At 41.5% G+C, this 72,089-nt stretch overlaps 1 protein-coding gene and 4 gene segments (V, D, J or C); 4 read left to right on the top strand and 1 right to left on the bottom strand.

Annotated features, from left to right (window-relative positions):
* The window catches only part of LOC125356158, a 23,997-nt gene extending 1,594 nt beyond the window's left edge, over positions 1-22,403 (bottom strand). Inside the window, 3 exon segments of the V gene segment in view lie at positions 1,419-1,456; positions 21,655-21,964; positions 22,340-22,403. Of these exon segments, the coding sequence occupies positions 1,419-1,456; positions 21,655-21,964; positions 22,340-22,388 (397 nt within the window).
* Positions 22,404-25,471: 3,068 nt separating this feature from the next.
* LOC125356168 lies at positions 25,472-26,761 on the top strand. The segment is given in 2 exon segments: positions 25,472-25,698; positions 25,878-26,761. Coding segments are annotated over 2 exon segments (438 nt in total).
* Positions 26,762-30,138: 3,377 nt separating this feature from the next.
* On the top strand, positions 30,139-30,689 carry LOC125356175. The segment is given in 2 exon segments: positions 30,139-30,243; positions 30,352-30,689. Coding segments are annotated over 2 exon segments (384 nt in total).
* Positions 30,690-37,126: 6,437 nt separating this feature from the next.
* Positions 37,127-37,740, top strand: LOC125356163. The segment is given in 2 exon segments: positions 37,127-37,181; positions 37,304-37,740. Coding segments are annotated over 2 exon segments (477 nt in total).
* A 2,364-nt stretch (positions 37,741-40,104) lies between these two features.
* Positions 40,105-67,309, top strand: LOC125355946 (vomeronasal type-2 receptor 116-like). The gene is made up of 8 exons (XM_048352201.1): positions 40,105-40,166; positions 48,376-48,519; positions 52,824-53,115; positions 53,926-54,732; positions 55,961-56,188; positions 57,883-58,006; positions 61,509-62,387; positions 66,987-67,309. Exons 1-8 carry the CDS (start codon positions 40,105-40,107, stop codon positions 67,307-67,309), a joined length of 2,859 nt encoding a protein of 952 aa, XP_048208158.1.
* The last annotated feature ends 4,780 nt before the right edge of the window (positions 67,310-72,089 follow it).

Genomic DNA, 72,089 nt, shown 5'->3' with positions numbered 1-72,089 from the left:
GGAACTCTAGGGTTTCAAACATTTTTTTTTCCTATAAAAAGGAAATGTACCTGTCTGGGTGAATTCTTGATCCCTTATATTTTACATGTAATTCTAAAATATTTAAGAGTTATTGTATTTGATATTTCAAGATATCTTATTAAGCTTTAATAGAGTGGAATACTTTTCCAAAGTTTTTGTATGACTAAAATATCATCCTATCCAAGCAGTTAAAATTTTGAAAATTAAAACCCTCACAATTTATCTCATTTTTTATCTTGAATAGCCATATTATTGGCATTAAATTTAATTTTTCCTGGGGTAGATTTTACTCTGGAAGAATGGTATATGGTTCATTTTTTTGGACTGAACTTTTACTATTCAAATAAATGCAATAAAATAATAATGTATCACTCTTCAAAAAATAGCTTTTTGAGTGTCCTATTTTCTTATAAATCTTTAGGCATCTAAAATACAATTATTTCCTTTCCTTCCTTTAAACAAATTTTCTTTGAAACTGAGTTTTTGGTGACAACTCTCTTCTTAAAGTTAGAATAAGAGATTATTTCATGTATAGTGTAAAAATGACTAAAAAGGGAGTTATTTGCCAATATCTTAAATTGAAGAAGGATTTTCAGGGAGAACTGAGATCTCTCATTTTGACAGATAATCACTCATTTTAGACTCTAAGAGCACCATTGCTGTTCATTTTAATTGATGTGCTTCTGTTATCAGGCAGATATCTTTTTCTAACTTCTTACTGATTCTTTGAAGGCATGATATTGATTTTTATAGCTGTCTTATAAAATAATTATCAGGCAACAGACTAAGAAATAGAACCCTCGCCTTTCTATATTTCACATAATGAGCAAAGTCCAATCTATTGGTCAAAATTCAATTAAAAATGAATTTACTTTTGTTCTTTTACAGTTCTGAGAGCCTCTTTTTCATCTACATTATTTTTTTTGAATCATTCAGCTTGGTTTAACTTAATCTTTTGATCTCCAAATCCATTTTTGAAACTGAGTTTGGTAAATCTGAAATAGTCTCATTTACCCAGTCCATAAAACTCCTACATATACTTCTAAAAGTCAATTCCAGTGGCAATTAGGCCCAAATTTCAAAAGGCAATAGAAAAATTTAAGCTCCAATTGTGTGATAAACAGATATTAGCTTAATTATTTTTCTTCAACAGAATTTGCTTGTTACAAATATCACCAGATCAATTGCTAAGTAGAGAAAATCTGGAAATTTAGATGCCACCACAACTAACAAGCTCTTTGCTCTTGCTTGAGCTGAACAAATTTTCACTCTTACTCATCTGCATTTTGGACTTGAACATTTTCTTTTTGGGCTTGAGCTCAGCTTATAGGACAAACATGAAAACTCCCATAACTTTACAATTCTATATGAAAAAAGAATCAGAAAAATGCACTTACTTTTGATCTCCAACTTGGTCCCTCCACCGAACGTGAGCCACAGCCATGACTCTGTCATTTGTCCCTCAACAAAAACTTCCCCTCGAAGCCAGTCAGCCAAATTCAGAGAAAACTTTATCTATTTCCTTGCCTCCCAAATCTAACAATCTACTCATCTTTTAACCTGACTATTTTCTGGTGTTTTTCTCTTTACTTTTGGGTCACTAAGAATGGTTCATCTAACCAAAATATCCCCCAAATGAGGCCCAAACTTCACAAATAATTGAGCAAAAATATACTTACGTTTGAGTTCCAGTTGGGTCCCGCTGCCAAACGTGAATCACAGTGATTCAATTTGATTTCTCCCTTGACAAAAACCTCTCTAGACGTGTGGTCACCCCTTTCCCTTAAACCACTTGTTCTGACTTAGAAAGCTTAAACAGGTGGCACAGCCAGCTTCCTATGGAATAATTCCCCTCTGTACCTAGTCTGAAAAGGAATTTGTTACCGTCTCTGACACTCAACTGATGGAAGAACTCAAGAAGGAGCGCAGAGAGCACGAGGAGATAGGAGCAGTGAAGAATCAGTTGAAAAAGATACTTACTTTTGATTGTCAACTGGGTCCCTGAGCCAAACGTGTACACACAGTAGTGTCTCTGAACTTCCCTCATGTACAAAAACGCAAGTCCCTTTCTCAGAGCTGAGCAAGGCTCTGTCTGGGCCTTGCTATTATGCTTCCTTATACATTTTTGAAACTATTGTTTGTTAAAGTCTATTCTCACCCAATGGCTGACTCTTGCTCTCCAAAGAAGATGCACAATCAATTCTCAAGGCTGCTTACAGAGATCAACCTATTGCCTTGTAGGATGCCAGGGTCTGGTTTCCCAGAGTTAGTTTATAGAGCATTTCACAGACACAGAGACCAAGAGACACACAAAACCAAGGATGGAGAGTTTGGATTTTACTCACGTTTGAGTTCCAGCTTGGTGCCTCCGCCGAACGTCCACCACAGTGATAGTTCTCCATTGCCTTGCTGTACAAAAACCTTTCTCACCAAAGAGGAACAGAGCCCTGAATCAGCTGCTAAAGCTTAACTTCTTTTCAATCAGGTGTGGAAGCCAAGTGTTTGCTTTCTTCGGTGTGATCTAAAATCTTAGAAGATAATACGCTTTATGATCCCTTTCTTTAGAAACATACCACAACCAGACAGCTTATAATTTATTTATTTAAAAAAACAGCTTAAATATAAATTATAAGGAAAAAGATGCAAATAAAAAATAGCGATTTTGTTATCATTTCTCATGGGATGGAGGAACTGTTGCCAAGGGAAAAATTTATTTGGTGTAATTATAAATTTATTGGCTTCTCTCAGTTCACAGTAGTTAAGAATGCATTTCTGTTTAGACTTCTCCTTGGCTATGACATCATTTCAAAAAAGGGAGCTTAAAAGCTGGGTGCCATTGACTCATGCCTGTAATCCTAGTTACTCAGGAGGCTGAGACCTGAGGATTGCGGTTTGAAGCCAGCCCAGACAGGAAAGTCTGTGATACTCCAATCACACACACACACACACACACACACACACACACACACACACACACACACACACACACACAGAACTGTAAATGGAACTGTGGATCAAGTGATGAGCACTGGCATTGAGCACATAAACTCAGGCCCAGAGTTTAAGCCCTAGAATCAGAGAGAAAAAAAAAAGGTAGATTTAATATATATCAAGTCCAGACCCTTATCTTTGAAATGCATTTGGAGCTACAGATGATATGCTTAACAAACATGAAGTTTGCTAGAGTAAAAACTAGACTTTATTTTTTGGCTTGATCTGTCATCTTAGTCTTGGGAGCTCAGGTCTCCCGGAGCTGAAAAGGAGCTGTCTTTGGAGATGCCACAGAATCCCAGCCTGCCCGTGGTGTCTCTATTGTAACTCACCAAGATGGCTACTGGAGACCTTGTTCTGAGTCCTGATTGCAGTCTTGTTTCTTGATTCACCTTTCACTCCTCTCCCTTTCTACACATTGTAGCTACTACCTTAAGCTCCTTATAGTTCTACTGTGGCCTCTAACTTGTATAAAACATTCCTTTTGCTTGGAAACATCTTTGCCTATCTTATTGTGAAGAGCTGGTTGTCTTTCATGATTCAATTCAAGTGACTGACTCCTTCTCTTAGATTATCCCCAAAGAGGTGGCCTGAATGCAGAGTACACAGACAGGTTACTAGGCTCAGAATAGCTAATGCTGTTATCGATGGCCACTGTCTGAGTAAATAAAGGCAATTAGTAAATAAGAGCAATTAGATTGTACACTATTTTCTTAGATTGTAAGCTATTTTCTTAGACTGTAAATTCTTTTGTTTTATTTGACAGTGTTCAGGAGCTTTAGTTCAGTATCTCCACTTGGCCAATGCTCAACAAACATTTACAGAACAAATAAAAAATGAACTAAAATCAGTAATAGATAAGACACAATAAATTATAATAGTGACCAGGGCAATACTAAGATTTACCAGAGAAATTATAACCATAAACCCTAAGGTAAGAGGATAAATTATTTGATCCTGTCACTGGGAGCTTTGCAAGTTGCCTTAACTGCCAGAAGCATATGATTCTACCTAGTTAATCAGACTCTAACTAACAGAATCAAATTGCATGATTCTGCTAGTCAAGATGAAGAAAGAGACAATCAAGTTGTAGGAAAGGAGAGAAATTAGAAGTGGAAAGGAAGCGTCCAAAATAGTTAATGAAGAACGTAGCCAAAATGGATCACAAAGAAGAAAGTTATTTCTTGGCAGAGATATAAGCAATATCCCACCCCCAAGATACTAGGAATTATAAATTAAAATGATTCCCATCTCATAAATGAGGTGAGAAATCTTGAACGCAGAAAGGTCAAGTAAGTGGTCTGTGACAGCAAAGGGCAGAGCTGGGATGTGCCTAGATACATATACAAGATGGTGCATTGAAATTTTGTTTAAAAGATAAATACTGGGATGTTCATAAATGGGAATTTGGTTAAACTCCAGTATTGGGACTTGGACTCAGGGCATGGACACTCTCCCTTAGCTTTATTGCTCAAGGCTGGCTTCAAACTGATATCCTCATATTTTGGCTTCCTGAACAGGAAGGATTACAGGCAGGAGCCAACAGTGACTGGCTAAACTACTTATAGGGCTTTGCAATGGAGAACAAAGAAGCCAATAAAGAGAAATTGATTTGTATCTAGTCACACGGCAAGTGTTTGTGAAGATGCAAGTCACAGAAATTGTCTGGTCTGATATCACAACCTTGTTAAAAAGGTAATTCTAATTGTTAAATGCTACACAAATGGCCTAGTAGTTATCCTCTGAGATTGCAGAGGAGAAATAATGGTTATCTTTTATCTGCTACTCTTCTGAACATTGTATGTAGGCATGTATAGTGTACATTATTTGCCGTGTGTGTGTGTGTGTGTGTGTGTGTGTACGCGCGCGCATAGTGGAGCTTAAACTCAGGACTTTGCACTCTTGCTTTGCTTGCTTGCTTATGATTGGTACTTTTCCACTTGAGCCATACCTCCAGTCTGGCATTTTGTTAGCTAATTCGGGATGGAGTCTCATGGGATTTTTTTGCCTGTGCTAGGTTCAATTGTAATTCTCTGCTTAGTCTCAGGAGGATCTAAGAATATTGCCTTTAGAATAATCATGTGGATGCATTCATTTTGTGGTCTTGAGAAATAATTAGGCGATATCATTAAAGGAATATTCTAACATTGTCTGATAACACGCTCAATATTTATGTGGAAAGGGTACAAATTATGTTACAAATATAATTTTAAAATGATATGCATACAAACATTATTTTTTCATTTTGTCAATTAATCCTTTTCTTACAATTTTTAAACCAAGAGTGTAAAAAAGGTAAGGACTTCCCTGGTACTGCACAGAAGATAATCTTTTACAAATGGAGAGGTGGAGTCTGGAATATGGGAATGGAAGAGATGAGCTAGCCAGGTCAGGGAGGATCTTGGAGATTTAACATGAAAAGTGCACGCCCAGGGCTGTTCTAAAGCAGTACTTGCTCACACAGCAGTGATTGACAGGAATGGTCATGATGAGGCCCACTGAGAAGTGGTTGAGCATTTTAACATGTGTGGTGTTCATTATCTGGAGACAAAGGATGTCTCCAAAGCATCTGTGTGAGGTTCTGTCAGGAACTGTGATTCTACACCTGCTGATTCTATCACCTGACCTGATAAGGTCAGCTCACTGAGGAAAGGCAGTGCCAATAAGACAATCTGGGAGGTGATGGTAATATAAATTTTTTTTTTTTTGCAGGGATGGATGGGGTGGGGGGAATCTAGTAAGTAGTTCCCCATCGCTGCACTACGGCAGCTACTTCCCATTTGATTCCTAGCATAATCACATTCTTAGAACAAATTATAAACTGCTTATAGAGGGAAGAACTGGAGGGGGAGGGGGAAGAGGAAGAAGAAAAGGGATAAGGAGATGGAGAAACAGAAGGAGAAGCAAACAAATGTAAATGCACTTCAAAAAATCATATTGAACACTATTGGTAAGCTGTCTTAGCCATAACTATCCCTCAGATCTAGTACTCCGAGGAACAGAAGACCTTGAACATACAAGGCAAGTGGTCTAGTGCTGAGCTCCATCTCCAAGCCCCATTTTTGTATTTTATCGACTAGAATTAGCCAGCCTGTTTGGGGAGCTTCCTCTCACACCAGCACCACACAGAAAATCACCAGTGTTTAGGCACACAATGGCACAGTTTGGTCTCTGCAAGCTTTGCAGTATGGTGGCTTCCTTACCTGTGCAATATTTGTGTCCGCTGTATATCTCAAAGTCTGTGGTTCAGTATTTTATTCTGGTTCACCAGTCATAGTAGAGTCCAAGGCAGGTGGTTGGCTTTGTCTCAGCTAGAGTCCATTGATAATAACATCATTTTTTTCTGTCCCTTGGCTGATACCCTCCAGAAGAGAAGGGGATTCGGTGTTCCACATCAATGGAGCTTAGACCTGGATCAAGTGTCATTCTTCCACATGTCATAAGAGGGGGTCTGTTTTGGAGCTTCAAGATGGCCCTTCACTGGCCAGGAAGGAGGGAGACCAAGGAGGTCACTTGAGAAAGAGCTGCTGCTTTGCTTGTGTCCATTTCTACGCATCTCCAGAGTCAGGAATGTCAGCAGAAAAGTGGTCTTTCCTGGCCATACATGCAACACGACCAAGATAATCCAAGCTTCTTGTCCCACTCTGGAAAATGCAGATGCTCCATTTGTTCCCAGCAGGCCATTGGGCCGCAGTAGTCCTTGACTTCCTTTAACACGGGGGAAAACAGCAGCAACTGCAGTGAGGGTTATTTTCCTTGCAGGGCTCAGCGTCCGAGATTTACATAGCAGGTGCTGTGGTTTCTGACTCTCTTTATAAGAGTGACCAGCTGAGCTCCTCGAGCAGCTCCCTCAAGCTTCCTGCCACATATTGCATGTGGTTGTTAAGGTCATCCTAGTTTTGTCCCTTGGTTGATGTGACCTGGCATGTGTGTTACATGTGGATGGACTCCTCTGGATGAATAGTGGAGAGGAGGGGGTTGGGCCAGTGGGTGTAGTGGTGCTGGGTGTGAGTTCTTGAACTTCCCAGGTCATCCCTGCTCATGCAGAGGGAGTAGAGTAATACTGTGAACTATGGGGTTAACTATGGAGAACAGTCTAGGGGACTAGAAGTTGGCACCGGGTAACATAGAATAGGAACAAAAGTGCATGTTCTCCCAGAGCCTGAAGTTGTTGGGAGGAAGGAGGAGACTGCATTATGCTTCCTTATTTTTACTAGTTTCAGTGAGCACCAGCTGCCAAGTCACCTTTCTTGGGAAATGGAGTCCTGCCTGTTTGTTACAGATAATGAATGCTTAGTCAGTTTAAGGTGCTTCCTGCTTTTGCTTTATGAGTATTAAACATCTTTGACTGATGGAATGGCCTTGCGGATGAGTCAAGCTTTAAATGTGTATCTGGACTATTGAATTTTCTACTTAATGGTGAGATGGGCCCCTTGTTTACTTGTAGCTGGTTATCTTTGTTTTATTTCCTTCTTTTTCTCGTTTTCTTTATCTCTCAGTAGCTGTACAAAGAGGTTTCAACTCAACACGTCAGTTTGTGAGTACATTGCATCTTGATCAGGGTCACCCCTTTTATCATTCGCTCTGCATTTGTCGCCCATCTTTGCCTGTAGTCCCAGCTACTCTAGAGGCAGAGATCAGGAGGTTGGATAATCCAGGCAAAAATTTAGCAAGAGTTCATCTCAACAAATAACCCAAATATGATAGTATGTACTAGCATCTGACATGGAAGGCCATAGGTACAGGATCGGTTAGAGGCCAGCCCCAGACAAACTTATAAGATCCTACCTGAAAACTAATGAAAGCAAAAATGAGCTGGGGATGCAGCTTAGCTAGTTACAATGCTTGCTTAGCCAAGTAGGGACCTAATTCAAACCCCAGTATTGAAAGGAAGAAAGAAAGAAAAGACAAAAAGAAACATTATATGTAAAACACAAGTATGAAGCATATGAGTTAGGGAACAGAAAATGCCACGGTAGGGAACCTCTCCTTTTTTTTGTAGAAGGGGCATCTGGGCACATTGAAAGTGCCAGTCACAGTGAGGAGGAGGGGGAGTGGAGAGCAGGAGGCTGGGCCCAGAGCAGCTGCTGGAGGTCAGATTTCCCACCCTGGCCCCACATTCAGTGAGAGAAATCACCCTTCTGTGTGATGAAGTGTCTCTAGCTGGATTTTGTAATGTACCCAGTGGGATAGAATCCCAATGGATGCAATTATGCATTACTTTCTCTTAAGGCTTTTACTGAGGTTTATATGTCAGTTTGGTTTATGACTTTCTTCTTCATTTTCATCTTTGATTTAATCTAGTATAATCTTCAAGATGATAGTACTTTTATGGAATGATTTCTGTTTCTAAATAACAGTGGTTCGTAGGGTGCTGTTGGCTCACATCTACAACCATAGCTACTCAAGAGGCTGAGATTTGAGGATTGTGGTTCGAAGTCAGTCCAGGTAGGAAAGTCTGTGAGAATCTTATGTCTAATTAACCACCAAAAAGCTAGAACTGGAGCTGTGGCTTAAATGGTAGAGCACTATCCTTGAATGAAAAAAATTAAAAGAGAGCTTCTACGTACTAAGTTCAAGTTCCACTATTGGTGCGTGTGCGCACTCATGCACGCACACACACACACATCTCTTTTAATATTTTCTGGGAAGTTTTAAAAGTATACATTTCTTTCTTAAGGCTTTGGTTAAACTTAACCACTTATTTATTTGGGTCTGGACTTTGATTTAAGCAATCTTAGGTATGGAAATAGCACAATAGAATTCAATCAAGGTGAGTAGAAAATGGGTACTAGATATTATGGAATGGATTTTTCCTCCTTCCTCAGGCCTAGGGCTAGAACTCAGGTCTGGGTGCTGTCCCTGGCTTGCATACTACCACTTGAGCCAGATTCACTTTTGTTGTTGTTGTTGTTGTCATTGGTCATTGGGCTTAGACTCAGGGCCTGAGCCCTGTTCCTCAGCTCCTTTCTCAAGACTTGTGCTCTACCACTTGAACTACAGCTCTACTTCCAGTTTTCTGGTGGTTAATTGGTGATAAGAGTCTCATGGACTTTCCTGCCTGGCTGGCTTCAAACTGTGATCCTCAAATATCAGTCTGGAGAGTAGCTACGATTACATGTGAGCAATGAACACATTAGCACTGTAGTAATAATTGGTTTAAAAATACTGTGCGCACGTGCCTAGGTGTATGTAGGGTCCCCAGCAGGAAGCTGGATGGAGCAGGTAGGTGAAAGAAGATTTTAAAATGTTAATTTGTGAAGTTGGGAGTGATTATGCAATATTCTGTATATAATGAACATTCTGAAAAGGTTATAAATGAAAGCAATGAAAAGAAGACGGTCTGAGCTCTCCTGTTGACCAGATGTTTCATTCTGAAGTCAGCTTGCAGATATAAGGGCTTGTCAGCAGAGGGCAGTGGAGGGTGAGCCATGAGACTGCTTAGGTCATGGCTCAGTGAGCTTGCTACCTACCAAGAAGCCATGAGGATTGTCATCATCTTTGTCTCTATTTTCACATCTATTTTTATAACTCTATATTTTGATCTCTGTTTCTTTCTGTGTATCATCCACATACATCATGTATATATACAGTCAATCTTTCCTCTTGTAACCTGGTTTCCTCAAGTTTTTTGTCACAGTGAAGCAAAAAGCTTGACCGATACATTAGGCCCGGTCCATACCTCATTGTGCCCTTCTCGGGAAACCCCAGAAATGACCATGCTCCTAATATAGATGTGGACCACCAAGGAAGTGAGAACTGATTTATCTGCACACAGCTTTGAAATTCCTAGGAGATTTTCAACAGTTATTTGTACTTTATGAGTCTCTCATTATCTGCTGTGTCTCTATGCCCTGAACTAGGTACTCATTTGCTATTCTAAATAAGTGTTTGAGTATGGTTTAATAGTTTTTGTCACTGGGAGTGATGTTCCTCCTCCACACAGGTCCCTCATTATGTTCCTCCACTCCTAATAATGTCATCAAATTAGAAACACATTTATGTGTTAATATATTGGTTAAGTCAGATCCCTGATGATCCAATCACTTCTCCATGATTGGATCGGAGGAGCAACCCTTCAACATGTGAAGCTTTTGCAGGACACTTCACATCTAAACTAAAGCATCAAATATATCTGTGTTAGGAGGGCATTCTGTCTATTATCAGGCTGCATGAAGAATTTCAGCAACCCTAAAAGAAATGGAAACTTCACTTTTCCTTGAAATACAGTATCAGTTTGAAAATGTTGTGGTGTACTGGGAATCTGAGACATCTGGGGACTAAAGCACGCTGCAGGACTATTTGGGGTGTTACCTATACTCACCTGTCTCCTACAGAGCGGCTTGCTCAGAGTTCCTTTACCTGCCATGGAACATGGTCACAAGGACAAAATGGACAGACCATGACGTTCTTCACAGTCAACCTGTTGGCGCTTACATATGTAATCTTAGCCACATGGGTGGTGTAAATGGGAAGATTACAGTCCATGTCAGTCCAGGCAAAATACAAGACCTTATTAAAAATGATATTTGGAAGGCTTATATTTCAGGACATACTGTTTACAGGATCAGTGTCATGCAAGTGGAGAAGATAGAAATCTCAGCTATTTGAACATTAGATTTGCCCTTGGAGTCTCTGGTAGGGGATCTAGACCAGGTGAGGTGAGCAGGACATCTTGCTTGCATCCAATATAGGCTTGTACTTGGTCAATAAGGAAATGTCAGTGGAAGATGGATGTTCATGACTTAATATCAGTACTTAGGGAGATCTCAAGTGCATGGACAGCCTAAGGTATATGGTGCATTCCAGTAAAAATAAGCAAGCAAACAAACCCAACACAAGAAAAGAAAACAAGAATGTAATTTTTGAGTGTATTGTGGCTCTACAGTATTTGAACTATAATACGATTTGAAGCCTTTGTTGCATTGTGTTTCTAGAACTATGTGTAGTTGCTGGATGGATTGACAGCTATGCCATAAGCTTGCAATGAAATCACTATAGAGTAACCGAGAGCAGAGTTTCCACAGCATCGCTCCTGAGAAGTCTGTGACTATTGGCTGAAGCAGGTGGTGGGAAGGTGGACTCAAATGATGGGGAGAACACTAGAATTAAGTTTGATGAAGTACGCAAGTTTTCTGAGTGGCCTGTTTTATATGAAAATGATGGGACAGGTCTTTCACAGATTTAATACTCTGAGTTGTTAAAAGCAGTTCTGAAGTTATTGTGCTAAATAACTTACGGAGGGCAAAATATGCTTGGTATTTTGAAAGAGGAAAGATGAGGAACAATAAACCTCCCTAGAGTTTGAGGTTCATGAAGCTGAGCAGCAGGGGGCAGCAAGGACAACATCCCATCCTGCACAGACCCCTCTCCTGTGCCAGTATTGAATTGAATTGAAGATCTCTTGCTGCTCTTCTCTTGGCTTTTCAGTTCAGGGATGGCACTCTACCACTTGAGGCCTCCACTTCCACCTTTTTTTTCCTGGTTATTTGGAGATAATTGATTTTCAGATTAGTCAACCAGGACTGAAGTGTTGATTCTGAAATCCCAGCTTCCAGGGTTAAGACACTGCTATCTGGTCTACTTGCTTTTTTAAATTTTAATTTTTTATTTTGTGAGCCATTCACTTTCCAAATCGTTGATTTGCTCAATGAGATTGTGATGAAAGAAGCACTTCTCTTTATTCAACATACTCATTTTACAATTCAAAACTGAAAGGGTGTTTTGTTTTTTTTTTTTCAAACAGTGTCTTGTTTCTGGGACCTCATTTAGAGGTCCCAGAAATTCCTAAGCAGTAAGCTGCTCCTTCTCAGGGCCCATGCTAGATTTTCCTTGTTGTTTGGTCTTTTAGGTATTGGGTACCTTCAAGAGCCCAGATTGCCTTCATGTCTGTCTAACATTGTCTAATGATTGTTCTGTGTCCTAACGTTGTAGGTTGAGACTGCTTTCTTGAATTGCAGAATTACACATTCCCAGCCACCTAAGGAAGATTTCCAGTCCGATATCTTAAAATTCTAATGGTTTCCTCTTAGTGTCCAGATTCCTGTCTTCCAAATTTGCTTCTTCCTGTTGGTCTGCCCTTTCCCAGATTACATGATTCTGGACTCTCTTTTCCCAGGTCAGACTCCTGCAGTGGTCATGTTTGATTTTCTTTTCTTTCGGCACCTCACTTCCAATATGCCAGCAAATAAATGTATTTGTTCTACTTTTAAAGCATGTTAAGCCCTGGCCATCATCAGCACAGTCATCCACTGGTTCAAAGCCCTGAGTAGGCAGATGTATTTTAATGTGGGCATTCTCTCAATGGAAGTTAAGATGGGACATATATGCATATATTTTTGTAAGCTTTTTCACAGCTCCCAAATTATTCAATAAGTAAACAGTGTCCCTGTGATAAAACTCTGTACTCTCTGTCTTCCTACCCTGCATTTTAGAGATGATGGTGGTCCTCAAGGATTTCCAGAATTAAAGAACACGTTTCTCTCTAGAAGTTTCTAGATGTTGTGAGGATGGGGTTGAGTTGGTGACTATACTGTTTAACTTTTGAGATAGTAGATTTTTTTTTTGTATGCCAAAGTCAAAGGGCCAAGAGGAGCATAAACCTAATAGATACTGATAAGTCATCATAAGGAATTATGCATATATTTCCTGGCAGATTGCCACTGATGCTGTAAGATGAACCTATGAGAAGGCTCCTGTCCCCTTTCCATGGTTGTTATGCTAGTGGATTGTGGAGGATTCTGATCACTAAGTTGTATTGCCTTGAATATGGATAATGTGCGAGTCAGGTATCTTGTGACAAGTCACAGAAACTAACCTTAACAGATGTAAATATAAAAGAAATTTGTGAAAAATAGGTTGAAAAAAAAGAACAGAAATGGAACTAGGTAAATTGAGAGAATGAGTGGAGAGAGATGGGGAGAATTAAGAAATGGGTGGTCAAAATGCACTGATAAACTGACATTTTAATTGGAAAATTCCTTTTACAAGTACTTTAAGAAAAAGAAAAGAAACAGAAAGAAAAATAAGATTCTAGTTATAAAAAAAGATTCTAGTTATACCGACTAGCTAACAAACAGAAAGTAAAATAAAGTATGATAGTTATGCTTGTTAGTTCACTATTTTCGTTAGTTTTGTGTTATGGTGACTAAACACCATTTGTGAAGAGAACAGGTCTATATTGGCTCTGGTTTTGGAGGTTCCAGTTCCCTTTTTGCATGCAATAGAGTGACTGCAAACTGAAATTCATTGGGGAAATGATGTTCAGCCTCAAAATAATTTTAACTTTCAAGTGTATTAAATTTATACTTTTATGAATCAGTAGAAATTTCAACATATTCCATTGTAATTGACAAGTCAGGTGTATTAGGAGAAATGGAAGAAACACTGACACTGTTTACTCCTTGTGTTCAAATTTTGTCTTGTGCATTTATGTTTGAGGTTAGGATAAATTATACCAAATCCCTAACTGTCATAATCCAACACCAATGTATCTTGCTCTTGTAGCATTCTGGACACTGAGTTGACCACAAGTTCCACGGATGCCATCTGCTCCAAATTTTCTTCAGGATCCATTCATAGTACAATAATCTTATATTTGTGACACCTAGCACACAAGAGCCCCTCAGGTGCTGCTAGTTATTTTTCCTCCCTCCTCTCCATTCCTCCCTCTCTCCCTCCTTCCCTCTCTCTTTCTGCCTGCCTTCCTCCCTCCCTCCCCCTCTCTTTCCTTCCTTCCTTCCTTTCTCTTTCTTTCTCTTGCCCTCTCTCCCTTCTTTCTCTCTTTTCCCCCTCTTTACTTACCTCCCTTGCCCTTCCCTCCCGACTTCCTTCTTTCCTTCCTCCTTGTTCTCTTTTATCCAGCATGATTTGTTTTATTAAGATTTTTTTAATCCAAGCAATTTAGCAATTAGGATTTAGAGTTATTTTAGGATATTGCATCCATTTCTAATTACCTATGACTTCAATCAGAGCTCTTCACTGACTGTTCCAGAGACTGGGGTGACAGAGGTTCTGCGTGGCTTTCACAACTTCTAAATTGGTGTCTGTGTGTTTTCTAGTCACACAATTACACTTTCTGTGCTGGGATCCTGCATCAAATACTTTTACAGATACTGACTGTTTTGCATGGGCCACTGGAGGCTCGCCCAGCTCTGCGGGGTTTATATGTGAGACTACCATGAGAGAGAGCAGCGCCCTGCTGGCAGGAGCAGGAAGATGAGCTCCAGAAGCCAGGTCCGCATCACCCTGCTGCTCTGCGTCTCTGGTGAGAAACTCATCTGCTGCAATGCAGTTAGGAACTTTCGTAGAACTGAAAAATGGTTTGAATGGAAGCGAGAGGTTTTTCTTTGTTGTTGTTTCTGTTCTTTTTGCCTTGTTTGTTTATCTACTGGGAGGGTTAAGGGGACACAGAAAGGGAGATACAAAGGGCAAATAAGTGATACTCATTTGATAATATGTGTAAAATGAACTCTACGACTTGTGTGTAGGGACAAGAGGAAAAAATTGGGAGTGAAGGCAGGGGACAATGTCCAAAAAATGTACTCAATATCTGATTTATGTAACTGTCACTCCTCTGCAATCATCTTCATAATAACAATGCAAAATAAAATGTAAGGGAAAAGAAAACATGACAGTCTCTAGTATGGACTCAATAATGTGGTGACTTATAATACAATTAGAAGGTACATTTAAATGTTGTGTTTCAGTGTATATGCAATGAGGTCTGAGCATGTGTGCACGTAAGTATGACCACTGTCCCTTTGTGATTGCAGGTGTCTATGGGGACATCATGTTGACCCAGTACCCAAGCTTGCTGACTGTGGAAGCGGGAGAATCGATCATTGTCATCTGCAACACCAGTCAGAATGTTCACAACCGCCTAGCTTGGTACCAGCAGAAAGCAGGACAGGCTCCTAAAACAATCATATATAATGCGACCGCTCGTCCATCTGGAGTCCCTGATCGGTTCAATGGCTGTGGGTCTGGAAAAGACTACGCTCTCACTATCACCAACATAGAGGATGAAGATAGGGGAAGTTATTACTGTCTGCAGTATGATAGCGACCCTTGCACAGTGCTTCAGCGTCGGTCATAAACCTCCTCCCCAGGCCATGGGTGAGCCGGCCGCGCTGTGTGAATAGCTGCTTCTCACACAGCCCTGAACTGCCATCCTCCTCTCCGCCTGAGGGCCTGCGTTTCTCCACTTAGTCATGGCAGAGTTTGCAGGGCCCAGGAACTCACACAGGTATTTGGTCTTTCCAGATTGTTCTTTGTGGGAGATAATTGTAGTAAAATATTACAAGGTTGTCTGAGAGACACTGTTAGGAGTTTTTGTGTCAACGGCACCTGAATGTTTGTCAGCATCATAGGGAAGATGCAATAAAGTTACTCTTTAGAGATGACTCTAGTACTTTTTCTTTTCTGTGTGCTCTCTCTCTCTCTCTTTCTGTGTGTGTGTGTGTGTGTGTGTGTGTGTTCCTAGCACTTGAACTCTTGCCTAGGCACTATTCCTGAGATTTTTCAATTGTTTTTAGCTCAAAGATAGTGTCTTCCCCTTGAGTCATAACTCCACTTTTTAATTTTTTTGGTGATTAATTGAAATAAGAGTTTCATGGAATTTCCTGTCCAGGTTGGCTGGCTTTGAACTGCAATCCTCAGATTTCAGCCTCCTTAGTAGCTAGGATTACAGGCTGGCGATCCTCTGCTGGTGTCTTTAGTGTTTCTGGATGGATCAATTCTCCTATTTCCTTTCATCCTGGATGCTTCTATTTTGATCCAATTTCTTATTTTTCTGGTTTTCTTTACTTCCCCATATTAAACCCAATTATTTTCTGAATTCCTTTCCATTTCCAATAGTAAGCCCTTGATTCCTTGTTTCAAAACCTCCCATGTAAGCCCTGCACAGCTGGGGCGAGCCTCCAGGGGCCCATGCAAAACAGAGGAAATAAGGAAGCCACTGTGTGGGCAGTGGGCTGTGAAAGTATCTGAAGCAGGCTACTAACAGAGAAAGTGTAACTGTGTGACTCAGAACTCCATATACTTAGTTTGTCTCTTTTGTCTCTGTACCGAATGAACTTTTGTGGTCAATTTCAAACATAATGAATCCCTATGTTCTACCTCCTCACATTATGTTCTTTTTATCTTCCCTTCATGTGATTCAGTCATGCTTTCTTTCATTGGTCATTTTTGAATTGTGCAGTTCAATCACTAGAAATGTGTGACAACATTTCCCATTAGATTCCTCATCATTGATCTATTTGCTCTTCAGTTTATACGTGGGCACCTGAGTCTAATATTGTGGTAGAAAGGTGTTGTGGGTCTTGAGTTTCTTATGTGGTATGAAAGTAATTTGGGTATTTTAGCGTAAAGGAGGCAAAAGGAAAAGTCTTCCTCTAATTGTTTCCCCATCCCTATCTGAAATATTTGTGTGAATGAGATATAGTTCCTGAAAAGTTAACAGCAATCCTAAGGTATGCATTCTGAATACTTTCTTACATAAAAGCTTTTCAGCTAGGTGCTGGTAGCTCAACCTATAATCCTAGCTACTTAGGAGGCTGAGATCTGAGAGTCGTGGTTCAAGTCCAGTATGGGTTGGAAAGTGTGATGTGATCTGCAATTAACCACCTGAAAGCTGAAAGTGGAGCTGTTCAGATATTTGAGGAATCCTCACACTGCATTTGCGAATTTCTGCTGCTTACTTTGCATTGGGGTTTCTTTTTTTTTTTTTTTTCTTTCTTTTTTTTGGCCAGTCCTGGGGCTTGGACTCAGGGCCTGAGCACTGTCCCTGGCTTCTTCTTGCTCAAGGCTAGCACTCTGCCACTTGAGCCACAGCGCCACTTCTGGCCATTTTCTGTATATGCGGTGCTGGGGAATCGAACCCAGGGCCTCATGTATACGAGGCAAGCACTCTTGCCACTAGGCCATATCCCCAGCCCCGTGCATTGGGGTTTCATCTACCGCGAACTGCCTGTTCATAATTCACATGTCCATGCTCTAGTTTCTTGTTTTTTTTTTTTTGTATACCTTATCAGAAATTTTATTTTTCTCTTCACCACTTATCCCTTAATGATTGGACAGTTAGGGCAGTGACAGACCGAAGTTTCTAGACGGATTTCATTGTATTAAAACCCCTGCCAATTTTCTATTTTTCTCAGAAAAAGACCAAGTTGGAGGAGAGGGAGCTGAGGATGAAAATGGGATATGGTAGAGGAGGCACCTGGGTACATTTAGGGTGCCCGTCACAGCAAGGAGGAGGGGGAGCAGGAGCAGGAGTCTGGGTCCAGAGCAGCTGCTGGAGGTCAGATTTCCCTCCCTGCCCCCATGTTGAGTAGAGAAATCACCTTCTGTGTGGTGAAGTGTCTCTAGCTGGATTTCATAATGTGCCCAGTGGGACAGAATCCCAATGGATGCAATTATGTGTTCCTCTCTCTGAAGAGATTTTTATGGAAGTTTATGTATTCGTTTGCTCTACGACTTTCTTCTTTGTTTTTAATATTTGCTCTGATCTAGTGTAATCATAGAGACAATAGTAATTTTATGGCATGGTTTCCATATCTAAATAGTGGTGGTTTGTTGGGTGCTGTTGGCTGACACCTAACACCAGGGTACTAAGGAGGCTGAGATCTGAGGATTGTAGTTCAAAGTCAGTCCAGGTAGGAATGTCTGTGAGAATCTTATCTCCAATTAATCACGAAAAACCTAGATCTGAAATTGTGGCTCAAATGGTAAAGCTTTTATATTGGCACACACACACACACACACACACACACACACACACACACACACACATCTCTTTTAATATATGTACTCATTTTTCCCTTAAGGATTTGGTAAAATTTAAACTCTTATTTCTTGGGACCTGGACCTTGATTTAAACAGTCTTAAGTAGAAAACCACCCTTGAGGGGCTGGGAATATGGCCTAGTGGCAAGAGTGCCTGCCTCGTACACATGAAGCTCTTGGTTCGATTCCCTAGCACCACATATATGGAAAACGGCCAGAAGGGGCGCTGTGGCTCAGGTGGCAGAGTGCTAGCCTTGAGCGGGAAGAAGCCAGGGAAGGTGCTCAGGCCCTGAGTCCAAGGCCCAGGACTGGCAAAAAAAAAAAAAAAAAAAAAAAAAAAAAGAAAAAAGAAAACCACCCTTGAACACCACCAAAGTACTTTGAGTAGAAAATGGGCACAAGATAATGGGGAATACCTTTTTTTTCCCAGTCCTGTCTCTAGAACTCGGCCTGGGCACTATTCTTGGCTGGTGTACTAACACTGGAACCACTGCTTCACTCCTGGCTTGTTGATGGTTAATTGGAGATAGGAGTTTCAATCATTTTCCTGCCTTGGTTAGCTTGATTTGTGATTCTCAGATCTCAGCCACCTGAGCAGCTAGAATTATAGGTTTGAGATAGCACCCAGTAGGAATGACTTTTAATTTAGGTATCAAGTGATATGGTGGTTCTGAAAAAAAAATCTCATTAGTTAACAATGTAGTAATAATTGGCTTAAACAAACCTGTGTGTGTGTGTGTGTGTGTGTGTGTGTGTGTGTGTGTGTGTGTGTATTTCCAAAGGGAATTTGGATTAAGCAGGTAGGAGAAATGGATTGGAAAATGTGAATTTGTAGCGTTGATGTTAATTACACTATGTTCTGTGTTTATATGTGATCGAACATTCCATAAAGCATACAAATGAAAGCAGTGAAAACAGTCTGAGGTCTCACATTGATAAAATGACTTAATCTGAAGTTAGACTGCAGATATAAATCTTTGTCAACAGAGGGCAGTGTCGGATAAGCCATGAGCCTACTTAGGCTTGCTGGCTTAGTGAGCTTGCTAGCTACCAATAAGCCATGATTACAGCTATCATCAACCTATGTCTATACTTTTATCTACATCTCTTACTACCTCTCTATCTCTTTCTATCTCTGTATCTATCATCCATATACATACATGCACCCATGTGAATATTTGCATAAATATACTTCTGCCTATCTGCATTTAGAAAATTATTGTATTTATTTATTATTTATTAATTTACTATAAGGGGTTTTCTGACTATAACAATAGTCAGAACTGAATGTTTCCTTTTCCAATACCATTGTGCTTTATCATAAGTTTTCTAGGAGAGCTTTAAGGACTAGCTGTGGAATTTGGTGTGTAGAAAATGACACAGATCCTGTCACTGGGCCAGCTTGGGATAGAATCCTTTCTTACTGGAATCAGTGGTAAAATCACTCCTTCTGGACCCTGGTTTGAATATTTAGCACAGTTTGTAATATGTGTATCTTATCAAAGTCATGAAGTCTAAACTTAGTGGAAAAGGAAAAGTTTCCTTCCTTAATAGGATCACCTTACTGCAAATTTGTGTCCAAGCTATTTTATAAAGTCACCTTGAATATCCAGGACCTGTTGTGGGTGAAAAACTCAGCGAGTGTTTACATCAAATTGTCATGTAGTATTTAAACCTAAGATACATCTTACAGTATATTTCAGATCATCTTGGGATTACTTCTAATGCCTACTATAGAGACATATTATGCTAATAGTTGTTCCACCAGTACAGATTTAAAAATTATTTTTACACATTTTTAATAGCATCAATTAATTGTGCAAGCAGGTTTTATTTTGGCAGGCCCATATTTGCAAGCAGTGTACCTTGCTCAGACTCACTACCTCCACCGCTCTCCATCCTCTCTGCTCCCTCCCAAACCAATTTCCACAGCTTCATTGCTCCATTTTCACACGTGTACAGGAAGTAGGTCGACCCCAATCACTCTTTTTTACCCACTTCATTCAACTTCCTCGCTTCCACTAGTAGCTACTATTTATGTTCCTGTCGTTCACATTTTAGAGTATGCTAATTCTTTGAATTTGCTCTTTTTATCCAGAGATGCAATGGGTTTAGATATTGTTCGCCCTTTAATCTCCTTGTTTCCTCCTCCCATCCTGTCCAAATAGTCCCACAGTTACATATGAGTTGATTACACATGTTCATATAGTACACATATGTTGTATACATCCCATATTTGTGTAGCCTGTGCTTGAACCAAGATTCTCCTGATCTCCACTTCTAAAGGCTAGGATCAGAGGCCCAAGTCACCCCAATTGGCCACATACACATCATAAATCCTTTAAGATATTCTCCATGTTTTCTGTGCAGCCGGTGCTGGTTTGCACGCATCTATTCATTTATACATTCCTGTGTGCATGTCATAATCTCTTCCTTTCAATTGAGGAAACACAATCCATCAGCACAAAACTCCCTCTCCTCTCTTTTATATTATAATGCAAACTGATTTTTAAAATTTTAGTTTGTAAACCATGTTTTCTTCTGCCCCATTTTCTCTTCTCTCCATTCTCTTGGGTCCTTTCCCTATGACAAGGCACTGAGGCCATCTTTTGTGCTCTAGTCCTAAGCCTTGGATTCATTCCTGGCACTGTGTTTTGTTTCCTGCGGACTTTCCCAGTCCACCTGCTGCCTTCTGTGGTCTCCTTCCTGTCAGGGCATTAAGGACTGTCTCCTATGCCATTCTCTCCCACTCCATCCACAGTAAATAATGAGGCCAGCTTGTCTAAGCGCTCAAGATGGATTGGTGACATGAGATAGGACTAAGGTGCTGTGGCCAGAATCTTTAGTGGTTATTGAGTCAGTGAAGATTCAGAAGCTTTGTGTTGGCAACCACCTCCCATGGAATGAGCAGGGATAGCAGGTGTCACCAGAAAAGATATCTTCCTGTCATTGTTTTTATCCCCCTCAAACAAGGGTTTGAAGAAGGGCCTCCCTCCCTGTATACACTCTACCACTTGAGCCAGGCCACTTGCTTTAGTTATTGTTTAGGTAAAGTCCTTCATTTTTGCTCACAGTTGGCAAAGATCGTCTTCCCTGCCGAGCTGGAACTACAGAAGTGTGCCATGAAGCAAGCTTGTTTTCCAAAATGGATTCTTGTTAAACTTTACCCTGTGTAGGGATTGAGTGGCAATCTTAATGTCAGCTGCCTGGGTAGCTGGTATTACAGGCGTGAGCCACTATGAAAGGCCCTCTGTGATTTTTTCTAAAGATGCAGGCCAGCTCTCCAGGGTGATGGATAGAGAGCGGAGTCTGCAGTATCACATTATTCCCATGAGATCCTGAAATACTGAGAGTGTCGGTGCCAAATAAGCCATTTTCACGATTCTCCTTTCATTACTTTCCCCCAGTGAGTCATGTGTTTTGGTGTTTGTGATTTTGTTTATATCTCCGTGTGAATTGGCAAGGCACAAAGCCTCCCCCCACGAAGTCATCTCTACCACCTTCCTGTGTCTGTGGGAAAATCTTCTGAAAAAGCAGGTCTTCAACCTTTCTGGAGACTTCCTTGACTTAGTCCTGTCTATTTACCTAGAAGTGATGTAGGGTATGCAGGCTTTTCTGCCACGAATACTGTGGGGAGCCTGTGGCAGCTGACTGTTAATGGGGTTTCGTTGAGTGTTGCCTAGGGAGACCCTCAAGGGCTGGAGACCTCAGCTGCAGTTTGTGGCTCTGAGTTCCCTGACCTTGTCCTTGGCGCACAGACTCAGAGCATCTGCTCTGCTGGTCTCCAGGCAGGCAGCACAGGGCACAGCTGGGCTGCCCCAAGCGGGGAGGTTTTTGCTCTGGGCTGTAACACTGTGTAGGGTATTTTGTACCTTGCCCGCAGTAATAAACCCCAATGTCCTCAGGCTTCACCCTGCTGATGGTCAGTGTGAAATCTGTGCCTGACCCACTGCCACTGAACCTGTCTGGGACACCAGAAAATCGGTTGGAAACCTTATAGATGAGGAGTTGTGGAGACTGGCCTGGCTTCTGCAGGTACCATTCTAGATATGTGTTTCCATTGCTATGCACGAGGCTCTCACTGGACCTGCAGGAGATGGAGGCCGTCCCTTCTGGGCTGATGGACAGTGTGGGTGGAGTCTGTGTCATTATGACATCTCCACTGGATCCTAAAAAGAAAGACAAGTGCACAGTCACATAAACGATTTCAGCTGGTTTCACAATTTCCCTCCATTACACTAAATTATTATTTTAATTTTGCTTTAATTTTTGAATATTCAATTTTAAGACAGGATGTAATATATGCCCACAGAGGGCTTTGTCTATGCTATCTCACTCTACAGAACAATTTTCAGCAAAATCTAGGTTTCATTGCTTCTGGAATCTTCCTGCCTCTTCCAGATCTAAACAGCACCTGCCATGCTGAAGTATGAGATCCACAAATCTCACATCCGGACAGACCACACAAGAGCAGCCGTGGAGTCTCAGACCTCACCCTCTCACCCATCTCCTTCCTCATCTCCTTCATCTCTCTGTGCCCTTACCAGGGATCCAGAACAACAGCACCCCCAGGAGCTGAGCAGGGCACCTCATCTTGAGTGGAGTCCAGACAAGTCAACTTAGGATCAGAGCTGAGCTTTTATCTGAGACTTAGCAAGGAGGCTCCTCCCTAGGGAGCACTATGCAAAGCGAGTGTTGGCGCAGCCATGTGGAGAGACTTAAGGGGCATGGATGAGGGCAGCTCAGTTGAGTCAAATACTTTCTGTATTGGAGGAAGCCGGTAAGGATGAAATCCTTGCTGCCTGCTTCAATCGTTGTGGGAGGCCCTGTAGAACGTCTGGATGTGTTGGGGCAGAAGGGGGACGTTGGTGCATTGGGAACAAACTCTCCAACACAGCAAGAAGACCCAATGCAGTGTGGGTGTGGGAATCAATCCTTTGGAGGGGACCAGTCACCTGTTTGTCCCCTTCCCAGCTAAGAAGATAAACAATTTAGCCCTCATAAGTGTTGCACTTTAGTTTAATACCATTGGCAGCATAGACTGGAGCTATGCTGGTAGCTGCCAAGTGAACCAAGCATGTTGGAAAGAATGATTAGTGAGAGCTTTCCCTTGGAGCTGGTGAGTTAAACTCTGTGATGCTCCTGTGAAGAGAACTCTGCTGGGAGGGACGAAAGGATATCTGGTTCAGCTAGAGGGCTAATTGCTAAGTTGCAGACAAGAGCTGAAGTGGAAAATTATACTTCTAGTAGTATATACAAATTTCCTGGGAACTAGTTCTTATGAACTCGTGAACATTCTGGCATTGTTTATCCACATACATCAGATTCATAACAATCATTCCCCCCAATGTTAGTAGTACTTGCTTTGAAATCAAGGCTTCAAACTTGCTAGGTGGGCACTCCTCCACTTGAGCCACACATTTCAAACTGTTTTATGCTTGCACTGTTGGATATTGAGTCATGGACTTTTTAATCCCAGGTTGGTTCATAATCATAATTCCCTGGGTTTCAGCCTTCTGAGTAGCTACAAGCTACTGGTACCTGGCAAAATATTTCTCTTTATTGATTAATTTTCATATTTTAATGTATGTGCCAGTACTGATGCTTGAACTCAGGACCTGTGCACTGTTCCTTAGCATTTTCCTTCAATTTTGGCACCCTATCCCTGGAGCTATGCTTCCATTTCTGGCGCTTTGCTGGTCAGTAGGCTGCAAGAATCTCATGACTTTACTGCCTGGGTTGGCAGTAAACCAGAGAACCAGAGTTCTCACCTATCAGCCTCCTGAGTTGCAAGGATTAAGGTTTGAGCTGCTGGTGCCTGGCCAAAAACATTCTTTCATTTTGTGTGTGTGTTCATTTTGGGTTCTGAACTCAGGGCCTGGGCATGTCCCTAAGCCTCTTTGTGCTCACAGCTAGCGCTTGACCACTTGAGCCACAGTATCACTTGCAGTTTTTAGTGTTTAGTTGGAGATTCCAGTCTAACGGGTACATTTTTGCCCGGGATGGCTCTGAACTGTGATCCTCAGACCTCAGCCTGCTGAGTAGCTATGATTACAGGTGTGAGCCACCAGTGCCAGGTTCCAAAAACATTTTTAGGAGAAGATTATCTTGATATCATCAAGCATAATGGACATTTATGACTTTTTTTCTCTTGAATGGTCTTGGAAATTTCTTTCCCATGTCTGTTTGTTTTTGTCACGAATATTATGCCTTCAGAATCATAATTCCACAGTTTTAAATGGGATTTCATGTGTTAACAAAAGAAAATAATACAGTCTTTGAATGTCTCAGGACTATCTGAATCAAAGACTGGGCTTTTCCTAGGGCTTCATCCAAGATGGTCACCGTGGTGAGTGTGTTGTGTCAGAGATGGGAGAACATTAATTTCAGACTCCTTGCCTTTAGAGCTGTGAGAGACTTAATCTGTACTGCTTACACCAACAAGTTTATGCTTCTTTTACACATTCAAGCAATACAATATACTCAGCACACACCGTAGAAAGTTTATTTGTGGGAAAAAGAACAACTAAGGAGTCTGTCATGTTTTTTTCCAGTGTAAAAGCAACTCTGTGAACGTCTTTATCTAGGAGATCCAGAGATGTCTCTAAACACTGTGACAAGCAGCTATGTTTAATTTCTAGAAACTTATTTTGGGTCTGTGTAATCTGACTGTGTAATTGTAAAGGAATGAGAGGAGACCAAATTTAGCTCATTGGAGCAGTCACAAAGCAAAATTGAAAAGCTCTGATGAGTTCTAGAGGATAAAGCAACTTGTTAGAACTGTCTTGGGAGCATTTAGTTAGAGTTCATAATCTTCGCCTTGGAAATTTAGAACTTACTCCATCATTGTATTTCTTGTATTGTGGCAGGCCCCCTAACAGTTACTAACCAAACTTTGAATCTTATTAATGTTATAATTATTTAAATTTGAAAAAAATGATTGTACAAAATCATCTATTTGAAATAAAATAAGGGAGGTCATATTGCTTAAACAGAACACTTGAAATACACATTGAGTTGTCAATAATATTTCTACTTTTATGCCTAAGGTTTCAGATTGCTTTGGAATGAAACTACCCTGAGACCAAGCACCAGTGGTTCACATTCTCATCCCATCTCATCGGGAGGGTGAGATATAGAAGATGGAGTTGTTGTTTTTTTCCAGCTGTGAGGCTTGAACTCATGTCCTGAGCACAGACCCTAGGCATTTTTGTTTGAGGTTAGTGCTCTGTTACTCTGAGCCACAGTGCCATCTCCAAAGATTGGGGTTTGAAGCAGCTATGGGAAGAAAAGTGCGTGACACTCAATCTCCAAAATAACCATCAAACAACTGCACTGGAAGCATGGCTAAACGGGTACAGCTCCTGAGGAGCAAGAGCACCGAGGAAATGTGAGCTTCTGAGTTCAAACTCCAGTACAAATTTGTCACTTTCTTTTCCTCTTTCCTTTGCCCAAGTTTTCCTTCTTTCCTCCTTATTCTCATCCCTCCATTTTCGTACTTGAATTTTCGTTCCTATTTCATACCGTATTATTTTCTTTCACTATGATTATCCGATTAAGGTTGTTTGCTATCATTTCTGTAAAACTCAAAGTACATAATATAAATGTTCAGTTTATCCCTGAAGCTGTATTGCTCCGCCACCTAGTGGTTAGTAGTTTAGGTTTTTGAGATTGGCATAATTACACGTGAGCTCTTGATTTACATCATCTGCTTTCACAGTCCACTGCTCTGGTGATTTGCTTCCTCCCATGCTGATTGCTTTGCATAGGCCCCTCCAGACTGCTTCTCTGCTTTGATAAATGAGACCTTTTCCCACAGGAACTGAGCTGCTTCAGGTGGACTGGGATAGCAAGATGGCGGCACAGACCCGGGTCCTTGTGCTCCTGCTGCTTTGGGTGTCTGGTGAGATATTTGAAAATGTCACAATACAAGTTCTACTGCAGTCCCGTTGGTAGATTAATATTTGTGTAGAGATAAATATGCTGACATACCACTGGAGTGTAGAATGAAATAGTCCAATACTTATATTCATGTTATAAAGTCTGTCTGTCTGTCTGATCAGTGTGCATTCCTGATTGCAGGTGCTTGCGGGGACATTGTGGTTACTCAGTCTCCAAGTTCCTTGGCTGTGTCTGCAGGAGACAGGGTTACCATCAACTGCAAGTCCAGCCAGAGTCTCTTGTGGAGCGAGGACAATAAGAACTACTTGTCTTGGTATCAGCAGAAACAGGGAGAGGCTCCCAAGCTGCTTGTGTATTTGGCATCCACCCGGGCATCTGGAGTCTCTGATCGATTCAGTGGCAGTGGCTCTGGGACTGATTTCACACTGACCATCAGCAGTGTCCTGGCTGAAGATATGGCAGATTATTACTGTGCACAAAGTTATAGTACACCTCCCACAGTACTTCTTCTTTGAACAAAAACCTCTCTCAGAGACTGTTCAGCTGCCTGGAAGCCAACCCAGCCCTGGACGTGCACACTTCCTCCATCTGCCTGTGAGCGTGTGCCCTGACTTCTGGACAAGAAAGCTTGCAGAGCTCAACAGAAAACCAAGGGCACACACTTGTCTCTTAGGTCCTTTCACATGGAAGTTTCCTATAGGAAAACTCAGTAAGAAGTCTCTGCTTGGTTTGTGGACCAATGTCCCTGTGACATGAAGAGGAAAAATGGGCAAATAAGCATTCTGGAAGCTAGAAATCCAGCACAGGACTCAACATGTTGGCAGACTGCATTCTCATTTGTAGCGTGTCAGAGAGAATATGTCCCTTGCCTTTTCTAGTTCCTTGAAGGTACACTTCCATCTTTGACAGGCGTCCCTTCGCTTCCATGTTCAGAGCAAGCACCCCATCAGTTCTGACCCTTCTGGCGTCACACTCCCTCTGATAGCTCTCTCTATGCTTTCTAAATGTGCACCAAGCAACCCCACTCTACATTCACGGGTAGTATGTAGGGAAGTGATTTTGTGTTCCACAGACTTGGCCTTCCAGCCTTTATAGCCCATAGTAATTAATTAATAAAATGTAATGTTTGGAGAAAACGAGTTGCAGTGTGTAGTCCCGAGGGTCAGCCTATGGAGAGCTTTGCATTGGATGGTCAGCAACACATGGGGATCAGAAACGATGGAAGTATCAGTGGCATGGAATATGGGCACAGATTGGCAGGGGCACGACACGTCACTTTTGCCATTTGGAGTAATCCCAGGCAAAGGGGAAGTTGCCGAGCATGCCTGGGGACTATGCTTCTCAGGGTGGTGCTGTGGGAATGATGACACAGCCGAGTGACGTCCCTCCACAGATGACCCCACCCAGTGCACTCCTAGTTGACAAGCCATCCCCCCAACACAGACACGGTGATGCACAGAGAACCCCCCGCCCACCCCGGGATGACCATGTCAGCCCAGAGCCCACCATGCTGAGTGCTGCAGACGGACAGGGCGACGACATCCATGCTCTGTAGTAGAAGGGAAGGCAAGAGAAAAGGAAGCACATGCAAACGTTGTAAGACTTTCTGAACGTTGACCAGATGTTGGCACTTAACATGAAATTCCAAAAAACTGTGGTTACTTTTTATTTTTGTCTTTTTTTTTTTTTTTGCCAGTCCTGGGCCTTGGACTCAGGGCCTGAGCACTGTCCCTGGCTTCTTCCCGCTCAAGGCTAGCACTCTGCCACTTGAGCCACAGCGCCACTTCTAGCCGTTTTCTAGATATGTGGTGCTGGAGAATCGAACCCAGGCCTTCATGTATACGAGGCGAGCTCTCTTGCCACTAGGCCATATCCCCAGCCCCTTTGTCATTTTTTTTTCCCTTCTAGTAACAGAAGACCAATGGGACAAGAACACAAATGTGAAAGAACCCATGGATTCATTGAGACAATTCCGTCCATGTAGATTCCTCTGGAAAATGATTCAGAGAGTTATAATGGCTGTAATATAAACATAGGAACTAAGTTAAACTTATACATTTGTGTTGATCACTCCATTATTGCCTTGAAGAGTTGTAGAAGAGATTATATCCTGTGCAAACAGGATGAGGCACACGCACAAGCCAGCCGTTGTCTGCTGGCATCAGACACTCTCCACAGGCACCATTCAGTCACACTGGTCATTCAGTCGTGACCAGTAAAGATGTGTCGGGGCTGGCTATACCTTTAAGACGCAGTCCCCACCCTGGGGCTGCTTGGCTGTTATCCACTCCTACCCCCTTCCGGGATCTACCGGAAGAGACAGCAAACCAGCCCCGCCTTCCGCCTCGGCCACGTGTGATATCATAATGGCATCGAGCCAGCCCAAGAGGGCGGTTCTGTGGGCCGTGATCTCCGCTCATAGAGGAAGTTCTGTGACATCACTATGGTGAGCAGCTTGTCAGCCTATCGCTAGTATGCAGTTAATCCCTCCCCTTCCTGCTGCCATTACTGTTATATAAACCCCTCCCCTGAGTAAATCCGGTGGGAGTTCCAGAAGCTTACCCCGAGACAGCCCACGAGACTCCTGTGTCGTTCTTTAAGGGTGCCAGGGGAGGAGGGGCGTCCGGCGACTATGCACCCCCAAGGTTTGCACATTGGGCCGCACTCCAGCTTTCCGCCCCGTCGCGAGGGTGAGAGGGGTCCTGACAAAGACGTGCTGCAAGCTATGCATGACTGATTGCTGAGAATGACTACAGGACAAATCAGTGTGGAAATGGGGAAAACACCTTTGGGTTATTCTCACTAACATGAGGGGATGAGGTATGTATGCATCTACCCTCTCAGCGCCACTGAGGAAATTCTGAGGGTGCTCATTCCTGACACAGTTTTCTTTATGGTGTGTAGGTAGAGGTCTCCTCTCTTGCTTCAAGATGACAGTGAGACACAAGATATCTGGTAGAAGGCAGCACAAACAAACTGAAAAACAACACCAAGATACCAGCATTGCTTAATAATCTAGCTAACGATAGTTTGGAACATTACATCTTTATATGACCTCAATTCTCTCAGCAACATGCATTAGGGCCAGTTCCCACAAAGCGTTGCCACCTGGAAACACAGTAGGAGGATTTTACTTAGGCATCAATGTCATAATTTGGGTCCTCCTCAGCAAGAAGTGCAGAGTGTTTTGGCTTCAAGTTGTAGAGACTGCAGGCACAGACAGTTCCTGTTCCCATGGTGATGAGCTAGGATGGGACATCTAAGTCAAGGAGTAGATGTGACATCTTAGATGATCAAACATATGTCCAACTTTTATCTATATCTAAGACCCTTCTCAATGTTCGTCTTCTTACATTGACTTGACAATAGATCCTGACTTTCAAATAAGCTACTTAACGGAGGTAGGATTAATACAATGCAAAAGCCATCTGAACAGAAATTATCACTATATAAAAAAAGAAAAAGATCCTGACTCTTTCTCCAAGAGATGCCCACAGCAAAGCAGGTGTTTGGGTCAGGTGGATGTTCCTTCTTAGTACTACAGAGAAAAAAAAGAAAGAAAAACCAAACAAGCACCACAAAACCAGAGGCATTATGGTGAATGGAGAGGGTGTACAGAGAGCATGGAGATGTCTGCTGAAATGAACAGTGTGGCATCGCTACTCACACTTTCACAGTTTCACAGTAGAATTGTCACAACTGGTAGAAGATTTGCAGAAAATAGAAAATTCCAAATGAAGAAAATGGCATATCCTACTTAATACAGAACAGCAAAGACACCCAAAGCCCTGGAAGATGGTAGAGCCATGAGTCAATTGGAACAGTTATGCCTTTTCTCCTTATCCTATGATTTCTTCCAGTGAATTATAATTTCACTTTAAAAGAGCAAGACTATTTAAAATCCATGAAAACTTTGTAAGAACTCAAAGTGTTTGTGTTCTCATAAAAATTATTTGACAAAGTGAAGATATAGCTCACTCGATAGAGCACTAGGCTTGAGCAAATCATCTCAGAGAGAGCACTAAGACCCTAACGATCAATCCACATCATCAGCATAAAAACAGAAAAATAAAAATAAAGGAATTATTGTGAGTAAAAAAATCTAATAGCTCATACTCTAAGACAATTCTGTATGTTCCCTACAAACAAGGATATCTTCCTGCATTATATCACTCTAGTAAGTAAATTGCTCCATCTAATGCTACTATATTATGCACTACAATTACAGTCTTCTAAACATGTGCTATAATGAAATGGCCTCCGAGTGAACCACACTGCCTGCAAAACAGGGCCGCCCTGGAGCCTCCTGCTGCACGCATGAACACCTGGCCAGGGCTGAATCACTGAAGTGAGCCCGTCCTGCAGCTGTGGCCAGTCCTGCCCTGCCCTGCATTTGCATAGGCCCAGAGCACAGCACACTCCCTGAGTATTTCTTCATGGGCTGCTCACACCCCGTGCAGCAGTCAGTCCCAGTCCACACCCAGCATGGACATGAGGGCCTCAAATCACATCCTGGGACTTGGACTCCTGCTGCTCTGGCTCCCAGGTAAGGAAAGACAGCAACGGAAATTTCATCAGCTCCATGTGGTCAGTTCTCTCTGACTCTGAAAGAATCTCATAATGATGTGGATATTTCATTCTGCTTCCTTATCAGGAGCCAGAGGTGACATCCAGATGACCCAGTCTCCATCCTCCATGTCTGCATCTCCAGGAGACACAGTCTCCATCAACTGCAGAGCCAGTCAGGGTATTAGCAATTATTTAGCCTGGTATCAGCAGAAACCAGGGAAAGCCCCCAAGCTCCTGATCTATGGTGCAAAGTATTTAGCATCTGGGATCCCCTCCAGATTTAGTGGCAGTGGATCTGGGACGCAGTTCACTCTGGCCGTCAGCAGCCTGCAGCCTGAAGATGTTGCCACTTATTACTGTCAGCAGGGTAATAGTTGGCCTCTCACAGTGATACAAGTTACAACATAAACCCTCCCAGGGAAGCACAAGTGAGAGCCTGGGCTGCCCCTGCCACAGTACAGTGCCTCCACCTGCTGACAGAGCTTCTTAGCTGCAGCCTGGCTCTGAACATTACTACAAGCTTTTAATTGAACTTTCTACAAATGCTCCTCTGTGTCTGTGTCTCTCCTCCTTCTCTGCCTCAGAAACATGGCCATGAATCTTCTTATATAAAGGCATCATTTCGTGTTCACTTCACCCAGTAAAACTTAAGTCAGCCACCATTTTCCAAGCAGGAATTGGCTTAATACAGGAAATGAATCTAATTTCTAGCTTCTGAACTCCTGAGGTAGCCAGTGAAATTGGGACTAGGAGCGTGGGATTCTCTGGTTTTAGGAAGCTGCCCTAGGGCCACATAATCCAGTGGCTCGTAATCTCCGCCCTGTGGAAAACCCACGGGAGGCCTGTGACGCACTCACCTGTCCCACAAGCTCTCCAGGGGATTCTCCAGGCCTCGTCACTGTCACGTGTCAGCCTGCTTATGTCAGTCAATAGTAACCTCTTTCCCCTTTCCTGCATCTCATAGAAGGACCACGTATGATGCACCTTGCAGCAATCCAGAGATGGGACAGCGATTTCAGAAATGGGCCTCCACAAGCAATCATGCGGATCGCAATGTTGGATTCAGAGAGCTGACGGCTGAGGATGGACACTTTCCCCAAACTCTCAGAAATATTCTGCCTAAGTGATGTCACTAGAATTCACTAAAATTTGATTTTAAGTTTTGTCTAACAATCTGGGATCATAGGAAAAAAAATCCCTTCATTATGACTTGGAGGAAACTATAAGAAGCTGGAAGTTGCATGAAACATCACAAGTTGGTCATGATGTTAGACAGCAATGAACCACTGAAAGACTTTTTCTTTTTCCTGATCCTAGGGCTTGGACTCTGGGTCTGGGCACTGTCCCCGAGCTCCTTTTGCTCAAAGCTAGTGTTCTACCACTTGAGAAACAGCATCACTCGCCACCTTTTCTGTGATTAATTGGAGAGTCTTACAGACTTTCCTACCCAAGTTGGCTTCGAACCGGGATCCTCAGATCTCAGCTCTCTGAGTAGCTAGGATTCTAGGTGTGAGCCACTGGTGCCCGGTGAAAGATTACTTATTTGTTGGTTTATTTACTTATTTATTTTGCCAGTCCTGAGGTTTGAACTCTCAGCCTGCACACTGTTCTGGAGTTCCTTTTGCTCCGGGCTAGTGCTCTACCACTCATCCATAGCACCACTTCTGAAAGAACTTCCTTAATAAAAGAAGTCAGATGCAAACTAATACCACATTGCATAAAGAATGGAAAATGAATTACTTGGTTTAAGAATTATTTTCCTGATGTATGCCAATGACTCAACCCTGTAGTCCTAGCTATGTAGGAGGTTGAGATCTGAGGATTGAGGTTTGAGGCCAGCCCTGGCAGGACAGCCTGTGAGATTATCTCCAATTCATTACCAAAAACCCAGAAGTGGAGCTGGCTAAAAGGGTAGAGTGCTAGCCTTGAGCAAAAATGAAGATCAGAGACAGCATCCAGGCCTTTAGTCACACCCTAGTACAGGCACACATACTTGTGTGCCTGTACTAAATATATAAATACATATATATAAATATATATATATTATAGTATATACACACATAGTATAGTATATATACACATATATACTATATATACATATATAGTATACCTATAGTATACATAGTATACATCTATGCTATATATAGTATATAAATGCATATATACTATGTGTACATATTGAAAGGATATTTCCCGGCCATCCCAGATGACCATGTGGAGAAAAGCACAGGCAGGAGAAGAAGGTTCATAAGGAGGTTGATTAGTGGGGCCATAGTTCCCACGGGAGAGGGAGCTACATGATGTCTGCACCTTATCCAGGTGGCAGCTTCTCTCTCTGGGGGTAAAGGGGGAAGAAGTTAGGCAGTGAGTAGGAGTGACTCATTAGGTATGAGTGGATCTGGGGTCTAGTGGGAGGAGCTGAGGACCTGAGACTAGGGAAATGCTAACACATTTATACATACTATATATGTATATATACTATATATACACAACTATATATATCATTTCTTGTCCATATTTCCTGGACAATGGGAGTATTTTTTTAAATAAATAATCACCTGTGCTCTTGTCTTCAAGGATTTTTCCTATAGTGGTTGCAACGTTTCACATCTCACATGAATATCTTTGCTCCATCTGGGACTGATTTTTGTAATGGTGAGATTAGGGCAGTAGATTCACTCTTCTATATGTAGATATCCTGTGTTCCCATCATAGTTTTTGATGAGACTCTCTTTTCCCCAGGGTATGTTTTAACACTGGTATAGCGATGTGGGTTTGTTTCTGGTCTCCTCTCCTGTTCTGCTGGTCTCCACGTAGCCCAGGCTAGTCTGCAAATGGAATTTTGGTGAAGTTAATCCCAGTGAAACGACTTTCCAGGTGTCCATCTAGGAACTTGTTGCCTGGAGAAGATCTTTTCTCAAGGGAAAGTTTTCCACATGAGTTCACTCACAGTCTTGCATCCTTTTCACTGGTGTTTGGCCAATTCCTGACATGCTCTCAGTGTATGTTTCCTATTGCCCTGACACAAACCTTCATGTTAATGGTGCTAATCTCTCAAATCGGTCTCAAATTGTCATCCTCCTTATCTCTATCAGTCAAAGTGGTTGGGCTTGCGGTTACGAGGCATTATACCCAACTAAGATCCAATATTATGAAAATCCCAAATTATAAGGCATAATTGTACATAATTTTGAATTTGCGTTCCTTACCCTTTCCCCTAAGCATAGACGTTTAATGATTTGCTTCTAGAAGGTTTGCAGAAAACTATTTCCACCTGTAGTCTGACCACAAGAGTCAGAAGCTAAGCTTTTGCTCTTCCCAAAGGGCTCTTCAGATAAAGACTATTAAATATTATGACTTCTCCTACTTCTTATATCATTCTAGCCTTTTGTAAGTTAGTCAAAGAAGTTAACATTAGTAATATAAACAAGACCTGACACTAGAAAAAAAATAATAAAATGAGACCGGAACAAAGTCCTGACCAGTCATTGCTTGCTGAGCCCCATCTGTAGATCCTAGTGCTGCAACCTCTGATTTCAAAGGCAAGGCAACGCAATTGCTGCAATTGTTCCATGTAGGAAACACATGGTCAAGACAGTCTTCAAGAGGAAGAAGTAATGTTGAAAACAAACATGTGCATCAGTTGCCCAGGTATTTGATTCCCTTTGTCAGCACCGTGAGACAGTGAGTGGTATGGCAGAATGAATTCTGTCATGTGCACCATGAAGCTAGAGTCTAAGACCTGGAGCCAGACACAGCCTGCAGTGCACCCTTGTCCTCTTCACTGCCACTCGGGACCCCTCCTGTTTGCCTGAATCACGTATTTCACATCTTACAGGGAACACATATCACAGGCCACCAACTTCCCTGTGGCCATTCAATTCTCAGAATTCTTGGTAATGTACAGATATTTTTCTTGAACTGCTTTAAAATGTCCGAGGAGAGGACTCACTTGAATTTCCTACTGAATCTCACCTGAAGCAGATGGACTAGGACCAGCTTAGTGAATATTGGAGGAAAGATTCACAGTCTAGACACTGGGACTCAGAACTGACAATCCTAATGATTGCTATGTCACAAGTCTGCCACCAGAGGGCAGGCCAACCTCATCCTCAACAAAGCCTCAGAGTCCAGACCTTGGAAGCCATGGAGAGCAGGAGGGCTGCTGCCTCCTTGTCAACAGGCAGCTGAGGCTGGCCAGTTCCCTGAACAGCTGTCATGGCGCACAGGTGCCTGACACACTGCTCATCACATGGCCACGGTCCTCTAGGTGGGTGTTTCTGAATACTGTCTGGTTTATGAGATGTGTAATGAGCACACTCTGACAATGGTGCTTCTTTTCACCGGGATTATTGGAATGGAGTGAGAAGCCCAGTTCAATGGTGGACCAGGATGTGCGAGGACAAGCACTGCCCTCTGAGGGACGACAAGCCCTGTGTGCACAGCCAGCACGACCTGGCCTTGGGAATTCTCAATAGGGCAGAGCACACCGAGGGCCCCGCAGTCTAAGAGATTCCAGGGAGATTGTATGTGGAAGGCTTGGAGATGGAAACAGTTTGAAATGTTAGTGCCATCACAGAACTTGTTTTCAAGAATCCTCAGAAATCATCAAGACACACACTAGACAAAATTTCCACCCTTGATCAACACGTCCTCCTCATGCTTCTAAGGAGGAGACACGGTGGCTGAGAGGAGACTGTGGATGAGAACATTGCTGACTTTCCTCATGATTGGAGAGAACAGCAGGGAATCAGCCAGCCCCATGGAGCAGGCCAACTCTGAGCTCCTGGTGACTCAGTCTCTCAACCTGGCCATGGCCTCTCGGCTGGGCTCAATTCCAGTGAGGGGTCAGCATTTCCCTTCCTGAATCCAAGGCCACCACAGGGCACGACCTTGGTCACCCCAGGTTCTCAGCTCCATCCCTCTGGAGGTGACTGCTTCTCTCATGGCCCAGGGCAAGAAGGTCAGCGCTGGGCAGAGGCTCCTGCTCCTGAGCTCCCCAGTGAATTCCAGTGCCTGGGATTTCAGCTCTGCCCTCACATCTCCACACCCACTGAAACCACGAGAATAATTAGAAAGAGGATTTCATAGTCACCTGTCGGCCCTGGCTTGTCCCAACCTCACCACAGTAAGATGTGCATGGCCTCTGCCTTCTTTCATCCTCCTTAGATGCATTGTGATGAATCACTAAGACTCGCAGAATTCCTAGACTCAGGGGCCTGCACGATGAAGGCAGAGGTGGCTCTTCTTGCTGTTAACCTGGGCTGGCGTGTGAAAAGAAAAGCATGATATGATATCTGATTGATCAAATGTCCATCTATGGTTTATCCAGACCTAAGATGTTTCTTTAGTGATATTGTTACTGGTTTCAGAAAAGATCAAAAAAGATCAAGACTCTCTCTCTCTCTCTCTCTCTCTCTCTCTGTTTCTTTGTTTCTTTTTCTTTCTCTTCTTTTGCCTAAAGAGGCAAACAGAAATACTGGTATCTAGGAAGACATGATGTTTCCACTCCTTGGGAAAGAATAATAAACAGCATCATGTACGGTTGGTAGCAGTGATTTTTGTTGATTAATCATGACCAGAATCAACACTTATCACATCCTGCTGATGAACTCTGAGAAGTAATAGTAAAGGACATGAAGGTGACAAAATATGAGAGATCTCAGATTAGGAAAAGTACAGTCTAGGGCTGGGAATGTGGCTTAGTGGTAGAGTGCTTGCTTCAGATGCATGGATCCCTAGTTCGATTCCTCAGCACCACATATATAGAAAAAGGCGTTAGTGGCGCTGTAGCTCACGTGGTAGAGTGCTACCCTTGAGCAAAAAGAAGCAAGGGACAGTGCTCAGGCCCTGAGTCCCAGCCTCAGGACTGGCAAAAAACAAAACAAAACAAAAGAAAAAAGAAAGAAAAGAAAGGTAAAAGGAAGGAAGGAAACAAAGGAAGAAAGAAACAAAGGAAGGAAGGAAGGAAAGGAGGGAGGGAGAGAGGGAGGCTGGGAAAAAACAGAAGGAAAGAGAGGAAGAGAGAAAAGAGGGAGTGAAGCATGAAGGAAGGAGAGACAGAAAGGGGACAGAGGGAGGTAGGGGGAGAAAGAAGACAAAGAAAAAGAAAGAAAGGAACAAAGGAAGGGAGAGGGAAGGGAGAGAGAAGGGAGGGAGGAAAGTAAGGAATGAGGGAGTGAGGGAAAAGAAAGAAAGAGAGGAAGAGTAAATGAGAGGAAGAGAGAATTAGAGGAAGTGATGCAAGAAGAAAAGAGGGGAGAAGGAGGATAGAGGGAGTTAGGAAGGAGAAAAAGAGGGAAAAAAATGGAAGGAAGGAAGGAAGGAAAAAGAAAGAGATAGGAAGGACAAAAGAGAGAGAGAAAATAAGTAAGGACAGAAAAGATAAGGAAAGGAAGGCAAAGAAAGGGGGAAAAAAAAGAAACGGATTTTCACTGTGTAATTACTTGGTATGGGAAACACAAAGTGATTTTTTTTCCAGGAAGGTTTAGTGAGAGAGATTAGAAGATCTAACCAGAAATAAGAATGTGTACCCATATATTTATGAAATATCCTGTTACATCAGTTGCTTCTGTGCATTATACATTTTGAAAATAGTCTTTAAAATGTCTTCTACAGTCAAATGGTCCCCAGGGATAAACGCATTCCCTGCAGGCAAATCCATATTTCTCTTGTCTGGTGTGGGACTTCTGTGCACACAAGGCCTGTGGTGACTCACTGAGCTCAGCCAATCCTGCAGCTGTGCCCAGCCCTGCCCAGCCCTGCTGATTTGCATGAGCCCAGAGCCCAGCCCACTGCCCTGAGCTCTTCTTCAGAGGCTGCTCACCCTGTGCAGCTGTCAGTCCCTGTCAGCACCCAGCATGGAAATGAGGACACTTGCTCAGCTCCTGGGGCTCCTGCTGCTCTGGCTTCCAGGTAAGGATTTGATGCTGGGGATTAACACAGCTTTGTGCAGTCCAGGCTGTCTGGTATTTCAGTGAAGGACTCTTGTAACATGATTATCAAGGAGGACATCTGTTTTATGTTTGCCCTGCCAGGTTCCAGATGTGACATCCAGATGACCCAGTCTCCAGCCTCCCTGTCTGCATCTCCAGGAGACACAGTCTCCATCAACTGCAGAGCCAGTCAGGGTATTAGCAATTATTTAGCCTGGTATCAGCAGAAACCAGGGAAAGCTCCTAAGGAACTGATCTATTACACATCCAATTTGCAATCTGGAGTTCCATCGAGGTTCAGTGGCAGTGGGTCTGGGACAGATTATTCTCTCACCATCAGCAACCTGCAGCCTGAAGATGCTGCCACTTATTACTGTTTGCAGTATGATAAGTATCCTCGCACAGTGATACAAGTCATAACAAAAACATCCAGGGAAGCAGAAGTGAGAGTCTGGGCTGCTCCAGCTGCTCCTCCTGGGGCCTCCAGCTGCTGGCAGAGCTGCTCAGATGCAGCCAGAATCTGAAGGTCACTTGAAGATGTTGATAGAATTGGCTGGGCAGAATTCTCTCTTCTCTAGCTCTCTGGTTCCTGAAGGACAAACATGGCAATGCCTCCCCTGATTCAATAGAGCACACACATCATAGCATGGGAGGACTCTGTGAGCGCATCAGTTGGTCTTCATTTGCAAAGTAGAGACTCGCTAGCTAATCCACGTTGGTTATTTTTTAATACAAGAAATTGATTCTAACCTACTGCCATTCCAAGATTGGGTTACATTACTGAGTAAAGTTAAACACAGAAATGAAGTCTTCTCTGGTGTTCCCTCAGACCCCACATCATGTAGCTGTGAAACTCCAGGCCTCCTAACCTAGCTCCTCAGTCGGGTCTAGAAACCCGGGGGAGGGTGCAAGGCTCTACCGTGTAGATCTTGACAGGTGACCTTCCAACCCTCCATTCCACCCCAGTGTCTGCCTGCAGGCTTCAGTGCATTCTAAAGCTGACTCTGGTAACTTTCCATCTTCATGAAGATGCCTCATGCAGAAACTCAACAGGAAATATTGGTGAAAATGGCTTCCAGGAGTAAATGACGAAAAGAAGTTGCACACCCAAAGTAAAACAATGATTACAGTGATCCACTCACATTCCATTGCTTTGTTGGAAATTATGTGTCTGTGCACTGGATCACTTTCCTCATCTTTTCTTTTTTGTGTGTGTTGATCCTAGAGCTTGAACTCGGGGTGTAGGTGATCCCCCTGACATGTTTGTGTTCCTGGCTGGCACTCTACCAGTTGAGCCAAAACTCCACTACTGGCTTTTTTTTGGTGATTAATTGAATATAAAAGTCCAAGAGAATTTCCTATCCAGATGACTTCACTTCTCAGTCCTCAGATCTCAGCCCCCTGAGTAGCTAGGATTGCAGGAGTGAGCCACTGGTCTCTGACTCCTGGCTTTTGTTGTTGTTACTTTTGAGCTGTTCAGAGTGATTACACTTCCCTAGGTTAAATAATGTGTATTTCCTGACTTTTATGCTGTCACTTGACAAGTTTATGTTTGCCTGCCGAGCCATCCGGCAGTGAAAAGGAATCCTGAATGAGGGGGGCGAGGATTAAAGAAAAGGAAAAATACAAGACAAGAGGCAAAGATGGGGTATGGGAGGTCTGCATCTTGAGATTGAAACTCAAGACTGCAGCCCCGTTTATTCTTAACATCCAGGTTTTATGCAGTTTGGGAACCAAGGAATGGCATAGGGTTACCAAAGTTTAAGAAAATAAGAAAGCTTTTAGGTTGGTGAATAACAGGAGGCAATAAAACAAGACAAGGCTGAATGGTAAACATAAACCAGGCGCCTATGGACACAGTAAAACATCTTGGTAAGTGCTGGCTGTCAATTAAGCCAAATCTTACCGCATTCCTTGTGATAACAGCACAGCCAGAGGTCAGGATGAGCTTAGCTGCTAGCTTGGCTCCCGACATGTTTGCACCTACTGCAGGTACACTGACTGAACTACAGTAGCTTAAAGTAAAGAAGGAAAATAAAGTCAGAAAACATAATGCCAAATTTCTGAACATAAGATTACTTGGCTATCTGAGTTCCTTGTATTGACATGGATATTCTAGATTACATCTACTACCTTAAATATTCTTTCAGCAAATTTAGTTTTGCACTGTGTTGACTTTATATTTCAAATTAGAGAAAATTCAAAAAGATATTGTGTTCCTATTTATGAACACAGAAATATTCTTAAATTGCTATGTCTCCTTTAATCTAAAAGGGATGTATTTCTACTTACCTTGTGTGCACAGACTCTACTATATTATTATTATTTCTTGTAATTTATTTTTATACCCCTCAATATGTTAGTGCAATGTTCATCAGCAATAAAGATACTTTGCTACTTCATTTCTCAATTTAATGTCTTCTTTTATTTCTTGCTTTATATAATTTGGAGTAGGACATCTTGTATGCTTTTGTATATGAGAAAGTTATAGTAAACATTTCAGTATTTAAAACAATCTGATGGAGGAAATGTGAACTCTTTCACCACTGAGTATGAAATTTGTCATAGGTTTTTATATATGCTTTAAACAACCATGATTTTTTTTATTATTTCTCCCTTCCTTAGACATACATAGCTTTTGAATTGTCATGAATACATGTTGACTTCTAGAAATATTTTCAACTACTATACTCATAATATCTTGTTTCTAATCTTGTAAGAATGGTGAATTACATGGATCAACAGAGTATTTTTAAATCATCTAATTTTACAATGGCTTTCCATTTGTGACTTTAACTTGCTCAAAATAAAGTCCTTGAGAGAAGGAGTTGAACATAAGACAATTTTTCATTAGACAAATTTTGACAATGTGAGGCGAAGACACAAAGCTGAACAATCTGGGTATGTATGATCGAAGGGCAGAGGAGGTTGTTGTGAACTATGCTGAAAGAAGTTTGGAAGACATGTGAGACAGTGAAACCCAGGACTGTAATCTACCATAGCCGTAGATGACGAGGCTTGAAACACAAAGATATGCGACGAAGCTGGGCCATTTGATGGCACTGGGATTGGAAACCAGGGCATTCTACCACTTGAGCTACACCCTCAGCCTTGTAAAGTATTCTAACAGTTACACAGATAAAGACACTGAGCACAGAGAGGCTAAGGAACTGCATCTATGCCACACAATCACTGAACCTATGGAATCATGTCCCTAACCCAGCTAGTTTCACCTTAGACCTTGCAGGACCACAATTGGACTGTGACTATGGATGAAGTCCTCTGTACTGAGGTTGCAGTGATAATTGTGGAATTCAAATAATATGAATAGAGCTTTATGAACATGCATAAACAGATGGAAAAGCAAAGGAGTCTCACTACCAGAGAGAAACATGTGATTTAGAAGAATGATGTCCAGAGCCACAGACAAGAGAAAGTACTGCTCCATCTGTACATGGAAGGTGTCCTTTGATAAACATGAACAAGGGCAAGAGGGACCGACCAGTGAGAGCCAGCTTCACCCAGGAGAAAGACCCAGGCCCAGGCGGGGGACTGGTCCCTGGCCGTGGCTCACAGACTCAGGTGAACTCAGCCAGAGGTACCCTGCCCTGCCCACCGGAATTTCTAAATTCAAACCCAAAGCAGCGAGCAGCTAACGGTGGCAAGGAACAACCAGCAGGGAGAATAAACAGTTCCCTGAGACAGTTAAATGATCCCATCACAGAGGAAGCCCAATTCCCAGCCCGAAATGGAGCTGAATTCCATAGCCAGCTCTGCCCAGGAGGCCACCCCGCCCAGGAGGGAGGAACCTCCCCCAGGCAAGCAACTATCAGCCAGGTAAACCAGGCCAGGGCACCCTGCCCTGCTGAGTCCACAGCCTATTCAAAGCCAGGCATTAACGGCAGTGGCCCCACAGCAGATGGGAGGAGCCACGGTTCCCAAGACTGTTCACATCCCTGATCTACAGAGGACACCCAAGTCCTACCTGTAAGCTGTGTGGACCACAGAGCCCCAGGATTTCACTAACAAGGGAAAAGGGTCAAACCAGATCCACCCCCTGCAAACTGAAAGCAAGTCAAACCAGCCAAGAAGCAGGAAAATAGACTGCAGACCATCGCAAGGAAACCAGAGACTGGAGAGAGCCCACCCAAACAAGGAAGATTCCATTAAAAAATTTCTTTTTGAATTTTTTTATTTTCTATTTTTCATTGCTGAGACTTTTTTTGTTTTGTTTTCCGTTTTTATTCGTTTATTTTACCATTTTTTTTTGCTTTTCTGCGGGGGGGGGTGATAATTTTTTTGTGTTTTGTGCATTTTTCTTCCAGTATTTTTTCTTTGTTTCTCTTTTCACATTCTCTCTCTCTCTCTCCCTCTCTCTCTCTCTCAACATTTTACATTTGGAAAGAGTACTAGGGAATCTAAGAAATAGAAGTTATTCAGGAAAAGAGATAGACAAGCTTTGTCCATATTTCTTTCAGAAAAAAAAAGTTTGATCCAATTTGAATTTTTTTTCTACACCTCTGAGAAAAACACAGGTGAAAGTACTAAAGCATTTACATGATCAGATATTAGATTACTGGGTCACACTAGTAAGAAAAGAATCAAGCCAGTTGCTCACATCTGTAATCTTAGCTACTTGGAGCCTGAGACTTAGGAGGATCACAGCTCAAGGCCAAACTGAGCACACACCTGAGATGCCTTCTCAACTAATACCCAAGTGTGGGGGCACATGCCTGACTTCCCAGCTATGTGGGAGGCTGAGATCATGACAATCGTGGTTCTAGGCCAGCCTGAACAGAAAACTCTGTAAGGGTATAAAAGTTGTTATTGAACCAGTTACTGCTACGAGCAGCCCAGCTCAAATACCTGGGAAAACTCAAGAGAAGAGTAAAGGGGGGGAAAGCTAGAACATGAATCCAATGCCCCACAACAATGCTATGGAGGAGCCTGAATCCTCAGTGCTTTCAGTGTCGCTACTCACCGATTAAATGTGGACCAGCAGCCACAATAAAGCAAGGAAAGTTAAACGGACTGTGCTGTTGAGAAGCAAATTCCTTGGAGTCTTTCCAGTGTCTACTATGGCATTTACTACCCTATAACCAATCTCTTTGAGATAATTATAATATCCCACATTCATATTCAACATACACTTTTTGTGAGTATATGCCAGTCATGGGGCTTGAACTCAGGGCCTGCGTACTGTCCCTTAGCTTTTTTATTTTTTCCTCAAGTCTTGAACTATAGCTCCACTTAAAGCCTTTTGTTGTGTATGGTAGTTAATTGGAGATAAGACTCTAGTGGACTTTCCTTCCCAGATTGGCTTTGAACTTCGATCCTCAGATGTCAGCCTCCTGAGTAGCTAGAATTACAAGCATGAGCCAGCAGCACTAGGTCCAATTTATATACTTTTTATGTTATATCTTTTCTTTTATTAATTAAATTGTGTTGACAAGGTGTTGTGAAAAAGGGGTACAGTTACATAATAGGGTAGTGAGTATATTTCTTGTGATATTTTACAGCCTAGTTTTTTCTTTCTTTAAAATTACTTTCCTATGACTAACACCTTCACTCTTTTCTGCTGACTCTCCATTGTCTATCATTTTAACCATGTTCTTTCTACCAATTGGACTATTCTCCACATTTCCATGTCACTGAAACAAAAGCAAAATCATCACCCTCCCCAATACATTTTACTCTATTTTCTTCACTACCTCTAACTTACCCTCCTGATTTACTTCCAGGACCTCAAGACTTCATTGACCCCTAGTTATTGGATAGATGGTATCCCTGTTCAATCTGAGTGAACCAAAGGGGTTCATAGAGAAAGCCAGCGAGTCCAAAAAGAATTTAATCTAAGAACAAAAATTGCTCATAGGGTTGTAACAGTAAATAAGTAACTACTGAATAAAGGGCTCAGGATTGATTGTTCCATTGAAATTGTATTCTTTAGGAACACCAAATCTCATTTTATATACAGGTATACAAGGTATCAGTATACAATTATGAACTTCTAAGATTTACACAGCAGTGCTTGGTAAGGTCTGCTTTGGGTCTTAAATGGTGCTCACAGTTGCTTTTAGATCAGCATTCTCAATCCAAATGGGCAGAAGAAGCACAAGAAAGATGGCAAACAATGGAGTCTCATCTCCCACTCAAAACAAGCAGCAAGCAGAGCAGTCAATCAGACATAGAAGAGAACCCTCAAAATGCTCTACAAAGTCTACTGATAAAAATGTTAAGTGAAAAGTTTGAATCAATAATCAATCCGTCCATAAAGTAACAGACGATTTCATGGCCTCAACAAATAGAAATATAAATGAACTTCAAGAGTCAAATGAAAAGATAGCCACCCAGCTAAAAGATTTGAGAGACAGCACTCAAGATCAAGTGCAGTAAAGAAGTCCATGCAGGACCTAAGAGAAAATTATAGCAAAGACATGGAAATCATCAGGAAAGACCGTTCAGAAGAAAAAGAGATTCGAAATCAAGTAGCAAGCCTACAGTCTAGAGTAGATGAAGCAGAGGATCAAATCTCAGGAGCTGAAGATTCCCTAGAATCTATGGAGAAAGATAAAAAACAATAAAAAACCAATACAATCAACAAAACAGATCAATACAGAAGCTCCAAGACACAATCAGGAAGCCCAATTGAAGCCTAATAGGTATTAAGGGAAACCTAGAGAAAGAAGTTAATGGAATAGGCAAATTATTTAACAGAGTATTAGCCAAGAACACCCCAAATATCCAGAAGGATAAGCCTATCCAGATACAAGAAGCATTTAGAACCCCAAACCGACCAGACCAGAATAGGACATCCCACTGACATATTGTGATCAAAACAGGATAAATAGAGTCCAAGGAAAGAATCCTTAAAGCTGTTAAGGAGAAGAAAGTAATCACATATAAAGGAAAACCAATCAGAATTACCCCCAGACTTCTCAGCAGAGACCATGATAGCAAGGAGAGCCTGGAATGAGGTAGACCAAACCCTAAATAAAAATAACTATCAACCAAGAATACTGTACCCAGCTAAACTCTCATTCATAGCCGAAGGTCAAATAAAAGTCTTCCACAGTAAGGAAAAATTGAAACAATATATCTCCACCAAATCAGCTTTACAAAAAATCCTCCTCAAAGATGTAGTATACAGAGAAAATAATCATGATCACAATACAGACAGAGAAATGAACCCTAAATAGAAAACCAGAATATTAGATCAAGAATTGGGAAGACACAGCTTTTTAACAAGATAACTATAATGAAAGAAACAAATGATCATCTCTCAATCTTAACTCTCAACATTAATGGACTTAATTCTCCAATCAAACAACATAGGCTCATAAGTTGGATCAAAAATCAAGATCCAACTTTCTGCTGTCTCCAAGAGACATATCTATCCAGCAAAAGCAAATATCTTCTAAAAGTGAAAGGCTGGAATAAAATCTACCAAGCAAATGGCCCCCATAAGCAGGCTGCAGTTGCAATCCTAGTATCAGGTAAAATTGACTTCAAATTTAAACTGGTAAGAAGAGACAAAGAAGGTTACTACATACTAATAAAGGGATTTCTCCTACAGGAGGATATAACCAAGTTCGAGAACCTCGAAGAAATGGATGATTTCCTAGAAAAAATTGATATTCCTAAACTCAACTATGAAGATTTAAACCTTCTAAACAGATCCATATCTAGCATTGAAATAGAAATGGCAATAAGTGATCTCCCATAGAAGAAAAGCCCAGGTCCAGCTGGATTCACAGCAGAATTCAACAAGGCCTTCAAAACAGGACTCACACCAATATTTCTCCAACTCTTCAATGAAATTGAAAGAAAAAGTTCTCTACCAAATACATTTTATGAAGCCAGTATAACCCTCATCCCAAAACCAGGCAGGGACTCATCACAAAAAGAGGACTATACACCGATTTCCCTGATGGACATAGATGCAAAAATTCTCAACAAAATTTTGGCCAATCGACCTCAACAGGTCATCAAAAAAATTATACACCTTGATCAAAGTGGATTCATCCCAGGGATGCAAAGTTGGTTCAATATACACAAGTCAATTAATGTAATCCACCACATCAACTGGAGCAAGGTAAAGAACCACATTGTTATATCTCTGGATGAGGAAAAGGTATTCGATAAAATCCAGCACCCATTTATGATAAAAGCCCTGGAAAAATTGGGATTCCAGGGGACATTCCTGAATACAATAAAGGCTATCTATGACAAACCAATAGGAAGCATAATTCTAAATTATGAAAAGCTAAAGCCATTCCCTTTAAAACCAGGAGCAAGACAGGGATGTCCGCTCTCTCCCCTCCTCATCAACATAGTACTAGAATTTCTAGCCAGTGTAATTGGGCAAGAAGAAAACATAAAGGGGATCCAAATAGGAAAAGATGAAGTTAAACTTTCTCTCTTTGCAGATGACATGATCCTATACCTAAAGAACCCCATAGACTCTACTTCCAAGCTACTAGAGCTGATCCAAAACTTTGGCAAAGTTTCAGGATAGAAAATAAACCCTCAAAAATAACCAGACTTTCTAAATGCTAATGACCCGAAGACCGAGGCTGAAATCAAGAAAGTAACTTTTGCAATAGCCTCAAAAAACATAGAATACCTAGGAATAACCTTAAGCAAAGAAGTGAAAGACCTCTATGAGGAGAACTTTAAAAACATGATAAATGAAATTAAGGCAGAACTAAAGAAATGGAAAAACCTCCCATGCTCCTAGATTGGGAGGATTAATGTAGTCAAAATGGCAATATTGGCAAAGGCTATCTGCAAATTCAATGCAATACCCATTAATATCCCAACACCAGTTTTTAATGAAATAGAGTATGCAATCCAGAAATTCATTTGGAACAATAAAAGACGCAGAATAGCAAAAACAATCCTAAGCAGAAAGAACAGTGCAGGAGGAATTACAATACCAAAGTTCAAGCTGTATTATAAAGCTATAGTAATAAAAACAGCTTGGTATTGGCACTGGAACAGGCCTGAAGACCAATGGAACAGAATTGAAGACCCAGAAATGAACCCACGGAACTAAACCTATTAGTCTTTGATAAAGGAGCTAAAAAAATAGGATGGAAGAAAGATAGCCTGTGTAACAAATGGTGCTGGCAAAACTGGTTCAACTCCTGCAACAAACTAAAACTAGATCCTTATATATCACACTGCACCAAAATCAATTCCAAATGGATTAAAGACCTCGAAATTAAAACATACTCTGAAAACATGAAAAGAAGGAGGAGAAACACTTGGGCTCCTTGGCACAGGACGGAACTTCCTTAACAAAGACCCAGAAATGCTACAAATCAAAGAAAGGATGGACAAATGGGACTGCATCAAACTGCAGAGCTTCTGCAAGGCAAAGGATATAGCTCCCAAGGTAAACAGAAAGCCCACAGATTGGGAAAAGATCTTTACCGGCCATACAAGGGACAAAGGCCTCATCTCTAAAATATATGCAGAACTAAAAAAAATTAAATTCCTCCAAAAACAAAACTGCAAAGAACCAACAGCCCCCTCAACAGTGGGCTAAAAACTTAGAAAGAGACTTCTCTGATGAAATGAGAATGGCCAAGAGACATATGAAAAAGTGCTCTACATCACTGGCCATAAAAGAAATGCAAATCAAAACAACATTGAGATTCCATCTCACCCCAGTAATAATGTCCTATATCAAGAAAACTAACAATAATAAATGTTGGAGGGGATGTGGCCAAAAGGGAACCCTACTTCATTGTTGGTGGGAATGTAAACTGGTTCAGCTGCTCTGGCACACGGTATGGAGATTCCTCAGAAGGCTAAACATAGAGGTCCCCTATGACTCAGCAGCCCCACTTTTGGGCATCTAACCAAAAGACCACAAACAAGAACACACTAAAGCCACCAGCACAACAATGTTCATCGCAGCACAATTTGTCATAGCTAAAATATGGAACCAATCCAGATGCCCCTTAGTAGAAGAATGGATCAGGAAAACGTGGTACATACACAAAATGGAATTTTATGGCTCTATCAGAAAGAATGACATTGCCCCATTATTAAGGAAATGGAAAGACTTGGAAAAAATTATACTAAGTGAAGTGAGCCAGACCCAAAGAAACATGGTCTCCCTCATAGGGAATAATTAGCACAGGTTTAGGCTAGTCACAGCAGAGGATCACAAGAGCCCAATAGCTATGCCCCTATGAATTCATAAGATAATGCTAAGTGAAATGAACTCCATGTTATGGAAATGAGTGATATATCACTGTTGTAATTACTTTCAACATGCCATGTGCAACTGTAGCTTCTATGGTTGATGATCCTCTTGTATCTCCTTCCTGTGGTTGTACCTGCACTATCACTGTATCTTATAGGAGTACATTTGAAACTGTATATACTGGTATTACAACTAGGAAAGTGAAAGGGAATACCAAAATGGAGAGACACAGGATAAAAAGACAAACGACTACAAAAGTAATATTTGCAAAACTGTTTGGTTTAAACCAACTGAACAACTCATGGGGGGAGAGGGAAAGGGGGAGGGAGAAGGGGGAATGAGGAAGGCGGTAACAAACAGTACAAGAAATGTATCCAATGCCTAACATATGAAACTGTAACCTCTGTGTATATCACTTTGACAATAAATAGGAAAAAAAATCAAACAAAATAAATAAATAAAATATTTACATTTGTCTTAAAAAAAGAGTTGGTGGAAAATATTGATACAGATGGTTGCATATTAATATTGTATCCTATAATGTTCATGGATTTACATATTTATCTTATTCAGCCTGCAACTTACTATAAGATCTCTCTTTGTGATGAGTTTTGATGAATTGTACTTTCTAAATCTAAATCTAAGTATGAGGCAAGTTATAATTTCCAGCTTTATATTTCTCTCTTTAGTGTGCCAGAGAGAAACATGGTTATCATAAATGATGAAGTTGTTCATCTTCTCTAAAACATAGTCTACTTTCACACATGAAAGACATTTCTAAAACAGGAGAGTACTGAAACACTGGAAGGGATATGAGACATGACACATGGCCGTTTGTGACTGACACGAGAAGACATCAGTGATTCACCTCAGATCTTCACTTTCTTTCCAAAGCATGACATGGAATTATCAGAGGTTTGTTTCACTCTTTCTATCCCTGTAAATCCCTTGGCAGAGGCTCCTACAAGCTCCAAGAGCCTCTTGGGTTCACAGAAAGACAGAGCGCACCGACTCAGGATGAAGTGGGCCCCAAGGTCTTGCTGGACAATGATGATATCATGGAAGCCAAGGGACAACGTCGACAACATGTTTTTCCAAAGTATTTTTCACCACGATGGAGGGTGGCAGGTGAAGAGCCTTCGGGCAGAGGATCCCTGAGCTCCTGACTTGAATGGAAGTTCAGAAGACAAAACAGAGAAGACAGAACTGAGCACAGGGATATCAAGCATGAGGTCTCAGCACTGTGCTCCCTTAGCTATGCCTCCCTTTTGCTTCTAGCTGTGCCTTTTTCTAACAAGCCAGCACTCCAGTCCTATGTACTCCTTCCACAAGTTGGGGGCATATGTCAATAGTGGGATCTCACAGCACCCTGCATCAACGTCTACTCTTCTTCAGAAGGCTGGATGGGAAGTTGGGAGGAGCCATCCAACCTCATCCCCTCCTCAGCTTAGCCTAGGTGCAGGGTTTGGCTTCTATGTTGGGCAGATTCTGACATGTCTTTGTCTCTGGTCTTTTTCTTCCTATTCCTGCAATATTCACTCACATCTCAGCATATAGGTATTCCGAGCTATTTAAAATATGTGAAGCAAAGTGTCTTCCGAGATGGAGACCTGGTTGTGAGTGGGTTTTTCCCCCTTTACCTCTTGAGCCAAGAAGCCTCGATAGACCCGAAATCTTTTACACGCCCTTCATATTATAAAACAGTACCTCAAAGGTAAGTTCCTTGTTATATATACTTGTTAATTATGGTAGTAACTGTGTTTTCATTTGCATTTCATCTCCTTTGACACTGTAAAAACGAGCATAAAAATGAAAACCAGTATGTTCTAATGTTCTCTTTCTTCTTTATGCACTCACAACTCTATGCTCTTTTTTTGGCCTTTTGCTTTCCACTCCTGTAGTGATAGAAAAGAGAAATCAATGTTTTTATGCCTACATCATCAGCCTGCTTCTCAGAAGCAGGCACCGGGGGAGGGGTGTTTTAGAATGTGTGTGACTGTTGGACCCCATCCAGTCAATGTTACAACAGATGCACTGGGACTGTACAGGTATCTGAGCCACCGAGCCCTGACTTGAGGTCAGTGTTAGAGTCAAGGAGCTCATGCTATCTTGCCCACTGCTGTCACGGACATTTTGAAACACCCTGAACAAAGTACTTGGAAGTATCTTAAATTTGATAACCTTAAACAGACAACATTCTACAAATGATAATAATGAAATCATACCATATAAGAAGTTGTTGATGCTAAAATGTCAACAAATGAAAAATCTTTTGTAGGGGTAATTGTCCTTATTTGGATCGTGGTAGTTTCTTTGAGAAAATATAAATAATTCCATTGATTGGCTTCAGGAAAATAGGTTGCATTTGTCTCTGATGGGTGAGTTAAAACACTGATGCTTACTAACAGCTCACCAGGGGATGGCTTGTGCTTAGTGCATAGTGCACCAATTGCAATGAATTCCATTATTCTTCTAAAACCATCAGTGCATCAGGGGTTCCCATCAGTAATCCCATATCCTCAGAAAACAGCCTCAGGAAAGCACTATGCAATTTATTTTCATGAGTGTCACTACCCTTACCAGATCTTTTAATCGTTACTTTTGTAAAGATGACGTAGAGAGGTTACAGTCATGTAAGTAAGGAAAGGAGTACAATTCTTGTTGAACATTGTTACCCCCTTCCTCATTTTCTCCTTCTTTCCCTTCCTCCCTAAGTTTCCCTACCCTCCCACCCCCACGTTGTAAAGATCATTTCCAACATATTGTTTTGTGAGTATCTTTGTTGCATTGGTTCACCCTTTGCCTTTGTCTCACCATTTCTATGATTTCCCCACCCCACCCCCAAATCAGATTAACTTATATACCAGACAAATGGGACTAAAATAAAAAAGAATGACATACAACAGGCGATTAACCAAATGAAAAAAAGGGAAATAATTGCAAATAGTACACTAAAATATATCTTCTTTCCACTTCTTGGAGTTCATTTTGCTTATCATCATTTTATATCATCCTATGTACATAGCATCAAGCTATTGTGATCCTCTGCTAGGAGTATAGTAATTATGCTATAGACATATAGTAATTATTACAAATGAGGGAAAACATAGAGCCTGTGTTTCTTTGGGTCTGGCTTACCTCACTTAATATGATTAGTTAACATATTTTCACAGGTGGTCTTGCAACAGCAAGGGCTGATAGACTAATGATCTTCAAGACTGATTTTCAGCCTTGCCTTTCAGCTGTCTGAGGCTGTATGCATCCTCAGTTCCCTCCCCTCCTATCTGTTATGACTTTGATTCTCTCTTTGTTTTTACCATTAACCAAATTATGAAATGAGATATTTTGTGACAATGACTTCATACATATGCATCAAGGGTTAGAAATCAGCTACTGATTGTTTATACACTACCCAAATGCAGATGAAAAAAAAAGATCATCAGAGGATGAAGGACTCTGTGGTCTCAGCTATAATGTAAGAACCTGCTTTATTCATGAGACAAGTTTGGGGAGATGGACGAGAGACTTCAACCAGCTTCACAAACCTAGAGGTCAGACTACAGTCTGCCTTCTCTGGTTCTGCTGGAGATGTTTCAGGCCACCTCTATTTTGTGCAGAAGAGGATCATGTGTCATGTAGTTTTCCAGTTTCATCCTGCAAACAGGCTTCTCAAATCTAGCAATTAAGCATGAACCTGTCTTCCTATAGAAATGTATTATTCTCCTGCCTTCCAAGTGTCATCTGATATGTGTGCACTACACATGCGTACAACTGTTGCACATCTGAGATGTGACTCGGGTTGTGTGGCTGTGTTACAGCATGATGATCAGTCTCTGCAAATGAAGTGTTTATATTACACTGATCAAAATAAATGGGAGAAAATTAATAACAGATCAAAAGATATGATCATTCAGAAGCTCTTGGGAGTTGGTGCCAAATGTATACTGGGAAGACTGTGTTTCCATGCGCCCATTCCCCTTATATCTGGTTGCATTTTCCCGGACTCCTGTCTGCCTCCCCCCCCAGCTCCAGCAAGCAGTAATCTGATTTGTGTCTGTCTGGATTTGCTAATCTGAATACTTTGTATTTATGAACCTGTATCATTTATGATCATTTTTGAATGGCTAATTTTATATTGTGCTATGTTTTTCAGTTGAATTGACGAGTATAACATATATCAATCTATCATGCCTTTTTCTTGTAATATTTTAACATCAAGCTCTTAGAGGCAACAAGCTATTCCCATTTGTACAGAATAAGATGCAAAGTATTCTATTTCATTTAGACGCAATTTGTAGGCCTGGTGTTATTGCTAACTTAAGGGTTTGCCAAATATTTTCTAAAAATTCAAAATTTTTTTGAGTGTTTTTTTTTAAATGTAATTGTAAAGATGATATACAGAGCAGTTACAGTTACGTAAGTAAGGTAATGAGTACATTTCTTTTTAAAAGTCATGGATTTTTAAGGCTTAATATTCTCAAATCAATCCTTCCTTATCATAATTTTTTTATATCTTTTTTATGCCAGTCCTGGGGCTTGAGCTTAGGACCGGGGCACTGTCCCCAAACGTTTTCACTCAAGGCTAGCACTCTACCACTTGGGCCACAACCCAGCTGCCAGCTATTTTTTAAGCCATTGAAGTTTCTTTGACTTCTTTTTTTCTTGTTTACATCTGCTTGTTGTTATTATAGAGGTGAGGCACAGTTTCAGATGTTTCAGTCACATAAGTCAGGTCAAAAGTACATTTCTTTTTGGACAATGTTAGCCCTCCCTCATTCCCTCCCAGTTTCTCCCTCCCAACCCCACTCACAAGTTGTACAGTTCAGCTTCAGCACAGTGTCTAGTGAGTACCACAGCTGCATTTGATCACCCTTTGTCCCTCCATTCCTGTGACCCCCTTCCTCTCCCAAAGACAGATAAATGAACAAACACTACAAAGGGAAAAGAAAACAACATCAACAAATAAAATAACCTCTTCCATTTCCTGGTAAATATTATTTTATATGATCAGGGGCACATAAGCATTTCACCTTTGTGTTCCTCTTCTAAGAATATCGTCCTCTGCTCTCACTGTGTGTAAATGCCTAGTCCTGTATAATTTAACATGCTTCAGTGTACATTACATCTAACTTTTGCATATGAGAGAAAGCATGTGCTGTTTGTTTCTCTGAGCTTGGCTAACCTCAGTTATCATGATTTGTTCTAGGTCCATCCATTTACCTGAAATTGACAAAATATTATGGCTGTGCAAAATTCCCTTTTTCATCAGAAGCTTAGGCCAAAGGAGGAGAATTTCTGAATGAAAGCCTCAGAATAACATTCTGCCTTGGCTAAGGAGTTGCCATTGCATTTCACTGCATGTTTTGATTAGTCTCATTAATACAGCTCTCTCTGTGTGTTTAGATGGCTTTGGAAGAACTACCAGTATGCTTTGGCCTTTCACTTTGCCATTGAGGAGATCAATAAGGACTTCCATCTCCTCCCCAATCTGTCCTTGGGCTACCATATCTACAATGCCCATCACAGTGACCAAAGAAGCTTCGAGAATGCTCTGCTGTGGCTGTCTGGGGGTGATGAGATTCTCCCTAACTATAAATGCACTATGCACGACAAGTCAGTTGCCATCATTGCGGGAACTTCAGCCACATTTTCAGCTGAGATTGGACCACTTTTAGAGCTCTACAAAACCCCACAGGTAAGTGGATTGTGAATTGTGGCCAGAATTGTTAAGCTCTCCACCAATACTATTTCCTTGCATATGATCAAAGGGACGCTCAGTTGTACTTCCTTTGGGTTTCACCCTCTCCTCCAGCCCAAATCTGCCTTGCTTGTGTCTACCCAAGCAGCTCTCGGGAGCATTCCCATTGAGCTTTCCCCTTCAACTCTCCACATCACAGCTTTCTCCCAGCGGATTGAGGCCATGCCAACAGGAATAGAAATGTAATGATCACATTCTCTTAAGAGAGTTCTTTTCTAGAAAAAAACTAATATTTTGAAATTTACAGAGTATAATCAAAAGCACCATTCAAGACAATGCATGTTATTGTGAAAATAAATTAAAATAAAACTACCAAAAGACTAATAAAATAAAATGTTGCTGGTATTTGTTGTTAATAATATTGGTAGGCAACATTATTTGTAGAGATTATGTCCCTATACCTCAAGCCATGGCGTCAAGGATGAGGCAAATACCACTATCTTGGTGATACTCCATTCACATTTCATGCCTACCTGTATTCCCACTTCAAGTGATAAGGAAGCATTGAGATTTCACAGATTTTCTTCCATGTTTTACTGAGGAAACAAGAAATGTTTTTCGAAAACCAATGGCACTGTGAAACAGGGTTTTATGTTTTTCCCAGAATGAGAGAAGTTATTAATCCTTGTGGCAGTCCTTTCCTCTACTGAAAAGTATTTGTTCCACAATCCCCACCCTTATCTCCTACAGGAGGGAAAACACCCACTCCTTCAAACTCAGAATCATATTTTATACTTGTTTATTTAGATCACATATGGACCTTATGATCCCATGCTAAATGACAAAGACCAGTTTCCATCACTTTACCAGATGGCTGCCAAAGACAACTTTCTTGTTCATGCAATGACCTCCTTACTGCTTCATTTTGGTTGGACGTGGGTATCGCTCTTCATTTCTGATGACATGAAAGGGGAGCAGTTCCTTCAGATTCTTAAAGCAGAGATGGTAAAGAAAGGTATTTGCGTGGCCCTAATAGAAAAGTTGCCTACCACTCAAGCAATACACGAACGGAAGGAAATCACTCCCATGACTCTGATCAGAGTTTCATCTGCGAATGTGCACATACTGTATGGTGAAGTGGGCAGCCTCATAATCGTGGACATTTCAGCCAAGTACTTCTTAGTCATGGGAAAAGTGTGGATAATGACAGCAAAGTGGGATATCGTTGTGTATGAGATGGACCACATGCTGCACTCTTTCCATGGAAGTTTGTCACTGTCACCTCAACAGAAAGAAATTCCCGGCTTCAAACATTTTCTCAAGACAGTTAGACCCTCCCAATACCCAGAGGATTTTTACTTTAGTATTCTGTGGTCTGACAATTTTGATTGTCTTCCTGCTGGGTCACTTTTTGGAAAAGCTAGAGTTTGCCCACCAAATGTTTCCTTAGAGTTCATGCCAGGGAATATTGACATCATGACGATATCTGACTCCAGCCATCGCATCTATAATGCTGTCTACACAGTGGCCCATGTCCTTCATAAAATGCTTTTAGAGAAAACAGAAATGGGATCTCCAGGAGCTTTTGACCAACCTAAGATTCTTCCCTGGCAGGTAAATCTTCTGCAACAAGACAGACAGTGAGCATCCAATGACATCTTCAGCTATTTCACTGAGGTACAACACTGTGACTACATTTTTATTTTAGACTGACAGGATCTGAAAAAAATGCAAAGCATTTACTTTTCACTGGTTAGAGGACGATGTGTAATTGCTCTCTGTATTGGGAGAATTCTGCTCTTAAGGTTTCCCATTTCTAACTACTAAATTAAAAATTAAATCATAAAAGTAAATTTTGAGATAAAATGCTGTAAAATGTTCAACTACAACTCAGTAAAGTATAGAAAAATCAAAACATAATCAGGTTTATATTCTGCTTCAGAGTGTATGAAATACCAGAAAATATGGATACAAATAACCATATAGATATATATTTCATTCTAGATATTTATATACAAAACTATACATATTGTGGCCCATTCACTACATGGCCTACTTTATTAAAAGTAGCAGTAAATTCCCTGAAATATCCTAAAGTAACTCTGGGAGATGAATAGCTTAGACAACCTAATTCTCTTCAACACTGCAATAATCATGGAAGCATGACCTGTGCTCTTATTTTTCAATCTGAGATCAGTAATGATGCATAGAAGCTTATGATAGCCCAATGAGTTTGATAGGATTATAAGTGATTTAGAACTCTTCACCTTCAAATAACTGAAAAATTAAACAAACATAGCCTATATAATGTAAGGTTATTTATTTCCCACACTGTGTCATGAGACCAAAAAATTGAAAAGTTCAATATGCTTTGTTAGAAACTTCATTGGAGCCATAATTTTTTATTGGTCGTGAATTGCTCCCTGCAATGTCACAAGCCAACAAACTACTTTCTCATTGACAGAGGCAGACAAAAAATAGTATGCCTTTTTCAAAGTTTTATTAAGTTATAGATGACATATAAAACATATGTAGTTAATCTATACATTGTGATGAATATATCATATGCCACATGGATGTTGAGCTTCTCCAATCACCACAGTAAGATACTACAAATCTTAAAGCAAAGAACAGCTTGTAAGAAGTTCCAAACAGTTTTCTACCAGAGCCCATGCCAATGCCCCTCAGATAGCAAAATTCTGGAATTGTTTCTATCTGGATTCACTTAGTCCCCCTTTTGTTTTCCTGGGAGAGATGAAGAGCTCTTTCTCCTTTGACTCAGCAAGTTTAAATCCTTATCTTGACATGTACTCCTCATTTGTAAATTTTGTCCCTCCCCCAGCTTCATCCATTTCTGAGGAGAATTCAGTTTACCAGCAGTGCTGGGGACGACATCTCTTTAGATGCAAAGAGAAGCTCTGTTGCACAGTATGATGTACAAAACGTTGTAAATTTTCCTGCTGGTCTTGGATTGATGATTCAAGTTGGAGAGTTTGTCTATAGGAGTCCACTTGACCAAGACTTGGTCCTCAAAGAAGAGATGATAGAATGGCCTGTTGGATTCATACAGGTATGATTTCACCTCAGTACTGTATATTATTGGGTAACTATGGAGAGAGCTGAATGGAGTCCTGAGATGAGATGAAATAAGATATCTTTAACTTTGCACTGAACTTATCTCTCCATCTTGACTTAGTAATGTGTGATCTTGATTTTCCATAACCTTGGCTAACACCTACAAAAATGTTAAGTCTATAAGAGTCATCTTGATAATTTTGAGATGATATATTTATGCAACAGTTGATAAAATGTAACAAAATCAACCAATAAAGATACAGATGAGAATATGCATACATAAATATGTCCTTTCATATATCCTAAAACCTTTACTCATATATGTTCAGTATCACTTTTATATTCTGATGCATTATAAACATACACAATATAAATACAATATATGATTCCCATTTTCCTAAGGCATTTTGGATACCACTCCATTTTTTATGTTTATCCATTTCCATTGTATTGACTACGATTAAAGATCTCAGGAGATATTCTAGATGATTTCTATGCCAATAATGCCCTATACCTATAGCATGTTCCATTTTCTGACAGAAAATGACCCACATGGTCTCAGAAACTCACAACTGAATTAATCATTACATGTGGTTTAAAACACATTCTTAGTGTTAGCCGTTACTATCAGTAATGTCCCTGTCAATTATGAGGTTTCTTTTTGTACAGATTAAAGCCCATTCCCAACTCTTTTAGTTAGCTTTGCATCATTACAAACAAGTATCTGAAAATAAAATTAAGTCTTTAAAAAACAAAGGCTTATTCCACTCCCAGTTGTGAAGTTTTCCATACAAAATTGAATATCCCAAATCTTTTCACCTCTGGTGAGTGTAACACACCATGGAGAACAAAATATTCACAACTGAAACCAATGAAGAAAGAGAGATAAAGGTAAGGAGCATAGATGACTCCAGCAATCCCCTTCACAGAGACAACTCCAATGACCTGAAAAACTTCCCACTAAATGTGCCCTCTAATAATGCCTCAAAAACATCTCTCAAGAATGCTTTGGGAGTGATGCTTGGAAAGAAGATCCTTTACATAAGGACTCAACATTTTCTTACTATTTAGGGATGTTGCTTATACACAAACCAATGGAATGTGAGGAGATAATAAAAATATTATAATACATATACATTCGCAGAACCACATAGAAAACTACATTGGAAAGATTTTGGAAGGAAGGGAAAATACAAAGAAAGAAATGTACAGAAATGTTGCCTGCTAATGTTGTATAAAGTAAAAGTGAAGGGCTGGGAATATGGCCTTGAGGTAACGTGCTTGCCCTGCATACATGAAGCCTTGGGTGCGAATCCTCAGCACCACATATACAGAAAAAGCCAGTAGTGGCGCTGTGGCCCAAGTGGTAGAGTGCTAACCTTGAACAAAAAGCAGCGGTGGACAGTGCTCAGGCCCTGAGTTCAAGCCCCAAGACTGGCAAATAAATAAATAAATAAAATAAAAGTGATTTTGTACTGTGGTAATGTTTAGTAACCATTTCAAAAATGTGAAAATGAACCCAGAATTAAGTGCCTATGTGGTGGTAGCAAATGCCATGTGGTATTTCAATGGAGCCACTATGTGATCTAGTGAAATCAAAGTTCTCTCATGGGAAAGAGATAATAACATCCTATTAAAGATTCGAACAATATGCAGAACCTTGGCCAATATTTCTCTTCTCTCCTTCAGACTCCTCAATCTGTGTGTAGCCAGAGCTGTGGTCCAGGATTATGGAAAATTCTACAGGAAGGAAGACCTCCGTGCTGCTTCATTTGTGATTTTTGTCCAGAAGGATATATTTCCAATCTGACAGGTAAAAAGCATAAACCCACCCCAAGGTAACTCTATCCTCTGTTTCTCAGTAACAAGAAAGCACAGATATTGGTAACTGGATTACCGCCATTCTCCCTTCATAATCCACCCATCCTCTTAATATATCCATGTTATTTCTTTATGTTTCAGTCCTGGGGCTCAAACTCAGGGCCTAAGTGCTGTCCTTAAGCTTCTTGGGCTCAAGGCTAGCACTGTACAATTTGAGCCATAGCTCCACTTCTGGCCTTTTCTGAGTAGTTTATTGAAAATAAGTGTTTCACAGACTTTCTTGCTGGGCTGACTTCAAACCATGATCCTCAGATTTTGGTCCCAAGTAGTTATGATTATAAACATGCACCACCAGAACCCAGCTAATATATCCATTTCTAATCACCATTATGACTCTGTTATGTGTAATGTCTTGTTGGGGACTACTCATCATATTAAGTTCAATTGTAACACTGGTTCTATTGCTCACATAGCTGAGTGAGAGTCTCAGTGTGATAGTTCACTATCTACTCATCAAATGTGAGGCACATATAAGTCTCATGGCTACCTTTAGGTAGTCAGTAGTAAGTATAGAGCAGGTACTCAATTGCCATCGAAATATTATATTTTGTGTCATGTCCTAAATGCAGTGCAGTCTCAAGTTCAACTAATTAATTATTAATATAATCAATATAAGATACTTTAAATATTATGACACATTAAGAAAAGGTGCTAAATGCATGATGATTTAATATTTTAATAAAAGGTGCTATTTTGTGTCCCTAAAAGTTGTCTTTGCCCAAGATATAAATGTAAGAAATTGTATATCAAAATAAAACGTTATTGACAAACACAAAGTACTGGTAACTTATTGGAACTCATTTTGTTTTTCAAAATATAAAGAATAGTGATTGGAATTCCTGAATAAATACTATTCTATCTATACTCTTCTATCATCTTAGCAGTAGTAATATTTTGGTGAAAATGTTATCATCTTCAGGTGTGTATTATATCCCAAATTCAAACAAGACTCCAAGACCCTCAGCTAATAGGAGGTAGGCCGTCCCGCCTCTTACTATCAAGATAGTGAAAAACGGTCCCTTGCTTAGGGTAGGGTAGGTTTTCATGAGTGGGGAGTACATAGGCAGGCCATGCAAGATAGATGTATTCCAATTTCATTGGTGACCTTTGAGACCATTTGTTCTTTCACATAAGCATCAGGCATTGTGGCTCACAGTAGGCGGCCCATAGTGGCACCATACCGCGAATATTCCTTTCCTGTGGGCAATGACATCACTGGTACTTGTTGGGGCAAGCAAGCGGATTCACAGAAGCAGAACTTAGTCTTGAGTTACAGACACAAAGCACAGGCCTTGTCAGCATGATCATGACTCACTTTATAAAAACCAAAACATAGGGCTGGGGATACGGCCTAGTGGTAAGAGAGCTTGCCTCCTATACATGAGGCCCTGGGTTCGATTCCCCAGCACCACATATACAGAAAACAGCCAGAAGTGGCGCTGTGGCTCAAGTGGCAGAGTGCTAGCCTCGAGCAAAAAGGAAGCCAGGGACAGTGCTCAGGCCCTGAGTCCAAGGCGCAGGACTGGCCAAAAAAAAAACAAAAAAAACCAAAAAAACAACAACAACAACAAAAAAACCCCAAAACATAGCCTAAGTGCAAAATATAGCTTTGAATAGTGGCAGTCTTTTCTTAGGGATGACCCTCATTAGCTTTGTCTTTAAAACATAACAACCTTGTTAGCAGGGCTTTCTGGCTAATACAGCAGCTCGGGACAGCGGGTGATAAACTTCAAGCTTATCAGTGACCCTCTGCAAAGCTGTCAACTCAGTGAACCGAGGGATGGAGGGAGGGATGCTGCTTTGCTTTTAGCAAGGTTGGGAAATTTTGCCTTTAATATTTGGTCCATGTTCTGTTGTCCTGTTTATGCTTTTTCTTTAGTCAATTTTACGATAAACTAAAGCAAGCAATCTGGGTACAGAAGCTGAAATGGCAGTTAGCACTTCCTTTAGAATGGGGTGTTCCACTTGTGATTGGGTTCCACAGTATGTATAAAGGAACAAAATAATATCCATCTTGTTTGTGAAATAATTGAAACACCTAACAGTGTGTGGAAGAACTAAGAGAAAGAAAAAGATTGGGGTGCCAGTAGCCCATGCCTGCAATCCTAGCTACTCAGAAAATTGAGATATGAGCATATCAGTTTGAAGCTAGCCGGGAAAGAAAAGTCTGTGAGACTCTTGTTTTTTGTTGCCAGTCCTGGGGCGTGGAATCAGGTCCTGAGCACTGTTCCTGGCTTCTTTTTGCTCAGGGCTAGTACTCTACCCCTTGAGCCACAGTTCCACTTCCAGTTTTTTTTCTATATATGTGGTGCTGGGAATGGAACTTGGGCTTCACGCATACGAAGCGAGCACTTTACCACTAGGCCATGTTCCCAGCCCTAAGTCTGCGAGATTCTTATTTCCAAGTATGCTCCAAAAAGCCAGAAGTAGTTCCTCAATTGGTAGCCTTGAGCAGACAAGCTCATAGCCTGCCACGTTATAGAGGGTTAACAACGAGGATTTGGGTTGTACAAGAACAGAAAATTGGAAAATACAATCAATTCTTCATTTTTTCAATTAATGCATCTACAACACAAAAAGTTAATTATGTCTCCGGTCACCATGACTCATGCCTGAACTCCTAGCTAGTAAAGAGGCTGAGATCAGGAGGATTGTGGTTCAAGAACAATCTGGAAAAAAACAAAACAAAACAAAAAATGCTCCTGAGAGCCCATCTCAGTCAATAAGATTTTGGTTATGGGAGAACATGCCTGTTGTACCAGCTACACTTGAATGGCAAATAGGAGGACTATTTTCCAGGCTGGCATAGGCAAAACAGGACAAGGCACAAGTAGCAGAGCATCTTTCCAGAAAGCTCAATATCTTGTGTTCAAATCCCAGGGCTATCAAAGAAAGTTGTGTATCATCAATTCAAGCACTCTCAAAATGAAAATATTTTTGATTCAATCAGACTAATTTCTGTATTTATATGGAAACATTGGGAAGAATAGTCACAAAAAGAAAGATATAGAATATTGAAGGACATACTCTAGTATATATCAGGTTATATCAGAAATAAAAACAAAGTTCAGAGACCCCCAAGAGGTTTAGCGAGTTTATCTCTGGGTATGGGTACAGAAAGCCTTGAATCCAACTTATTTGGCTAATTGGAAAGGTCATAATGAGAAACAAAGTGGGAGAATAAGAACTGGGAAGGGTGACATCATGGAGACATAGGTGAAGCAAATGGAGAACACCCAGATGTTGAAGATTCCCCTGGGACAAGTCTGGTTTTATCTGTGGCTGAAGAACATAGAAGCTCCCTCTAATGTGGCTCAGAAAACATCACAAGCATTCTCTGCTTGCATGACACTACAGAGATGCCCATTTTCTTCAAAAGGGCAACAAGCATTAACTTAGGAAATCGAAATGCTGATTTACTTTCTCCTCTCCAGATACAGTGCAATGCATCGAGTGCCCCACACATGAGTACCCCAACAACGAGAAAAATCACTGCCTCTCCAAAGTCATAACCTTTCTGGCATTTGAGGATTCTATGGGGATGGCTCTAGCCTGCTCAGCCCTGGGCTTCTCGCTCATCACAGCTGCTGTTTTGGGAGTTTTCGTGAAGCACCGTGACACTCCCATAGTCAAAGCCAATAACCGGACACTCAGCTATGTCCTGCTCATCTCCCTCCTCCTGTGCTTCCTCTGCTCCTTGCTCTTCATTGGCCATCCTAACACGACCACCTGTACCCTCCAGCAAACCATATTTGCACTTGTATTCACCGTGGCAGTTTCCACCATTTTGGCCAAAACCATTACTGTCATACTTGCCTTCAAAGCCATGAAACCAGGAAGAACAATGAGGTGGTTTCTAATCTCGGGAGCCTCTAACTCCATCATTCCCATTTGCTCCTTCATCCAGCTTACTCTCTGTGGAATTTGGCTGGGAACCTTTCCTCCCTTTATGGACATGGACGCCCATGCAGAACTCGGCCACATCGTCCTCACCTGCAACACAGGCTCTGTCACTGCCTTCTATTCTGTCCTCGGATACCTGGGTTGCTTGGCCCTGGGAAGCTTCACCGTGGCTTTCCTAGCCAGAAAGCTGCCTGACACATTCAATGAGGCCAAGTTCTTGACGTTTAGCATGGTAGTGTTCTGCAGTGTGTGGCTCACCTTCCTGCCTGTCTACCACAGCACCAAGGGCAAGGTCATGGTGGCTGTGGAGGTCTTCTCCATCTTGGCCTCCAGTGCAGGGCTCCTAGGCTGCATCTTTGCCCCCAAGTGCTACATAATTCTTCTAAGACCTGATAAGAACTCTTGGGAAGGTTTAAAGAACACAAGAGCTTCTAGGAAAAGTAGACATTCTGAGGGTCTATCCAGTAAATCGCTAGCACATATTTCCCACCACGAAAACACTTCCACTTTACATTCTGATATCATAAGTAAAACCAATGTACCACTTTAGATCCACCTACTTTATTTTAAGATCCATTGTGTAGATCTCAAAAAAACAACAACAAACCACCATTATGTTAGCCAGGCTTAGAGAGAAAAGGCAAATCCTTTTTCTACTATGTGGAAGTTAGACCTAAAATACAAACCTACATGATAACATGCACAGGGTTATAGGCATAAACAAACAAATGAATTGACTAAAGGCCAGTATACTTCGGGGATCGGTCCAAGAGCATAACTCCTTTCAACAACTAATGAACCATATCACAAAATGAATACCACAAGGAAAAGCATGTTTGGGTGGAGAGGTCACCAAGATGGGTGTACACAAATGAAGGGAGGAAGGATCAGTAAATATGTGCATTATATTCAACATACATTATGTAAAAATCAAGCTCAAGTGTAGGTATAGGAGAGAGAAAGATGGGGAAGAACAACAGAAGGGGTGCAATTGATCAAGATGCATTGAATTCAAAACCCTACTTCTGGAATTGAAACTCATTGGTACAGCTACTGATAAATAAATAATAAGTAATAGTAATAAATAAATAAATATTTTTGAAAGGAAACGAGAAAGATCCATTGTGTAAAACCTACATTTCCTACTCATTAAGACTACTAACCTGATCTAATGCTCATGCATGGATAATGTAGTTAATCCATAGGGTTAATGAAAGTGTACATGTTGATATATTTAAATTTCATTTATCAGTTTACTGACACTTTAAGACCTAATTTTTTTTTTTTTTTGGCCAGTCCTGGGCCTTGGACTCAGGGCCTAAGCACTGTCCCTGGCTTCTTCCCGCTCAAGGCTAGCACTCTGCCACTTGAGCCACAGCGCCGCTTCTGGCCGTTTTCTGTATATGTGGTGCTGGGGAATCGAACCTAGGGCCTCGTGTATCCGAGGCAGGCACTCTTGCCACTAGGCTATATCCCCAGCGCCCTAAGACCTAATTTTTATAGTGTATATAAGTTAGACATAACTTATATTCCATTTTCCCTGGATTTTCTTAGACCATGTTACCGTCTTATTACATCATATGTAGAAATTATTTATTTAATCAAGGCAATGTTTTTATATATGTATGCTTTATTGACTACAATTGTCTTACTCATTATCCAACTGTTTTGAAATGCTATCCTATTTTTTTTGAATTTCCAACAAAGTCTGCAAAATTTATTCTAGAATACCATACCAGAACAGATTTGCCCAGGGTAGAGTGTAATGATAGTTCTTTTTAAGTCAACTATTTCATCTTGGCAAAAACCTCATGCTATAGGAAAAAGGTTCCTCTGAGGTATTAGTTAAAAATACAAGCTAGGCTTTGCTGTTCTCTCCTGAAATGCATATAAAGTGGAAACCATCTAAACCTATGCCATGTGGTATCAGAAATTCTTTATCTCATTGTTGCAGAATTTTAAAGAACCAATTTAAAAAATCACATGCTAGGATAAAAAATCAGCTTACTGGGATATGTTTGTTTTGCCTTTGATTTAATGTTTCCACCTTTTAAATTCACACCTGAGAGATAACTTTCTTCTATTGAGGTGAAATTCACACACAAAAATAAACGTGTGTGTGTGTGTGTGTGTGTGTGTGTGTGTGTGCGTGCGCGTGCGCCAGTCCTCTCTGGCTTGAATGACTGCCTGGGTGCTCAGCTGAGCATTTGTGCTCAATGCCTAGTGCTCTACTTCCAGATTTTTTTTTATATTATTGAGCTTTATGTACAAAATCATTTGATTTCAAATAAACATTTAATGTAAAAACAAATGTTCTTTTAAACTGAATTTCTTTTACATCTAATGCACCATTCAAATGCTTTATCATTTTGCATTACTTCTTCAAAATCTGTTATCAAGGGTACATACAGAAAAGCATTTTTTTATTATAAATAGAAACAAAGTTTTTTTCAGCTTTTATTATAAGATGACATAAAAAGTTTACTCAACAGAAGTAATTTCATTACTATTTGGGGATGGGAATCACCAACTTTTTGTGCAAACAATGCTAGCCTTCTTTTAAGCATGAAGAGCATTAACTACTTAAGAAATGACAAGCAATAATTCTACACCTACATCTTCCCTAAAATAATCTATTTTTTTCTTTTTTGCCCTGTATTGTGTGTATACGGTTGGATTTTTTCCAACAGAAAGAAGTTTCACTACTGGCACATTGAGTGGACACCAATAGGTTTGTATTCCAACTCCAAGCACTGTGGTTGAGTAACATCACCTCAAGTTTTTATTGTTCTTTGAAGATGTTGTATTTTCATATTCTTTATTTATAAAGGATCAATGCTGCTGTAAATACAGGTTTTTTTAAAAAAAATTTCATTCCACTACCATCTGATGCAGTTCCCTATTTTCTTTAGTGAAGGGATATATAAGCTTTCTAATGGTGTCTTCCGAAATTTATAAAATGTAAATACTGATTTGGTTGGTCCTTAAGATGTGTTTAACTGTGAGGCTATTTAATAATGTGGATGTGATTTGTCATCCAGTATTAAGTTCTTACTCATTGATTTTTTGTGCTAAAAAATAATAGGAAAGAGGGAAACTGCAGCTTTCATTACAGATTTCTTGACTCCCTGTGGAGTTACCGTAAACTCCCATTTTGCCTCTGGGTAGTGGGTTTCCAACATTACTTTCAGCTTTTTTTTTTTTTTCCAAATTTTTATTATCAAACTGATGTACAGAGAGGTTACAGTTTCATATGTTAGGCATTGGATACATTTCTTGTACTGTTTGTTACCTTGTCCCTCATACCCCCACTTTCAGCTTTTTGATAGTTGACTGGAGATAAGAGAAAGGCTTCTCAGGCTTTCTTGCCCAGTCTGGATTCATGAACCACAACCCCACTTCCACTTTGGGGATGGTTACTTGGAGATAAGAGTTTCATGGGCTTTTCTACCCAGGCTGGCTTCAAACTTCAATCCTCAGATGTCAGTCTCCTGAGTAGCTAGGATTACATGTAGGAGCCACCAGTGCTGGACAAGTGTTTTATTCCTTTATGTGTATAGCATGCTGTAGAAGGGCTGGGTCACATGGAAATTCTGTCAGCTTTTGAAGAAACACTGGAGTTTCTCCCAAGGCAGCTGCTTCATTACACAAAAGGAACACTTTATTTTTTAAAAATACATTTTGAAACAGTTGACAAACTTGAAATAGATGTGGATGATATGAAATATATATGGATATAGTTTCTTTTGGGTATATAGTACATCTTTGTCTGAAACTAAGACATAGTAAATGTTAGCTCATGAGACTATCTGGCCTTAAATTTACTTCTAAATGTTATAGATGAGTAGGGGAACTATTTTGTGCTCTACATATGACATTTCTGTGGGTTAAAGTGCAAAGAGAACCCCCTCCACCCTCCCTGGCATGACCACAGAGCACCACAATGCTGTGGACTATCCTGTTGTGGACAGGCACGGACATTCACGCACAATAGTCAAAAGGAACTCAATGGAAAAGGAAACACATACAGAATTGTTAAGATTTTTGAACTTTACCAGATGTTGACACTTAATATGAAGTTCCAGACAACTGTGATTAGGTTTTTTTAGTTGTTGTTATTTTTCATCAAGCAACAGAGGACTATTTTAAAGCCATAACCCTTTTGCAAGAACATAAGCCAAGTAGAGAGCACTTTGGGTGTCTGTGTCTTAATTGAGTAGGGCGTGGGGTCATCTGTGGAGGAATGTAAGTTGGCTGTGTCATAATCATTCCCACAGTACCATCCTGAGAAACATAGTCCCCGGCATGATCTGCAAACTTTCCCCCTGCATTGTGACTGCTTTCGATGCCACTTCCCCATACATTGCCCGTTATTTGAGGATATGGAGGTACAACTCACTAGCAGAGAGCCAGCCTTGAGCAAGAAGCTGAGAGGCAGCACTCAGACCCTAAACATCAACACATTGTAAGCACAAAATACCAATATAAAAAAGGAATTACTGAGTGTGAGCTAAAATTTAATAGTTCAATGACATGCTCATGCTTTACATGACACTATTAGATGAGCTGCTCCATCTAATGCCAATGTGTTATGCAGTACAATTATACTCTTCTAAACATCTGCTGTACTGAAATGGCCTCTGGTGCCTCCTGCTGCATGCATGAACACCTGGCCAGGGCTGAAATACTGAGGTGAGCCCGCCCTGCAGCTGTGCCCAGTCCTGCCCTGCCCTGCATTTGCATAGGCCCAGAGCACAGCACACTCCCTGAGTATTTCTTCACGGGCTGCTCACACCCCGTGCTGCAGTCAGTCCCAGTCCGCACCCAGCATGGACATGAGGGCCTCAAATCACATCCTGGGACTTGGACTCCTGCTGCTCTGGCTCCCAGGTAAGGAAAGACAGCAACGGAAATTTCATCAGCTCCATGTGGTCAGTTCTGTCTGACTCTGGGAGAATCTCACGATGCATGCATAATGATGTGGATATTTCATTTTTCATCCTTATCAGGAGCCAGATGTGACATCCAGATGACCCAGTCTCTATCGTCCCTGTCTGCATCTCCACGAGACACAGTCTCCATCAATTGCCCAGCCAGTCAGGGTATTAGCAATTATTTAGACTGGTATCAGCAGAAACCAGGGAAAGCTCCCAAGCCCCTGATCTACGGTGTAAAGTATTTACCATCTGGGATCCCCTCCAGATTTTGTGGCAGTGGATCTGGGACAGAGTTCACTCTCACCATCAGCAGCCTGCAGCCTGAAGATGTTGCCACTTATTACTGTCAGCAGCATTATTGTACACCTCCCACAGTGATACAAGTCATAATATAAACCTCCTAGGGAAGCAGAAGAGAGAGGCTGGGCTGCCCCAGCTGTGTCTTCTGCTGCCTCCCCTTGCTAGTGCTTCTCAGATGCGACCTGGCTATAAACACCACTGCAAGCTTTTTTATTGTTGTTTTAGTTGTAGGGCTTGAACTCAGGGCCTGAGCACTGTCACTGTGCCTCTTTCTGCTCAAAGCCAATGCTCTACTACTTGAGCCACTGTACCACTTCCGGTTTTAATTGGAGATAAAAGTCTCACCAAGACTTATCTACCCTGGCTTGGTTGAGCCACCATCCTCAGATCTCAGCCCCATGAGTAGCTAGGATTACAGGCATGAGCTTCAGGCAGGAATTCTTTCAATACAGATAATGAGTCTAATCACTAGCTTCTTAGCTCCTGAACTAACCAGAGAAGCTGGAAGCAGGAGAGGGGGATTCTCTGGTTCTGTGTAGCTGTCCTAGGCTTTGGGTCAGATAAGCCTGTGATTCCCCACCCTGTGGGAAAAGCCAGGGTGGGCACTGCGGCCCCCACCTGACCCCACACCCTCTCCGGGGGATTCTCCAGGCCTCACCTGGGTTCAGGTGTCAGCCTGCTTGTGTCAAGAAAGAGTAAATCTCTCCTGTTTTCCCAAATCTTATAGGAAGTCTCCTGATGACACAGCTCTGCAAGAAACCAGAGAAGGAGAAAGAGTTCAGAAATGGCTTCCACAGCAACCATAATGATCACAATCCTGTCTTAATACAATTGACAGCCCCGGATGGTCACTTTCCCCCTAAATTCTCAGCAATATTCCACCTAAGTCATGTCACTAGAATTCGTGTAAATGTGATTCTCAGTTTTGTCTACAAATCTGAATTCATAAAATATTCATTAAGTCTTAGAGGAAAGTTTAAGATGCTGGAGATGATGAAAGACATCTCAAATTTTTCTTGGTATTACACAGCAACACTTCCCTTGATAAAACATATCAGATGAAAAACAGTACCACAACACATAAAAGAGGAAAATAAATTATGTGGTAAAAGAATTATTTTCCTACTCTCTCTCTATAACTCAGATCTGTAATCCTCACTATTCAAGAGCTTGAGAACTGAGGATGAAGGTGTGAAATGAGCCTGGGAAGGAAATCCTGTGAAACTCTTGTCTCCAATTAACTACCAAAACCTAGAAGTGGAGCTTGGCTAAAAAGGGAGAGTGCTCCCAATGAGCAAATATGAAGTCCAGAGACAACATCCATGCCTTAAATTCAAGTTCCAGTACTAGCAGAGAGAGAGAGACAGAGAGAGAGCGAGACAGAGAGAGAGACAGAGAGACAGAGAGACAGAGAGAGAGACAGAGACAGAGACAGAGAGACAGAGAGACAGTGAGACAGACACACACAGAGATATTTCTACTAGTAGGCAGAAACATTTAAATGTGATTCAGTCCCTTGCGTCTTTTCCTTCCCTTAATTTCTGGGCCACATAGTCTTGTCTATAAATAATTACCGGTGCCCTTATCTTCAAGGATTTTTCTATAGTGGTTGCAAAGTTTCCCATCTCACATTAGTATCTTCGATCCATTTTGGATTGAGTTTTGCAATGATGAGATTAGGGAAGCAGATTCTGTCTTCTACATGTACATACCCAGTTTTCCACACAAGAATTTGTGAAGAGACTGTATTTGCTCAGTGCACGTTGTGACTTTGGTGAAAATTCGATGGTTAGAGCTCTGTGGGTTTGTTTCTGGTCTCCTCTCCTGCTCTGCTGGTCTCCAAGCCACCCAAGCTTGCCTGTTGTTGTGGTCAGCTGTGCCTTTAAGAGGCCACAGCTGGCCTTGGCCCCTCCCTTTCCACCTTTAACAGGAAGAGAAGCCCCTGCTTCTGGGGTGAGCACGTGTGCAATGGCAGAGGGTACCCCAGAAACCCAATCCTTGGGGGACTGGGCCTCCGCCCACTAGGGAGGTCCCCTGACATTACTGATGGACACCCCTCATGGCCAATCTGTTCTCCCTTTCCAGTGCCCGCCTTTGGGGTATATCTTTGTGGCTTCTCAATAAATTAGAATCGTCCCAGAGACGGCCTCTGAGACCTCACACGCGCGTGTCTTCCTTGGGCTGGCGAGTATGTGGGTCTTGCACCCACACGTGAACCGAGGCTAAGCCCGAGACCCCGCTCCCGCGTCTGAACCCTACCGGCTGGGGGGACGTGAGAGAATGAGTATGGATCCCAGACAAAAGAGATAGATAAGCCCAGGACCCCTCCCCACGTGGATGGGGGGGATAGAGCGAAACCCAGCAATTTAAAGTCCAACAATTGGCGACCTGAATGTGGAGGCACACAGAACCCACTCGAGTAAGCTGTGGCTTCCTGTAGCCCTCGGGAAAATGGAGAGAGGAATTCTCCGGGACGCGTTGGGTCCCCACCGAGAGAAAGGTGGGGCAAAACCGATCCGTGTCCAAGAGACCGGATGGAATTTTGGCAAGGGCTAAGGGCTGAGAGATGCCCTCGGGGTGGAGCGCAGCCCTTACGCACGGCTTCGCGCTTAGGGTCCTGGACAAGAGGCGCGAATTCTGTGCCTGCCGCGGAGAGATCGCGGCCCCAACAGGGTTGAGACTTGGCGAGCATAGACTGGCCGGGCGTCTGGAGCACTTGCCCTCACACCGGCGCCGGCTTTTCTTCCCGGAACCGCCGCCGAGCGTAGCGTGAGAACCTTTGGGCCGGTGAGAGTGGCAGAAGCGCGTCAGCGCCAGGAGCAAAAATCTCTGGGCTGGCGCGCGAGCACCGGAGCACAGGGCATGGGCGGCTCGGTGCCCGCGCCAGGGTAGCGAGAGCGACAGTAGCGTGGCACCCCCAAAGCGCGCGAGTACCCGAGCGGCCCGCGCCCCCTCCACCCCTGAACCGCATGGCGGTGGTGGGCGGAAACTGCTTTGGGCTCCCTCCCCCCGCCCGCCTCTGAGGCCTGGGAAGGCTGGATAATCTGCTTTAAAGGAGACAAAAAAGGGGTTCTCAGTTTTTTAGTCAATGTTCGCCGGTCGGAGGCTCGTTCATTCTGAGTTTGTGGGCTAAGTTCTAAGCTTGGTTAACAGACAAAGGACATTCCAAAATTTTTCCCGCAGCTACCCCGGCTGGGTGGGGACTCAAGAGACTGACAGTCTCAGCTGGCCGGGGCCAGAGCCGCCTGTGTCTGTGAGAAAAACCACCGCTGTGTTCGCCTGCACCCTTTGCAGCCACAGGCAGTGAGAGAGAGCAAGAAAAAAGCCCCAAATTTCCGACAAAAACAGAGTAATTGGAGATATTTTAAAAAGGCGGGCAATAGTTTTGATACAGCAATAAATAATTTGGTTGGATTTCCTATAATTACCAGCTCAGAGATACCAGAAATTGAAAGAGTTTTTGTAAATGGATAAAATGTTTGCTTGCGTGATGAATTGACCCTGTGATATTCTTGTAATTTGGAGACATTAGAGAAAGCAAAATGCGGAGGCCAAAAGCCCTTGTGTTTAAACCCTGGTAAACATGACTAAGTTATCTTGAATATTAGCCCGATGATTCGGATACTGAATTTCCATGTGAGACTCCTATCTTAAGTTATATGTAATCAGGCAAGTGTTTAAAGTATGTTTAATCAATTATGGGGATAAGAGTAAACTCTCGTTAACCCTGTATGTATATAAAATATGGCAAAATAAGCTAATGGTTCTCATTAGTTTGTTAAAAAGCTAAATGAATAAGTGCCTCTAAATTTGTAATTATGATTCCTGCAATAAGAAAAAAATTGTCATTTGAGTTCAAAGTCTTTCGGATGCAAGCAAGGCCAAGACAAAGGCCTGAAAGTACATTCCTAAATGGAAATTTAAACAACCAAAGTGCCAACAATTGCCAGATCACAGGCACCATAGCTGTTAAAGCTACAGAGTTATCTTGGGATTTTTATAGCTAGGAAAATCTCTTAAAATCACCACCCTGCTTAAGCCAAAAGGGCATCTGCCTACAAGGCCAGGGAATACTCAGCAACCAACCAGAATATGCTGGAGGATTTAAATGTCCTTAACCAGTCTACTTTTCTGGCTTATGCCCAGGATATATTTTATGTCATTCATGCCAACCAGCTCTGAGAACTTGTCAATACTTTGCTTGATCTTTCCAAAAGTCTCTTTTTAACAGAATGACATCTCCCTAAAGTCACCACCTGGAAACTTGCGGTTCAAGGCCATCATCTTTTCCATACTGCTGTGCCAAGCTACAGGGTGCCCAGATGAGACCAGGACACCCATTGGCCCAGATGGCCATTCCATTCTTGTGGTAAGGATAAGAACTTTTACCAGCAACACTGGACGGTGCCAGGCTGACCATGGCCCCTTGACCACCTCGTGCCCCCTTACAGCAGGAAGTAGCTCCAGAAGAAAGACCGCTGCCCTATTCCCAACCCAGCCTGGTGCCCTGCCATGTCATAATAAAAATAATAAAAATAAAAATAAAAATTGAAAAAAAAAGGGAGAGAAAGGCGAAGTAGCCCTCTTGATTAGTAAGGATAGCTATGCATATATTATATATCTTAAGAAATATCTTAAGAAATTTTAAATCTTCCCAAAACAGTAGGAAAGAGCCTTGTATATACTTTTACAGATTGGACAACTAAAAACCCAGGCACTTGCTCTGGAGAAATGTCTCTTCTTGTTCTCTTCAGGAAAACAAGGAACATACTGGATTTCTACTGCTCTTCTAAGAGAATACAGAAAACCTGCCTGCCTGCAACAGTGGTAGCGGTAAAAAAGCAACCGGCTTCCCTTTCCTGTTTGTTTGCTTTC

The sequence above is a fragment of the Perognathus longimembris genome, chromosome 8 (assembly GCF_023159225.1).
Source record: "Perognathus longimembris pacificus isolate PPM17 chromosome 8, ASM2315922v1, whole genome shotgun sequence".
In the NCBI taxonomy this organism is placed as follows: domain Eukaryota; kingdom Metazoa; phylum Chordata; class Mammalia; order Rodentia; family Heteromyidae; genus Perognathus; species Perognathus longimembris.
The sequence above is the reverse complement of the archived record's forward strand: the minus strand, read 5'-3'. Positions and strand labels throughout refer to the sequence as shown.

What these genes read in the sequence shown, in the direction of transcription:
- LOC125355946 (XM_048352201.1), top strand. Translation starts at nt 40,105, where the DNA reads ATGTATGATCGAAGGGCAGAGGAGGTTGTTGTGAACTATGCTGAAAGA. An exon ending in CTAAGATTCTTCCCTGGCAG is followed by an intron (nt 54,733 to 55,960) that starts GTAAATCTTCTG and finishes TCCCTCCCCCAG; the next exon opens with CTTCATCCATTTCTGAGGAG. An exon ending in TGATAAGAACTCTTGGGAAG is followed by an intron (nt 62,388 to 66,986) that starts GTTTAAAGAACA and finishes CATCCTTATCAG; the next exon opens with GAGCCAGATGTGACATCCAG.